Raw genomic sequence first — 70,665 nt, 5'->3', positions numbered from 1 at the left:
ACAGCGAGAGGCTCAGGCACCTGATGGGACGCTCCCTTCACATGATATCATGAAATGACACTTCACCTCTGTGGTCTTCTCTCCAAACCCTTCACCCGAGGCAAACCATGAAAAGAAAGACGTCAGACAAGCCCAACCTGAGCGGCGTTCTACAAAACAGCTGACCTCAAAACCATCAAGGTCATTCAAAACGGGGAGAGTCTGAGAAACTGTCACGGGGCCGAAGAGATCCCGGAGACATGAAACCGAATGTCATGAGGGATCCCGGGGGGAAATCCTGGGGCAGAAAAAGGACCCAGGGAAAACTAGCGAAATCCCAACAACCTGCGGAGTTCAGCTCGTAGTGACGGGTGGACGCTGGGGCCTGCTGGAGACAAACACGCCGTGGCTTTGTCAGCTGTTAGCAAGGGGGGGTGTGTAAATGCACAGCTTTTCTAGATGAAAGGTTTATAGTGAATAAACGCGCAGAGGCGTCTGGCTCTCCCACCAGGGTACTTGTTCTTAACCGCCCCCACATCACGCTGATGCAGAGATTTTCGTGTGGAGTCCGGGCCCGAGCACCAGGCATCCAAAGACATTGAGGCTCCCGTGCACGAGGGCAGAGACCTCTCTCCAGGCTGAGACAGGAGTTCGTCCAAGGGCTTCCCTGGAATCCAATGGGATTCTAGCCAAAATCTAGAGCTCTTACAGACCCATCTGCACGGAACCGGCTTCCTCTCCTGCCGTCCACTCGCTCTTGGTCCTTGGTGACTCCCATTCCCGCGTCCTGGGTCGGGGCTGTAATCAGGTGCTTGCTGGGTTCAAATTTCCTCTCCGTGTGAAAATGCGACCTGGGAGCAGGTGTCCTCTTTTATCCAGCTGGGGTCACTGTCCCCTAATGGGCCCCAAGTCTGTCTCAGTATGCACGCTCGCTCGTCGGGACTTGGCTGAGCTCCAGGCGGTCGCCCCAGGAGCGGGGGCGCCACAACAGGCCGCAGGAAGGCCCGGCCTCGGAGCCGCGCGTTGCCAGGCAGGCTGGCCCCCAGCCAGTGGGTCCCCAGATGCCATGCAACCCACACCTGAGCGGGTAAGAGAATAGGTGTGTGTAAACAGTATTTGAAAAAGAAAAGAGCTGTACAAATACAGCACTTGTTAACACAGGTGTTTATAGGTGGAATTATTTTTCCAGGGCTGCTATCTCCCGACCTTCTTTGTAAGTCCCAGCTCACACCTGCAGGGACTTTCCTCCTAGGTGAAGGCTCAGAAAGGAAATGGATAGTCGGTATCCACTTCACGAAGCAGGAGGTCAGTGATCGGCTTCAGGCCGGGCTGGTTTTCACCCAGTCTCTTCCTGCTGGAGTTACTTTCATTTTTTTAACCTGCTCTAACAGGATCCGGCCTGTTCAGCACTTCCTGCTTGGCAAAGACACTGCTCGTGACCACCCGAGGGCGGCCTCAGTGAGATGTGCCTCTCACTGCCACCAGCCGGCACTGGCTGTTCTCTGGGCGTTATTCTCTTACTCATTCTCTCTCTCCGGGGAAGTCTCACTGTTTAGATTTTACGGACAAGAAAACCAAAGACACCCGTCCAAAGCCACAGAGCTAATAAGTAGAGGATTCTGGGCCGACATCGAATCTGGGCAGAATCCAAAACTTCGGCTGGGAAGGGCTCCAGACGTGTCCCCAAGACGGGTGCCCCCTGTCACCCAAGGGCACAGGGACATTCGACTTCAAATGTTATTCTGTCCCACCTCATAGAAGACAGTAGAACTGTCAGGTGGTAACCAGTAACAGCTATTAAAAATTATGGCAGAGAAACTTAATTCCACTGACCTGCACACCTTAAAAATAGTTAAGATGGTGAATTTTGGGGGCGCCTGGGTGGCGCAGTCGGTTGGGCGTCCGACTTCAGCCAGGTCACGATCTCGCGGTCCGTGAGTTCGAGCCCCACGTCGGGCTCTGGGCTGATGGCTCGGAGCCTGGAGCCTGTTTCCGATTCTGTGTCTCCCTCTCTCTCTGCCCCTCCCCCGTTCATGCTCTGTCTCTCTCTGTCCAAAAAATAAAAAAATGTGGAAAAAAAAAAAAAAAAAAAAAAAGATGGTGAATTTTGCCATTTTGAGTATTTTGCCACAATTTAAAATCTTTATGAAAGAGAAACTTCAAACAGGATGTCCTGGTCTGTGTGAGAAGACCTGACACAAAGGAGGCGACTGGGTTTCCAGGCAGTCTGTCCGTTCTGGTGACTACATCCGTTTGATGTTCAGAAAGAACCCTGACTTTCTCTTAGATTGGCCTTTCATTCATGCAGATGCGAGGTGAGTGTTTCCCCGTTATTTGGGGGAAGCCCTAAACGGTAAAATACCCCAAATGCAGATTCTTCAGAGCGCGGTGTTAAGGCCCATCTTCGAGTCTCAAAGGCAGGGGCAGGAGGAGGAGCAAGAGGGGAGGGGACACTCGGTCTGGAGGAAGGAGACCTGTCCCAGCCACACGAGCGAGGAGGAAGAGGGGGTGAGGAGACCAAAGGCCGGCCTCAGACCAGGAATGTGAGCAGAAGCAGAGCCGGGTTCTGGCCTCGCCCTCTCGTCAGCGTCGGTGAGGTCACGTGAACGTGGCGGCTTGGGGGACACGGGGAGGGCTCTGTCACTGTTGGAGCGGGGCAGAAAGGGTGGGGCCGACGCATGCTGCGACCAGCTGGTCCGAGGGCCCAGGGGGAAAGGCCCAACATGGCAACCTGGCTGGAGGTGAGCAGGCGTGAGCAGAGTACTCAGAGATGCCTGAGACGGGCCGAGTCTCCTGCAAGTCCAGGAGATGGGGTCCCAACGCTGCCGCTGGGCGCTGTGTCACTCCATCTACGACCCGGGGGGAGATATTACTATTAGGTTTTAGCAGCAAAACCCTCCCCTCCATCTTGAAAAGTGAGATTCCTAGAAACTCTGTTTAAGAACCATTGTGCTATTTCCCCTCCCTCTTTGACCTCCACTCAAAAACCAGCTCCATTTCGCAGATGAAGAAACCAAGGGTCAGAGAGACACGGGGCATTCACAGGGGAGCCTGGCAAGGGAAGTCGGGCCAAGGCAGGAGGTCAGGTGTCCTGGAGCCTACTGTGAGCATTCCATCCTCAATGACACTGTCTCCTGGAAGAGGAGGGTCCCCATGGGCAAAAGGGGCAGTGTGGCCCTCTCCAAACCCTTCCCGTCTCCCCCTGGGCTCCCTCCCTCTGCCTCTCCCTCTGTACGGCAGATGGACCAAGGCAGGCCAGCACACAGGCTGAGCATATGTGGAAGGTGAGCAGGTGGTCTGCCCTGTCACTTGCTAGGAGGGACAGAGAGAGAGAGAGAGAGAGAGAGAGAGAGAGAGAGACAGGACACTAATGGAGAATTTTAAGGCTCACCACAGAGAAGCTGAAAGGTTTCCCATCTGAATCTATGACAAGTCTCGAAAAGGTGGGACGGTGCCTAACTAGACATTATTTATATACCATTCCAATTAAGACAACCTCATGACCTCTGTCACTAGGAGATGATCAGAATGTTCTGACGCATTCTCCACCCGCCATGCTGGGGGCTCTGGGCTGTATGCTGGCAACCTCCACACCAGTGGCCTTCGGAGGGACCGCACGCCCAGAGTTGAGGGCTGGGGCGGGACCCGGGCCGGCTGTGTCTCAGTCGATGCGCGGACGTGTGGTGAACTCCATGTGCCGAGAAGGCGTGTCATACGAAGAAATGGATCTTTCGTCACAGCTCACCATTCCCCTTACTCCCCGTCACCCCCGTGTGCCAAATGTTCCCCACACACACACGCCAGTATACCCAGATTCACACCCCCCGGGGCTGGTTCCTGCCACGTGTCCGGTTTTAGACTTAGCACGGCATGCTAAGTGGGCCGTATCTTCTCCTCCAGGGCCGGCGTGTTACCAGCAGTGTCCTGGGTGCCCCGTGGGTGGTTTTCACCTGTTAGCTCCTGAACCGTACAGGGCCCTTCCAGGTGACATCTGTCTCCGGCCCCGGTTCTAACGGAGTGCCTCCTCCCCGCCCCCCACCCCCCACTTCCTGCCTGGGCAAACTGTGTCTCTTCCCTGGGGCCCTGAAATCCCACCCGAGACGGCGGCCCGTGCATCAGGCATGGCTCCGAGGCTGCCCGGTAACAAACAGGCCCGGGATCCCCAGGCAACGAACCATCTCTGATGCGTTCCAAGACTGCTGGGCAGTTCACTACGACACACGACTTTTTCACCTCTCCCGGTGCTGCCTTCTCACTCGGTCACGGGGTGACGCTGGCGCCCATGAATAATCACGAAATAAAGCGAGATAATTAATATTTAGCTTTGCCAGAGGGAAGCACTTGGGGGGAAACCGCCATTTAGTCAGAGGGGCTGAGAGCTGTCAGCTGGAGGGCAGGACGAATTAGATGCACCAGCGGCAGCCACGGGACGCGGAGAAGCACAACTCTCCACACACACCCAAGGCCCCGAGGACCATGACCAAGGTCAGGGCCATGCCGCCGCTTGCTGGCTCTCTCCCCCTCCTCTGAGCCACCAGGGGCTCAGGCTGAGCAGGGCCGCAGCATGGTGAGCCAGAGGGACCAGGCGGGCTGATCGACTGCCACAGGCTGAGCTGTGTCCCCCAGAGTTCACACGCGGAAGCCCTCACCTTCAGGGCGACTGTATTTGAAGATAGGGCTTTGGAGAGGCAATTTGGGTGGCCTTAGGAGAAGAGACCGGAGCACTCTCTTTGTCACCTTCTCACCAGAACCTGACCCTGCCAGACCTTGATCTGGACTCCCAGCCTCTAGAACTGTGAGAATTTCTGCTGTCACATCCCACGGTCTTCAGCAATTTGTGCTCTGGAGGGCGGTCCAAGCTGACTAAGACATCCTCCGCCTGCCCTCCCAGACCTTCAGGAAGGCCCTCTGAACAACCCCCACCAAGAGGCCATCTGACTAGGCTTGAATACCTCCAGGGATGGGTTGCTCACTCCCATTCCTCTAGATTTGGGACAGTAGAATGGAGAGAATTAGGGACTCTGGTCCTCAAAGTCTTGCATTCAAAGCCCCTTTGCCCCCAAGCCCACTTCTCCTCCCTCTATACCATCCCTTCCATCCTGGGGAAGGGTCTCAGTGCACACACATTCATGCCCGCCAGACCGGAGCCCCGTGTGCACTCGCCCAGCCCGTTCGCTGATCCTGGAAATTCGGCCTCCTTTGTCCTGAGTAGCCGTGTCCCCCCCTATGGCCACCTGCCCCCACCAAGCGTCACTGGCTTTCTCCAGGCATTGTGCTCTGGCCTCCTCCCCTCCCCTCTCTCTACTGCCCCCAAGTCCACCCTCCAAACTGCTCTCGGGGTGAGCCTTCCAAAACACAGTCCTGACCACACACTTTCCCACTGAAAGCTGTGTCTCCCCAGGTCCTGCAGGACAGCAGTCAGACTCAGCACCGTGTCCTTGGCGCTCCGTACTTGGTCCCAGTACTGGCTCCTGCAACATCGTCAGCCACCGTGTGGCTCACTGCGACCCAGGCCAGCCCCAGGCACCGCAGGCACAGGCACCCGCACCCTGGCGCGTTAGAGGTATGCACACGTGTGTTCCCGTGCACGCCCGCATGCACTGCACACGTGTGTGCACGTCCACGCACGTACACACATCCCCCCCAGCCCTTCTGTCTGCCGCCAGCTGCTCCGACCTCCCACGATCGTGCGTGGGCCCCGGCCACCCTGCCCTGACCGCAAGACCCGCAACGAGTCACTGGGTATCTCCTCAAGTCTCCTTTCGGTCATCTGTAAAATGGGAACAAGCAAAGCCTATCTATCTTCCTGGGGAGTTATGAGCTCTCCGTGGAAGGAGCGTGGATAAAGTCCCGGCACGAGGTCTGGCCTGTGCAGATTTTGATGAATGTTGCTGCCTTCTGGCAAAAAAAAAAAAAAGCAAGCCAGCAAGCCAGGGCTATGTCTTATTGAGATCAGGGAAGTGGAAAAAGGGAAAGAAAACCAGAGGCGGCAGAGGGAGGGGGAAGCGCAGCTTCGGAAGGCGACCTGAAAGGTGCGGGCACCCACCACCGGAGACAGAACAGAGCCGTCCTTCAGAGCCCCGCTGACACAGGCTGTAATTATTCTTCTGATAATTTGGGTTAAAATATTTACACGGCGAGCACAGCTGAAACTCAAACCATAACAATTTTTTAGACTAATTTGTTCCACACGAGAACAAAATCCAAGTTGCTTCAAAATGAAAAGGAAGGAGGATATCCGTTCCCCTTCGGCCACTAAAAGACTTAAAGACAGAACCGCGTGGTGGGAGAGGGCATGCGTCCGGTGCCCAGCGGGCCACGGGCTTCTCTGAGACGCTGGGCCGAATCCTGGCGGCCGGGCCTGTAGGGGACAAGGATTTCTCCAGAGGGCTCCCGCTGTCCTTCATCCGTGGGACGGAAACAGCTCTCACTGCGTCCCCTCCCTCGTGGTGGAAGGCACCCACTCAGGGTCCCACACGGATCTCTGCACCCGAGGACAGGGTGGAGAAGAGGAACACAGATATGGCTTGGGAGCACAGAAGACGCCAGGCAGTGAGAGAGACTGAGGGACATAGAGAAACAGAGACAGATAGAGGCTGAAAGAATGGGCTAAAAATAAAAAAATAAAAAGAGGCACAGACAGCTACGGAGAGGAAAGAAGGGAGGGAGGGACGGGGGGGGGGGGATGGGAGAGGCTAGGGAGGGGCCCAGTTGGGCCTAATTTACCCCTCCTGCAGGGTGTGCCCACCCTCCTCATCCAAGGGAAACTGCCCTCCGCTTTGGCTCCGGCAGCTCCAAGTGACAGGGTCAGGTCAGCCCTAGCAGTTCCGAAAAGGATGCTGTACGTCTGGCCAAGACGACGGAGAGACCAAAGTGCACTTCAGCCCCTGGCCCCTGACCATGATCTCCTTGGTGGACCGGTGGCTCCCCTCCCCCACAAAGCAGCAGTCTCTGAGGAATGCTCTGGATGCCTCCGGGGGGAATCCCCGCGCTGAACACACACCAGCCCTGGACATCCATCCACCGTCCTTCCCAGGTACTAAATGCAACTCAGGATGGCGGTAAGATTAGCAGCCGGCCGCAGAGACAAATTCCAAGAGGCACGCAAACGGGGCGACACATTCGGGGTTTTTTTTTCATTCAAAAGAGAGCGGAGGAAAAGAAGCCCCCGTCAGTCCCTGCCTGGTCCCTAAGGCTCAGCACGAAGAACGCTCTTCCTTGGGAATCCAGGTCCGGCTGCGGTGGGGCAGGGAGGACGCAGAACCGGGCGGGAGCGGCAGGGCTCCGTCCCGCAGCCTGAGAATCGGCATCTGGCTTTGGGGCTGGAGCTTAGTCAGCACCAAGGAAGGGCTGGCAGCCAACAGGGGGAGGCAGGCGCAGGGCCCTTAGCGGCTGTGAGGGGACATGGAAAGGCCTTGGAGGAGAGCCTGGCACACAAGAGCTCAGCAGACCCCCAGCAGCCAGGGGAGAGCGCCTCCCTCCCAGCCACCGAAGAAACGGAGCGTGCTCACACCTTGAAAGTGACTTCCAGCCTCCAGAAGCCGGAGATCACGGGTCTCTGCCGGCTACGCCACTCTGAGCTATGTCGTCACGGCTGCCCCGGCGACCAACACAAGTGCCCGGGAGCTATAATGGCACCTGGTTTACAGGTGAGGACACGGGAGGTCTGGATCACTGAGACCTTTTCGCCAAGGTTCCTCGACCCGAGCGGGGCCGAGTTCCGGGCACCAACCCGCACGCCGGGTGCACCGCTGACCCTGTGAACTTCAGCAGGGCACTCGTCCCTTGACCTCCCTGAGTATGAGGCATCCAGTCCAGGCCAGCTGGGAAATGCACTTGACCCCTGGCCATGGTCACCCCCTGAAGAAGGAGCTGAGTCAGTGGCCCCCTGCTCTCCGCAGGGTGGAAGGGGAGCTGGAGGCACTATCTCAACAAGCAATCAGGAACTAGTTCCCTGGCTCGCAGAGCTCTGGGAGGTTTCTTCAGCTTCTGCCACTTCCCCACTTTTTCCCCTTTTGTACCCACCCTTCTGCCCTGCGTGGTTGCTAATTAACCCCTAACACTAGCAAAGCCTGGGCTTGGGGGTCAGTGGAGCCCAGCCTAAGGCCAGCTGGGCCCAGCCCAGAGGGAGGGGCCCCTGCAGAGGGATTTGGGGGCAGCAGGGACAGCCCAGGCCTGGAGCCGCCAGGGGTATATGAAACCTCCCTTCCTGGGGTGGGGGTGGGGGGCGGGTGCTCCACAAGAGTCGTCCTGAGTCAGCATCCTGGAGGGAGCGAACCCAGACGGCGACCTTGCTCTGCTGGATTCTTTCCCCTCACCTCCCAGAGAAAGGTCAGAAGAGGGGGCAAGATAACCGAGGGGGTCTCACCTAGTTACTCACGCAGACGGGTGCCGTCTGCTGCGCCTCGGGAAGGTGCCGGGGAAGTGGGTGAGTGCCAAAGAGCAGCAGGGCGCTCCCGGAAACACGCTCAATTCATCCCGACCCAGGGCACTTGCTGGCAGACCCGTGTGTCACTGGGGCAGCAGCGGGCACGTGGTCTTTCGGAACCAAAAATCCACGTGTGACATGTGTTATTCCCTCCAATCCTCGTGGCAACCCCACGAGGTGGAAGCCGTCGTGTTCAGGGGCGCCTGGGTGGCTCGGTCGGTTGGGCGTCCGACGTCAGCTCAGGTCACCATCTCCCGGTTCGTGGGTTCGAGTCCCACGTCGGGCTCTGAGCTGGCAGCTCGGAGCCTGGAGCCTGCTTCGGGTTCTGGGTCTCCCTCTCTCTCTGCCCCTCCCCCACTCACTCTCTCCCCTTCTCTCTCTCTCAAAAACAAATAAACGCTAAAAATTAAAAAAAAATAAAGCTGTCGTGTTAATACACAGATGGGGAAACTGAGACTGGGGCTGGCTGGGTAGCTGGGCTGGAATTCAAGCCTGAGGGACTCCCAGAAGCACGATGCACCTGTCACAGACGGGATAGGTCGCAAGGCAGCGCCTAGCCACCGCCAGGAATGTCCTCCAGGGAGCTCCCATGGCTAATGAGCTCAGAGCCAACCCCGCTGGCGAATCCCGCTCCCCTCGCCCCCCCCCCCTTACCTCTAACCCAGCCCTGGGCCCGAGCAGCCTGAGCCAGCTTCCTGTGCTCTGCCCAGAGCAGAAGACAGAGAACCACCCACTCGACACCCATTCTGCAAAAACCCTCGTGTTCCTGCAGACGTAACCATCATCCCTCAGACTCAGCTTCCCCCGAACTTCCCTCCTGCTTCTAATTTTCTAGCCTTTACTAATCTCTGGGGGCAGTGGTCTGGGGGTGGGAGGCAGGTGGGAGGCAGAGAGAGCCCGCTGTGGAAGTTGGCAGGCGTCACCGGGCTCCCCCTCTCCCTGGAATGAGACAGAATGAGACGGTACACAGTCCTGCTCAGTGCTGGGAAACAGCCTGCCATGAACAGGCCCAGACCCTGCGGTGCCCAGGCGAGCCCTCCGCCCTGCGCATCCAGCCCTGCTCTGCCCTTGGCCCCTATACCTCGGCTCTATTTCTCTCCGCCTCGCAGTTCTCCATGGTCCATATGGATCTAGAGCCTCTCTGCCCAGCCCCCTGCCTTCCCCGCTCACACTGGGCCCTCTGCAAAACCGGCCGGGTGTCCTGCCCTCCGTCCCGGTGTGAGCCACCATCTGGGCCCTGAGAGGTCACTCTGAGACCCTGTCTGAGTCGGGTGGGCCCTTGACGTCTCTGACCTACTCAACTTGGGACCCAGAGATCAGGACAAATATCCCTCCTGTTTCCTGGTTGGGAGCAGGGGGACGTATGCCACTCAGAGCAGAGCAACAGTCTAACCGAACTCAAGATAGGTAACATCTATCGGTTCCCTGCAATCTGCAAGCCTGTCACTCTGCCTGCAAAGATTAGATTAGTGAGGACCCGGTCATCATAAATCCAACTCGAGATAACTCATATCTGGTTGTCTTCTGTCTGTGCCCGTAGCGCCCATGACACTAGCTTCGCTGGCACTTTTTCAAGTGTAGAAGAGGCGGGCAGGCCTCTCCTTTGCAAGGTCCCTCCAGGTCTCGGCCTCCACACCATTAGCTCTCGCCCAAGGGCCTTTCAGGTTCCCAAAATGGCGGCCCAAGCCTTCGGGGACCTCCCGTTGGCTGGTCATCGTCGCTGCCTCTGGGTTTTCTGGACAGGCTCCCGGTCGAACGTGTCTCTCGCATTTCTTCTCTGCCTCCGGACTGAAACTCCACGGCAATACAGGCCCCACCCCCCCACCCCGGTCCTGAACCCCCTTCCCAGAAGTGGTCATTGGACAGGATTAAACGGTGAATGCTTGTGTCTCGCTGGCATTTTACGCACTGGGGAGAAATGAATAAAGACGTGGTCTTCTAACGCAGGAGAGCAGAGCAGCATGTCTGGCTGGCGTCTGACAGCCAGGTCTCCCCCTCTGGGAAAACACGCCAGCCAGGTTCCACGGGTGCCTCCTGCCGGTCAGCACCCCAGGAGCAGCCCGACTTCAGTCTTAGAGGTGGCCGAACCCCGAGAGCTCACACAGCCCCTCGGCCATTCTAGCGGACGTCTCCAAAGCCAGAAGTCCCCCGAGAAGTTTCCGTTTCGATCTGAGTTCCCCGAGTGCCCCATCACAGTTTGCTTCCCAAGCTGGCGCTCCTCGGATGGGGGCCAAATCTTCACAGGGGCAAGCGCCCAGGGCCTGACTGGGCTGCCCACGGGGGAGCCGGCCTGCCCGCACCCTCTGACCGTTCCGCTCGCTAACGTGAGCTCAGCTGTCTTTCTCCCCAGCGCCAGCCTGGGAAGCACAGGTCTAACTCAGGCAGAGGCTGGCCTCTTCTAAGGGGTTGTCGTCTGCAGCCTGACTCCTGGACGTGAAGGGGCAGGAGGCGAAGTAGGAGTCCTCGCTGGGTGGGAGGTTCAACCTGGGGGCGCCTCCAGTCAGGGTTCTGGAACTCTCCAGGGAGACATGGGATGGGCGTTCGGGAACCAGCCAGCCCCCCCCACCCCCTACTCCCGACCTGGCCCCTCCTGCTGGTGAGCCACTCCCCGGGGCCTGGGCTCCCCAAGGCCTCCTCGGATGAGAAGAAGAATCCAGAGCCCTTAAGCAGAGAGCAGACCCCATCAGAGTGGGCTTGAACATTCCTTATCTTAAACACATCCCAATCCTTCATTCTGTGACTCACTTTTGTCAAGCCTCCTCCTGCCCAGAGCCTACAGCAGGTGAATGCCTCGAAAGTTTAACATTCTCCCCTGCTCCCTAGAAGCTCCCTCTTGCCTCCCCTTCCCTCTCTCTGTATTGCTCAGCCAGTCCTTCCCCCTCTCTCCCTCCCCCTTCCTCTCTCCTCCCTCTCTCCCTCCCTCTCTCCCTCTTTTTTCTCTCCCTCCCTCTCTCCTTCCCCCTCTCCCTCCTTCCCTCTCTCTCCCTTCCTCTCCCCCTTCCTCTCTCTCCCTCCCTCTCTCTCCCTTCCTCTCTCTTCCTCCCTCTCTCTCCCTTCCTCTCTCCCTCTTTCTCTCTTCCTCCCTCTCTCCTTCCCTCTCTCTCCCTTCTTCTCTGTCTCTCTCTCTCCTACTCTCTCTCCTTCTCTCCCTTCCTCTCCCTCTCCCCCTCCCCCTCTTACCCCCTTTTCTTTGTTTCTCCTTCTCTGCCTGGGGGGCCCCTACTTTCATGGACCCTCTCCCCAAATGAATGTCCCAATATCTACAAATATTAACTTCATTAATTTGGGAAGGATTTATCAGTGCAGAGGTTAATTATCTCTCCCTGACATGTTTTTACCGAATACATCTGGGTGACAAAATTAATTTCCTCATTAGCTATTTTTAAAAGTGGAACAAGCTAAGGGGGAAATTGGTGCAGGGAGACTGTGCAGAGTGAGCTGTTCCGGCCCAGGCCGCCCCAGGCTCTGCCCCAGCTCCCCTCCCAGAGGCGCCCACTCAACCCCGGGAGCAAGGAGCACTGAGGGGGGGCTCAGGTGGAGGTGCCTCCAGAGGGAAGGCCTGTGGGGAGACCTGACATCTGAGGTCTGGGTCCCAGGAGCTCCAGAGGAACAGACTCCAGGGAGAGGCCCAGGCCCCACAGCCCAGACTCAAGGACACACCCCCCACCCCCACCCCGGGCCGCTCCAGGCCTCCTCCCTGTCCCATGAGGGTACCTCCTATGTGGACACCCAAACCATGTTTCTTCTGAGCAGAGTAAGATTAGCAGATAGAGACAGAGATACGTCAAAAGAGTTCAAGCTCCATGACCTGTTCTGCGGAGCCCGGGAAGCCCGACCTCGTTACCCCGAGGGGCCACAGGACCGGCTCCCTCATGGTGACCTGAGAAGCCAGACCCCTGTGCTTACACTGGAGGCTTCTGGCCCAGATGCCCCCGCGGAGAGGCCCGCGCGGCCTGCACTGAGGGGAGGCTCCCTCAGCAAGGAGGGAAGGAACACGCGCCTCCAGGAATTCAGAGCGTGGACGTCTCAGACCGTCATGTGGGGGCCGGTGGCGTTGGCAGCTGAGAGCCACGGGACCCTGGGCCAGTCACTCGACTTCTGTGGCCTCAGTGTCCTCCACTGTGAAGGACACTAGCTGCCCCGCTGCCTTAAACCGTCTGGAACCTGCCACCGATTCCATGGTCGTCCAGCCGCTCCTGGCCCGCGGTAACCCCCCTCCCTTCCGGCATAGCCTTGCCCTCACTCTGGGCCCATGTCACCCATCAGCCCTGCCTTGCCCGGGACAGAGGCCACCAGAACTTGGAGACATGGCAAGAGGCAGAGTCCAGGACCTCACTGAGCCAGCCCAGCACCCACTCCGGCACCTTCCAGGCTGGCAGGCGAGTGCTTTGGGCCTCATCCTAGCAGAGAAGAAAAAGGACACGCCGGGATCAGACACCGCCATGGGCCAAAGCCAGGTCAGACCCAGGAGCCCCTTCCTCCAAGCCCAGACCTCAGTGGGGGTCCAGCTCAGGGCCATCAGCCCTGTCCTTTCTAGGAAATAAGGCGGCGTGGGACTCGGTGCTCGTACAAATCCCGAATTTCCTGTTTCCGTGAACTGAGACACACACACACACAACGGCCACTTCTGACCTAGCCCGGAGAAACGGCCATGCTGCAGCAATTCCAGGAACAGGAAAAACCAGACCCAGGGAGCTATCTGAATGTCACAAGCTGTCAGCCTGGGGCAGGAAGGGACCGGCTGCCGGCACCTCCCTTCCCAGGCTTTATCTCCTGTGCAGTCGGGCCAGCCTTTCTCACGGCCACCTCTTCCTCCTGAGGGCAGGAGGACCCTTGGCACCCGGTGGCCCTCCGCCCTCCCCTAGGCTTCTGGCAAACAAGGACCCCACGTGGATTTGTGCTGAATGACAGAGAGGGGCCCCCACGGGCACCAGCCCCTCCCAAGAACAGGCCCTGGGCTACCCCAGACTTCCAGGCCCCCTTGTAGGGGGCAGGAGTCCCGAAGGGGGCAGCGCTCCGGCCAGCCTGGCCTGGGGGTGGGGGCGGGGAGCAGGCTTCCGGGCACGGCACTGCCCCCGTTTGCTGAGCCTGAGGGTGGAGGGAGTAGCAGGGCCCGGAGAAGACTTCCCAGAGGGCATGGAAAGGCGCTGGGTTCTGAAGGATGAAGAGGAGTCTGCCGAGTCGACTAGAAGGGAGGACAGTGCACAGAGGGAGGAGCATTTGCAGAGGCCCCGGGACTTGGAAAGGGGCCCGCCTCGCTGGGGAACTCGAAGTTGCTCTGGGCTGCGAGCACGTTCACCTCAGAGGCAGAGCGAGGCTGCGGGTCGGGAGCCGCCCTTGCGAGGCAGTGCGGACGCCAGGCCGGAGCTGGGAGAGCCACCGAGAAGCTTGCCCTGGAAACCAGGGAGCTTCTCATGGCTTCGCTTCCTCGAAGAAACACAGTGCAGACCGTGTCCGGTGCATTCTCAGAAAACCTCGGGGAGCACACTGCAGGGTCTGGCGTGTCCCCGGTGCCCCGGGTCCTCCCAGGGAAGCGGCTTGCCCACGAGGTTTTGTGGAACCAGGAAAATTCGACCTCGCCCCGTTTTAGAGATGGAGAAACCGAGATAGAGGGAGGCTGTGCATCAGGAAGTCCGTGCCTGTGCCGGGAATAGCACTCCCGTCGCCCTGGACTCCCACGCTTGGACCACACGCTTTTGATGTGGGTGCAGCAGCTGCACGCGTTTTCCTGCGAATGCACCTGGTCGCCCGTGTCACGTCCAAATGTGGGCATCCGGGTGCCGCGAGGTGCCCCACCTGAAATGCCGTCCCCCCTTCTGACGGTGGCAGACAGTCGTGCCAACCCTAGGGCCAGAAAGGAGACGCAGCCGAGCAGAGCCCTGCGTGGCTGCGGGACCAGGGCCCTCGTTCTTGGAGCTCGATTTGCTGAATGCACAGCATCTCCCCCGCTAAGGACCTGAGCGAGGAGGGCGCCCAGCATTCCTGGGAGGGATAAAGGCCGTCTGTGCTGAGCTGCGCTGAAATGAGGCTTTCCCCAGAGGGTCCTGGGAGCGGTGATGCTTCCCAAGGGCTCACCTCCCGCTCTGCTCCCTGGGGGGCGGCGGAGGGGGCGTCCGTCTTTGAAAGAACAAATCCTGCTCGGCTCTGCCCACGGCTGTTCCCGCCAGCAAGTGCGGAGAGCAGGTCACCAGAGCGGGGCATTCCAGAGCTGGTCGTGCCCGTGCGCAGTGGAGCTTGTCAGCCACCCCCAAGAAGCGCGGGTTTCGAAAGCCAAGGTTCCCTTGTCTTCTGGGCATTGTGTCTTTTTGAGAGGAAAAAAGTAAAGCTTTGCTCGGTAATTTTGTGCTCAGTCCAAAGGCACGTTGCTTTGGAAAGTGGTCAGATTCTGCATTTGTTGATTTCAGAATCCAAAAATATGGCAATGGAGAGAAGGGAGGGATGCTTTTTAGGATTTAAGATATTTTCTCAGACACACTTTAAACATGATTATAGCTTGAAATATTAGTGGTATACGGATCTTCGGCTCAACAGAGAGCTTCTCCTGGCCTAAGTGTACGAGGCATTCCTGGGGTGATTACAGTGTTCACGTCACTCACGAGACAAAAACCCTTCGATGGTGCCCCAGGGTCTTCAGATGCAATAATCACCATTGTCCATTTAGACTCTAGAGAGGGCTGTGCTCAGCACTCTGCACGTATTACCTCCTTTAAGGCTCAACACAGTCATCAAAGGAAGTATCATTAAACCCACTATACAGATGAGAACACTGAGGCTTAGCACAGAGACCTGCCTGAGCTTCCGGCACTGTACACTGTCAGACCTGGGATGAGTCCCAAACCCCCCAAGGCCATTCTCTGCACACCACCACCACCACCACCCTCTCTCCATTTTCTCCCGCCCCTTTGTCTAATTTCCACCATGAATGAAATCGTCCCCAAATCACCTACGACTCCAGTCAGCCCCTGCTCACTCCTCCCCAGCCCCCCAGGCCCAGGTCAGAAGAGGGAGCTTCTCCAGATCAGGTGACATCCTGTCTCTTCCAGAGCAGGACCCCTGAGAGTAGGTTTGGGCTCCGGCTGCCAGGCAGTGCCTTGCTGGGTCCAGCACAGAGCCCAGTCCACCTGGGAGGAGGCAAGAAATAGGCACCGAATGAACAGCTCCATTCGGCACTGGGGGACTGTTTTCCATCTTCACAAACCACATCTGTCAAGAAAATTAATAAAATCTACTACGAAAGTCATGCTTGAATGCAAAACAGGACCACCTGGAGAGCCAAGTAAAACCCGGACCCCCTGCCCCGCCCCCACCCCAGCGTCAGAGGTTCTGGCCCCGAGGGCCTGCAGGGGCGCCGGAGATCCTGCACTTCTCCAGAGCTCCCAGGTGCTCCCGCAGCACGTTCTGGCCTGGCCCCGCCCCCCACCACGCCTGCTCCCTCGCCTTGAGCTTATCCTTAGGAAGAAATGCTCTAGACAATCAAGACACTCGACTACACGCGTACCCCACATCCTGGTCAACTTCGAAACTCTGGCACACAACGTTAAAAAAAAAAAAAATTCACGAACCCATTCTCCGTTTTCTAGTTGAAGGAGTCATTTGTGACAGCGGGGGATTTTGCTCTGCATTTATAGAAATGCCAGGAAGTAAAATTTTCAGGGTGACTGTGATATCCCAATCCGGGGCCCTGCAAACTCACCACAGTTACGCCTCGGGGACCCGGGGCTGCCCGTGACAGGGGCGAAGCCCAGCCTAGAGGAACGCTCTGACTTCTCACGACACGCTACCATTGATTTTGGCTCGGGCACATTCGGGGGGTGGGGGGGGGGGGCGGGGAGGGGAAGCCCTGCCAGCGCACACGCACGCACACGCGTGCACGCACGCAGGCACGCACGCCAGCTTTCGGTTGGCGACGAGTGTGTGGGCCCTCTGGGCGGCGGCACTGGCGCGGCCCGGGGAAGGCCCGGACACAGAGGCGGGGCGTCCCCCTGCACCCCTCGGACCGGGTCAGCGCCGCGCCGGGGAATCACGAAGCCCGGGCCCCTTCCCAGTTACTGTAGCCCGCGGGGCTAGAAAACCAGTAGCAGCTGGCAGGAAATGGGTAGGAGCACTGACCACAGATAAACTGTAGGACTCCGCAGAGCAGCGGCAGATTGACTCCGGGACAGGAAGCGGGGCCGGCGGGCCTCGGCCCCACGCCCGCTCCCGGGGCGCTCCCGGGCCACCGCCGGCTGCACACGCCCGATAATGCTCGGCGACGCGGCTGGGGGGTGGCGGGGAAGTGAAGGGCGAGGCCAGCCGGGCACGGGCCCCCACCCCGGGGAAGAGCAGCGGGGTCAGAGGGACGGAGGGGCACTGAGAAAACCCCGGGGCTGCGAGTTCCAGGGGCTTCTGTCACCGGCGGGGGTGGGGAGGGCAGTGGTTCTGATGATCACACCCTTGGGAGCCAGTCAGCTGCAGCCCATATGCTTCATAAACCTGGGTCCCTGCAGCAAAAACAGCCAGCTGGCAGAAGGAGAGAGGCCAGGCCCACGGAGAGTGCGTGGGGGGGAAGTGCTGAGTTACAGGCCCACGTTGTCGAAAAGTCCCCCAGCATTGTGGGCCATTCAAAGGACAGACCCTCTGAAGTTCACGATAGAGAAAAGAATAGCCAGGTGCTGTACCAGGTCCCTCCCACTCTTGACTGCTCAGACACCCTCGGAAGTAGGTCAGATTTCCCCCCACTTTACAGGCGAACAGACTGAGGCTCAGGGGATTACGTACACCTTGCCCTGGCAGCACCCAGAGTCACGACCCGAGTGCAGTCTGCGCTGTCCGCCCGGTGAAATAGCCTCTATTCACAGAGAGCCTGGAGGTGTGGAGGTGAGGGAAGGAGGGCAGGCGAGCAAAGCCCCCCGCTGAGTGCCTGTGGTCAGTGTTTAATGACATCCTCCCGGGGCCGGGCCCACCCCACCCAGCGAGAAGGGGCCCAACCTCTTTGCACCCCCCAGAAGAGACCCAGGGGTCCTTCCAGAGACCTCTGGACCTCGCTTCTCTGCAGCGGGCTTCCTGAGGAGCTGCGGTGGAAGCTGTCACATGTGCAGTGGAACTTGAGAACCAGACTGCAGCCCCAGGGGGTGGGGCTTAGCTGAGAAGAGCCGGCTGGAGCTCTCCAGGGGCCTTCCTCGGCTCTGCCTGCAGACAGCAGTGCTGGGGGAGTGGGGGTGCCCTTCCAGGGGCTGAGAAGCCGCCAGGGGCACCTGCCCCTCTGGCAGGAGCGGCCCGTCTGCTGGCACTGAGGCCGGCTCTCAGGGTAGCAAGACAGGAGTTCAGCTGGGCGACTGACTCACCCTTGTTCCTGGAACTGTCTGAAGGCGGGAGAGGATGCTGCGGGTAGGTTCTAACTGTATCATCTGGGCTGGGGCCGGTAGCAGATGGTCCTTACAAAAAAAAAAAAAAAATACTTCCATGTGGGCTTAAAATAGCACAGCACTCACCATCAGCTGAATGGGGAAATGTATGGGCCAGTCCGTCACGTGGGGGTGGGCGCGGCCGGCTGCAGGTTGGGACACAGGGCCGGGGCTCCAGCCTCTGTGGCCGAGGCGTGGAAGGCAGAAAAGGGAAGCCTCGGGCACCCGCTGTCTGCCTGTCCTCGTGTGAGGCAGGTGGCGGGGCGGACGCAGCCCCGCTCAAGCCCCACGACAGTGCTGAGCCCAGGAGCCCCAGGGCCACAGCGAGGACCTTGAGCCTGGAACGCACACAAGGCAGGCCCGGGGGCAGCAGAACGCAGAAGCGAGGCTGTCGTGGGGCTGGAGAAAATCTCAGAACTGCCACTCACCATCGGTGTGCTCTGGGGCACCTCCCCCGATTCCCCTCACTTTGTTTACCTATAAAGCGTAGTCACATCATCCCGGGAGGGTAGAGGGTCCCTACCAGGAGCCCCACGCAGGCAGGTGCTCTCGGAATGAACGCACAGCTGGGGAGGGGCGGGCTCACTCCCTGAGGCATGAGGGCGTCCTCAGCCTCTCTCCCCTCTCACGTGTCCTTACTTAAACCATGCTGCATTCTGGCAAGCGAGAGTGGCACGCTCTGGGCTGACGCTGTGCGGGCGCACACTCAGAGGGGAAGAAGGTGACAGGAAGGGACCCACAGGCCGTGCGTGTGACCGGCAGCGAAGGCGGCACTCAAGCTGGTGGCTGGAGGCCCCGACTCTCTCCCGCCCGCCCCCCTAGAGCTCAGCCCGTAGAGCCTAGGCCAAGTGGCCTCTGAGGGGTGGAAGGCCCCCCAAGTGCAGAGCCGCTGGGGAAAGGCGCTGGGGGCAGGCCAGGAGGCCCTCAGGTGGCTTGTCCAGCACAGAAGCCTTGCCCGAGATGGTGGCTTTCTGCAGAGTTCACCCTCGTGCCCTCCGGGGGGACGCTAACACTGGCTCCGCGAGAGACTGAAACAGAGTGTGATTTGTGCCAACCTCGGTGATGGAAATGCTCCCATCGTGGCCAGTGCGATCTCCGAACGTGGACTTGGGAAGACAGCACGCTCGGCTGCCATGAGCTCCACCGTCCAGCACATCACTGGCGATGAACATACCAGCCGCCCCACATGAGGCTCGCGGGACAGCCTGAGGCGTAGGGGGATACGTGTAAGAGTTAAGATGTGGACACTTCAGTTAACCCTGTGGTTAACTGTGTCCGGTTAAAGCCCAGCTCTGCTGACTAGCTGTGTGGCCTTGGGCGACTTACAGAACCACTCTGGGCTTCTCATGTGAAGCGAGGACAGCCGTCGCGCCACCCTCGTTATAAGGGTAACTGTCTGGTGGTGATAATCTGTACATAATGAGCTATTATTTTAGATGATGTAACTGAGGTCAAACACGGGGCTCTCCCGGCCAGCTCTGGTCTGGAAGGAGCATGTGAGAGGCTCACCCACCCCAAATCAAACACATACACGCCTGCGCTTGACCCCACACCCCCTCACTGCCGCTTTCTCTCTCCTCCCTCCGACACTTCTTCAAAGGGATGTCAGGCCGCCTCCATTTCCTGTCCTCCCGCCCACTGGTCCACCCGCTGCCCCCGTCAAGCCACCACGTCAGTTCTTGCCCACGTCACCCGTGGCCCCACTTTCCGATCCACGACACATTTCTCAATCATCCTCTTACTCAACTTTCCATTAGGACCTGCTGACCCCTCAGCCTCAGGGACATGTGTGTCCCTCGTTCCTCTCCTGCTTCTTTTCCCCATCTCTTTGCCTGGGTCATCCTTCTCTGCCTGGCCGATAAATGAAGGTGACTCAAGCCTCAGACGGGGTCACGTGTCCCCTGCTAACCGCCGTGTGGGTAAGCTCGCCCACTCCCACGGTCTCTGCTGCTCTGTGTGTATTCCAGTCTCCCCCGGATTCCTCAGTCTGGGCTTCCCCTCGGCCCCCACAGCAACACCAGTGCAAGTCCGAACCAGCCCCGCCGGCGGGTCAGAGACGCCTCTGGCTCAGCCCGTCCAAACCCGAGCTCCTGACTCCCTCCCTGGACCTGTTCTGCTTCCCGAGTCGGCAGCTTCCTGAATGGTCACCCGCACGGATTCTCTGTCACCTTCCCTTCCCTTGCCCCGGACTAACGTACCCCGAGTTGTTTCCCTCCTGGCATCCACTTGGTCCTCTGTCTTCGCCCCACCCCCCCGGTGTAAGCCAGGACCGTCTCAGGGACCAGGCAACGCTACAGCCACCCAGCTGTCCTTCCACCTCCACGCTTCGCCCTCCGGTCCGCCGTCTGCTCCCACACCTGAGACGCGGCCAGGTCCCCCTCACCCAGAACGCTCTTGGACACAGACCAGAATCCCAACGTGGCCTCTTAGGGCCTGCATAACTAGCCTCAGACTATTTCTCTTTTTCTCTCTTTCTCCCCTTTCTTCCCGAACGATGTTCCTCTTATCTGCCCCTGCACTCACCCCTGCAACCCAATGCCCCGTTCGTGCCTCTGATTCCAGCCTAAGCACTGCTTTCGCAGGAAGACCTTCCTTCTTCCCTGTGCCACCTCTGCTCCTTACCCACACACAGGAGATACCTTGTATTATCCACCCCCCTCCCCGACCTTCCTGTATCATTTTTGTCATAGCTGTTAATAGGCTTGGAACTATTCACTTATATGTGTGGTTAATTAACATTTAACTCTCCCCCTGGGCTAGGAGTCCCCAAAGCCAGAGCAGACCAGCATTTTGAGCAGGGTAATGCTTTACCCTGGGACATTGTCTGCGAACCGGCAGGAGGGCCCGGCCCCACCCACCAAATGCCTGTGGCCCTCCCAGCCACTGTGATGGCATTAGAAGCCCGTGGACATTTCCACACACCCTGGCAGGCTGGCCCCCGGCCTCCTGCCCTAGATGGTGAGAGCGGAGGGGACAGGAGTGCATCTAGGTTTGCCCTGCCGCCCCCCCACCCCGTGGATGGCCCAGTACAGAGTGGATGCTCTGAAAACACGCGTGGATGAGGGAACGGAGCTCCTGCCTGAGGGTTTTGAACAAGCCACGCCGGCCGCCATGGCAGGCACCACTCAGAGACTTGCAGTTGGGGTTCAGGAGGCCATCTGGCCTGTGGTGGGACTTGACAGTGAGCCTCACCTCCCGGGCGACAGAGTCGCCTCACGGTGCCCGCCCAGAGCTCCAGCACGGAGGACCACGGTCAGCCCCTTCACCGTCTCACCATCTGTGGCCACTCCGGGCACAGGGTGACAAGGTCGATCCTCACTTGACCGTGTGCCCAGGAGAAGCCGCTGGCACCTTTTCTCTGCTTGTCGGGCTCTCTGCCTTCTCCCCACCTGCTGCCAAACTTCCACGTAGCCCTGCCCCGTGTGGAGCTGACTGCCAAGAAGAACCAGACTCTCAGGCCAGGCCATCAGGGAGGGGAGGGCCAGTGGGGGGTGGGTACTGCCCCAGATCAAGGCCCCAGCTCTTCCCTCTGGCTTCCCGCTCTGCACTTCCTCTCACATGATGAGCCTCTCTCCCCATCATCCAGATTCCAACCACTTCAGCCAGTTTGGTGAACTTCCACCAATGAATTCACCTTGGGTTCCGTGTCCATTCATGCGACAGACATCTGTCCGGCACCCACTTTGTGTCATCGGGACCACCCCGGCATGCACCTCCACGTTCCCCCTGTGCTGGCCTCTCCCGTTGTGCACATGCGTGCGGTCCAGTACATCTCGCGTCTTGGGTCTACGGTCTTGTGCGTGCTCGATCCGTCAGTTTAACAAGATGGCTTCGTACCGTTCTGTGCTGGGGCAGCGCTTGGCCCTGGTCGCACAGTAACCAATAACTCCACATGTCCCTGGCCTCAAGGAGGTCACTTCTGATCCTGTTTCCCTCTTCATCTGCCTGCCTTATTTAATCCCTAACCCCCTTTTCTGTGTCAAGCGCACTGCTGAGTCCTGGAGACCCTTCAGCATTAGGAAGAGTGTCTACATCTGACACGATCAGAGAAGAAGACAGAGGGCTTTAAATGGAAAAGTAGGGCATAAAGTAGACAAGATGCCATAGAAACTCCAAGCAGGAGAGGTCAGCATGGGCTGAGCAGTACAATAGAAACTGCAGGGGGGATTAGCATCAGGTTCCCCTTTGAAGAACAGAAAATAATAACAATGGCAGCTAATACTTACTGAGCCCTAACACTGTTCTGATCAATTTATGAGGACTGTCTTACCTAATTCTCACAGTCACCCTACAACACAGGTGTTATTCTTGTTCTCATTTTGCAGACAAGAAACTGGGACACTCGGGAGTAATTGTCTTAAGGTTGGGCAGCTTGTAAACGGCAGAGCCAGGCCTTGAACCCATGCAGCCTGGCCTCCAATAGTGCTCTCAGACACCACCAAAAGGATCTGAGTGTACTAGCTGTCTACAGCTGTGTAACAGATGTCCCCCCACTTAGCAGCCTGACACAACACAGAGTTGTCATCTTGCACGTCCCATGGGTCGGGAATCTGGGACTGGCTTTTGGCCTCTCTTGAGCTGCAGTAAAGATGAGAGCCCGTGTCCCCTCTGGGGGAGACCGGGGGAAGACTTCGTTCCTAGCTCGCTCTCGCGGTGACCAGCAGGCCTCAGGTTTCAGCTGGCTGTTGCTGGATTCCTCACCTCCTTGCCTCGTGGGCCTCTCCAAGGCGCAGCTCACATCACAGCAGCCACTCTGCTCAGAGCGAGCGAACAGGAGAGAGGGAGAACAGGACAGAGGTCACCGTTGACTTGTATCCCAGTCACAGAAGCGACATCTCGTCGTTTTTGCCGTTGTCTGTTGTCTTTTGACGAGAGGCAAGGTCATCGGATCTGGCCAACACCCAAGCGGGTTACAGTAGGGCACGGACACCGGAAGTGAGGGCCGTAGGCCACCTCAGAGGCCGCCCGCCCCATCGGGCTAGTGGAGGAGACAGGCGTCCACAATGTGAGGCGTGAGCTCATTATCTGCCCCCCGGTTCCTAACCCCAGAGATCCCGACTGTGTGTTCTTAAGTAAGAATAATAGTCTCAAAGTGAGCTAAAACTTGATTCCCAGCCTGAGAGAATTCTTCCTCCTGTTCTTCCCAGAAACTAAGTGCCAAATAAGACAAGCACTTCTTAAAGATCAGCGGCGCACTCGGCTATGTAAGGAAACACAAGTGTATTTGTATTTCGCTGGCGTCGGGCTCAAAACTTGGCAGCAGTTTTCACTCCCACGCCCTCGCCATACGACTTTGGGCGGCCCCCCTAGAGCGATTCTCTCCACATCTTTTCCTCTTCTCTCCCACTGCCCGTTAAAGAGGAGGCACCCTGTGGCTCCAGGGCTAGAGTTTCTCCTTCCGTCATTTCCAAGCACCGCCATCAACGTCCCTTCTGGGAGCCCTTCGCACACAGGCCCGGTCACCACTCAAAGGCCATCCATGGCTCCGAACTCAAGCCTGGAGTTCAAGACCTTCCATTCTGCAGCCCAAACCTGCTCCCCACGTAACAGTGGTCCAGTTAAGCTGGTCCATGTGCCTTGAATCTTCCCGTTCCCATGCCTCCGTTCACCCCATTTCCTAAGCCTTGAGTGTTTTTCCTGCTCCTCTTCACCTACTCAAATCCTGGCCACCCTTCACGGCCAAGTCCATGCCCCACCTTCTCAATGAACTTCTCCAAGACTCCTCCAGCAACCCAAGGCCAGGCTTGACGGAAGGCAGTGTGTGTTCAACAAGGTCAGCTAAATAAAAACACTCATCAAGGGGCCCCTGGGTGGCTCAGTCGGTTGAGCTTCCGACTCTTGGTTTCAGCTCAGGTCATGATCTCACAGTTCGTGAGTTCAAACCCCTCATCAGGCTGTGCTGATACTGCAGAGCCTGGTTGAGATCTTTCTCTCTCTCTGCCCCTCCTGCTCTCTCTCTGTCTCTCTATCACCCTCTCCCAAATAAATAAACTTAAAAAAAAAAAAAAAAATACTCATCAAAGCAAGGAAACCACTCCGGAAAAGTTGTCTGAGTTCTTCTCCCTAAACCTACAGCCTTGTCCTCATCACCACTACCTGCTTACTCCCGCCGGGGCACTCTGGACTCGGCCTTCCAGCTCACCTGCGCAACAGTTCCCAGCATCTTTCTGTATGACCACTGGCTACCACCCAACCCCATGTCCTAAGAGATGGCTTTCTCCGGGCCCCACATATCTCCCGCTGCCCAGGTAATCCCAGTTAGACTAAGCACTTTCGTCCGCTGAGTCTGATTCATCCCTGAATCCAGAGCAGGGCTCAGACGCGGAAAATATGGTCAGGAATGGTGAAGAAGACGAAGAGTGTTCATTGATAGGACTCCTCCATAAAACACACCAAAGGTGCTTCACTCGTTATTTCTTTAGTGCTCAGAAATCCAAGGATATCTTTCCACTTCCTAAACTCGGTACCGTCCTGTCAGGGAGGAAAGCACGACGGGGACGCTCGGGGTCAACAGCGAACAACAGCCTCATCTGCCATAGCTGTGGAGCCACTGAGGCGGCGCGTCCGAGGTCCCGACGTCCAACAGTCCAGGGTGAGACAGGCAGGCAGCAGACAGAGGTGCGGATGTGAGAGGCCGACGTGAAGCAGGCCCGCGGTGCGCGCTGGGAGCATCGCACCCACACTCCCCGTGTCGGCGTGGCCCCCAAGTCTTCCAGGTACCGCCTCCCGCTCCCCGGCCGCGGGACATGACACCCACATTACTCACTACACATTCACTCTTGAACTTTATATCCTGCTGTTCTCTTTTCACACGTTGTTCAGAAATAAACGCTGGTGCCCACATTACATTTTGCTTTTAAATAGCCTGCCGCATGGGGCGCCTGGGTGGCTCCGTCGGTTAAGCGTCTGGCTTCGGCTCAGGTCATGATCTCATGGTCCGTGGGTTCGAGCTCCTGTCAGGTTCTGTGTTGACAGAGCCTGGAGACTGCTTCAAATTGTGTGTCTTCCTCTCTCTTTGCCCCTCCCCTGCTCGTGCTCTCTCTCTCTCTCAAAAATAATGAATAAACATTAAAAAAAAATTTAAAAGCCTGCCACAGGGGAGATTCGCCTAGGGCTCTCGGAGCCACACCAGACAGGGTCCAGGCCGTTTGCATGGAAGGCAGAAGTTAGAGCTAGTGCGAGCTGACAGGGAAGGGCACTGCCATCCCCGACCGGGGGCCTCGAAGGAAGTCTCTTGACTATTCTAAACTAAGGCTGGCTTTTCTAAAAAGCACCTTCTCTCAGGCTTTTCCATCTCAGGACCACTTTATAGTCTCAAAAATTATCGAGCATCCCTAAGGAGCTTGTGTTCATGTGAGTTGTATTTGAAGATATTTACTGTACTAGAAATTAAAACTGAGAAAAATCTTTGAATATTTTTCAATTTGTATCAAAAATCACAATATAGATTCATCACACATTGGCATACATTTTTACATTTTAAGAAAATAACTGCATTTTCCAAAGCAAAAATAACAGTGAGCAGAATGGCAACAGTTTATGCATTTCCCAAGCTCCCTAAGTGTCTGAATTAATGGAAGACAGCTGTATCCTCACATCTGCTTCTGCTTTCAATGTGCACATTATGCTGTTTTAGTTGAGGGACGTGAAGGAAAGTCAGCCTCAAGTATATAGTTGGACAAGAGAGAACAACGTCATGATGGCTTTTTCACGTCGTTGTGGATGTTCTTCTTTGATAGTACACCAAAACTCAACATATGGTACTTCCTTTTTGTGTGTGTGTGTGTGTGTGTGTATTTCTTTTGAGGGAGAGAGAGGAAGAGAGCAAGTGGGGGAGGGGTAGAGGGAGAGGAGAGAGAGAGAATCCCAAGCAGGCTCCGGCCTGTCAGCACAAAGCCAGCCGTGGGTCTCGATCCCACAAACCTCGAGATCACGACCTGAGCAGAAATCCGGAGTCAGACACTTAACCGGTTGAGCCACCCAGGCACCTGTCTGGTACTTTCTTAAAGGTTAGTTGCACTGTCAAATCTGAAACCATATCAGTTAATTTTTCAAACACTGTTGCGTTGAAACCCACTGTAATATATTTTGGATATTTCTTTACCTGGTCAAGCATTTGCAACATCATGCATTCATCACTTGGGAAATACTGATTCATTGAGTTATGAGCATGTGTGATATGTTGACATATCTCATTATACAACATCCATAAATCATAGCAGTAACATAACCATTTAAGCTCATCAGAAAACTCTGAATTAGGAAGCTATCAAACTCACAGCAGTGGATAGAAGTTTTCTAAAATTCTAATTTTCACTTGAAAGTTTCAATTTTTTTAAGTTTATTTATTTATTTTGAGATGGAGAGAAAGCACAAGTCGGGGCGGGGGGGGGGGCAGGGAGAGGGGGAGAGACAGAGAATCCCAAGCAGGCTCCCCACTGACAGCACGGAGCCGGGCATGGGACTTGAACCCATGAACTGTGAGATCGTGACCTGAGCCCACATCAAGAGTCAGACACGTAACCAACTGAGCCACCCAGGTGCCGCTTGAAAATTACAATTTTATAATTGGCAACAAATATTGTCAGATATTTTTCTTTTTTTTTTTTCAACGTTTATTTATTTTTGGGACAGAGAGAGACAGAGCATGAACGAGGGAGGGGCAGAGAGAGAGGGAGACACAGAATCGGAAACAGGCTCCAGGCTCTGAGCCATCAGCCCAGAGCCCGACGCGGGGCTCGAACTCACGGACCGCGAGATCGTGACCTGGCTGAAGTCGGACGCCCAACCGACTGCGCCACCCAGGCGCCCCTGTCAGATATTTTTCTTAAAGAAATAGGCTCATTTCATTTATTTTCAGGTCTGAAACAACTGGGTTTGGCAGTCAGTTGTCCTTTTCATCAACACCGTGCTGCGCAGAAAGCCTGGACAAGAAACCCAGCCCCTCGCCAATGACCCGTGATGTTGGGCCACACGAAGCCATTCTGATCATTTAATTCCTTTTCATTTAACAACATTTTACAAAATCAGTACGATGCTTCTTTCACCCTTGTTCGTTTTCTCTGAGGTGTGGGACAACAGCGAGACGGATGTTCCCGGCCATGGACCCCAGAGCCAGGTCGCTGCGTTGGAATCCCGGCTCTCTCATGGCGCCGCCACGTGAGTGGGTCAGTTTCCGACTGCTCTCTGCCTCGGTTTTCTCGGCTGTACAATGGGCCTGCTTGGCGGTGCTGCTGTGGGGACCCAGGGAGCTCCTGATGACGACCTCACTAGAGGCAACTGTCGGCACTCGGCAGAGGGCCGGGCCCGGGGCCCTGCGCTGGGTGGGAGGGCCTCCGCAACCCGCCGGCTTTCCCACCCCCCAGGCAGCACGTGGCCCCTGTCTCAGGTGACAGTGTCTCTAGGAATCTAGAAAAGTTCAACTACGGGCAGCCCTCCTGGCTCTCTCCTCCCCCTCCTGTCAGTGAGGAGAGAGAGGCCCGGCAACAGGGCCCCGACACCCGAGTCCTGCGGGGCCGGGAGGAGATGGCGGCAGGCGACCTGCCATCATCGCCTTCCGGCGGGGGCACGGGTGACAGTACGGGTGACCTGGGGGGGTGCCCACAGGCTCCGGTCCGGCAGCTGAGCACGAAGCAGGGACGCCCTGCATCTGGGGGAAGCTGTGCGGGAGCGGCCACCCCAGGAAGCACAGCCCCCACGCCGGGTAGGGGGCGCGCCAGCCCGCCTAGCAAGGGCCTCCTCCTGTACCAGCCGTGAGGGACTCTCCCCCACCGCAGGGCAGGGCCAGACCCCATCCCACGAGGCACAGTGCTCCGGGACAGGCGTCAAGGCAAAGGGGAGGCGGGGCGGAGGACAGGCTGCTGACCATTTTGATTCAGACACTCCAAGAGGAGCGGAGTCGGCACAGGGGACTCAAACAGGAAGTACCTGCGAGACGGGTACTGACACCTGGAACCAAAGCACACAGCACGCACGCGCAGGTGACGTCTGGACCACCGGGCGTGGCCAGGGAGTACCCAGCAGCCGCTGGCTTTCTGTCCACGAGGTCCTTCAGGTGTGCTCTCACCTGAGTCCTGTCCTACCCGGGCCTTCCCTCTTGAGGAACTTTGGTGACCCTCACCTTGCAGTGACCTTAGCACTCATCTGAATTTCTGTCACAAGAGAAGGTTGTCAACATTGCCTGCTGCTGTTTTCCTACTGATTGCACATTCTATATCCGATAAGGGGCTAATATCTGAGTATAAGAAGCTCATGCAACTCAATAGCAAAAAGCAAACAAAAAAACAACAAAAAAGAAAAAAAATCCAATTAAAAATGGGCAGAAGATCTGAATAGACGTTTTTCCAAAGAAGACCTACACATGGCCCGCTGGTCCCCAGAAAGATGCTCTACATCATTAATCATCAGGGAAATGCAAATCAAAACCACAATAAGACATCACCTCACCCCTGTTGAGTGGCTATCATCAAGAAGACTAGAAATAGCCAGTGTTGGCGAGGATGTGGCGAAAAGGGCACCCTTGCAACCGCCACCTTTTTGGTGGGAATATAAATTGGTGTGGCCACTATGGAAAATGGTATGGAGGTACCTCAAAAAAATAGAACTGCCGTATGATCCAGCAATTCCCCGTCTGCAGATTTATCCAAAGAAAATGAAAACGCCAGCTTCAAAGGATGCACCCCCATATTCTTTGCAGCATTATTATAATAGCCAAGGCATGGAAACCAATCTGAGTGTCCACTAATGGATGAATGGGTAAGGAAACTGTGGTATATCTATGTCATAGAATGTTATTCGGCCACGAAAAGGGATGAAATTTTGCCATTTGCCACATGAGTGGACCTCAAGGGCATGATGCTAAGTGAAAAAGTCAGACAGAGAAAGATAAATGATCTCTCTTACATGTGGCATCTTAGGGGGAAAAAATTAATTAAAAAAAAATCCACACTCAGATTCCCAAGCTCATAGAGAACAGATTGGTGGTTGCCAGAGGTGGGGTGTAGGGGTTGGGAGAATTGGGTGAACCGTTTTTAGTATTTTGTTTGTTTGTTTAAATAAATTAAGGGGGTGGGGGAAGAGCCCTCTGCTCAAGAATCTGACGTTATAGCTGGGAGAGACAGATAATGAACAATAAGCAGAATGGTAAGTAATTATATAATATGTTCGAAAGTGCCATAAAATCTATAAACACAGCCAGAGAGATTAAGAGTTTGCCATTTTCAATGTGGGAAGGCTTTGCTGAGAAAATGACATTTAAACAGAGGTGTGACGGAGGTGAGGTAGTTGTCTCTGTGGACATCTGGGGGAAGAACCTTCCAGATGGACGGAACAGCCAGTGCCAAAGCCCTCGGTGGACACTCATCTGATGAGAGGAAAAGCAGAGAGGTCGGTGTACCTGGAACTGAGTAAGAACCGGGGAGAGGAGAGGGGTTGACGTGGTGCCCAGGCCATGCGGGCCCTGCAGGACCCTGCAGGACACTCCCTGATGGGCGGGAGGGGAGGTCAGGAGCTCTGGAAGGTCTCCAACCCGGGAGTTGTAACGGGACGATCTGACGGCCGTCACTGAAAATAGCCAAGACGAGAGGCAGGAAGACCAGCGAGGGCTGTACTGCGGTCGCCCAGGCCAAGGAAGATGGTGGCACCCACCAGGTGGTAACAGGGCAGGTGGGCAGAAGTGTCCAGAACCTGTACATACTTGGGACATTGGCTCAATGGGATGTTCTGGCTTTCTCGCTTTTAAGATAATGCATTCATTCTGGGGTTAGCCCAAGTCAAGTGAGTTACGTACTCCCTGACGATCATATACGTTCGTGTGGAAGCAGAATCCCCCCAAAAACCAGTAATACCATTCTTCACCCACCATGTTGATTAAAAATGGATACTGATAAGCATACAGAGAAAGAAGTACTATTATACCATCGTAGGCGCGTAAATTGGGGTCGTCTTCCTGGAGATCGAGTCACTGAACCTACCACATTAAATCCCACGCACTTTCACCCCACCTGCCGTTTCTAGTCACCTACCCCCGCAGAAATATCCCCAAACACCCAGATGTGCAAAAAAATGCTCTTTTTGTTGACAATCACTGCCACACTGTTTGTAAAAGCAACCAATTGAAATAAACCCACATGCTCATCAATAAGTGATTGGCCAAGTACACTTGGCTTGGATTACTACACATCCTCTGAAATAACAAGGTAGATGTGCATCTGCGTATGTTATGAAAAAGGCCCGGGGGGGGGGGGGGGGCCTGAATTGTCCATAGGGATTACTTACAGAAAGCAGGTTGAGAAACAGAATTAGTTAGAGGAGAATTATGTCCTTTTCACTCTGGATTGTTCTGTGTCGTGTAAGAGCAAATCCATGCATTATTGGTATAAATATTGTCAATGTGAACTTTTTACGCTTAAGCACAGGAACTTTTAAGACCCTATCCTGAGTGCCCATGGTCTGTGATCAAGGCTTCTCTGGACCCAAACCCACCCTATCTGTACCACAGCCTCTGGAAGAGGTCAATTTTTCATGCATTTCATAAAACTGAAAGCCTCAGGGTCCTTACTAACCTAGGCCCTTTTTATTTTTATTTATTTATTTTTTCAATATATGAAATTTATTGTCAAATTGGTTTCCATACAACACCCAGTGCTCATCCCAAAAGGTGCCCTCCTCAATACCCATCACCCACCCTCCCCTCCCTCCCACCCCCCTAGGCCCTTTTTAAATAAGTAGTCGTTTTGAGGGTGCCTCGGTGGCTCAGTCAGTTAAGCATCTGATTCTTGCTGTTGGCTCAGGTCATGACCTTGTGGTCATGAGATTGAGCCCCACGTTGGGTTCTGTGCTGACAGAGTGAAGCCTGCTGAGATTCTCTCTCTCCCTCTCTCTCTGCCCCTCCCCTGCTTGCTCTCTCTCTCTCCAAAAAATAAATGTAAAACAAAAAGTAGTTATTTTTTGTGCCTAATACTACATTTTACATTTTGTACTTTCATCTTAAAGAGGAGCCTAAAAAGAATAAGCCCGATAAAGCTGCATCTGCCCTTAACAACTGCTCACGCTGGTGTCACAGCCCGATACAGGGGCAGGCACATTTCCCACTCAAGCCTTTTGTAGGCCTTCCTACAGGCTGAGCAGCGACAAGCAAGGTCAGAAAAGAGGAACTAAGAACCAATCCCCCCAAAACAAAGAACTACCAATGGGCAGACATAACCCCAGTGAAACCCCAGAAGTCATTTTTCACAGTGTGCTGAGAAACTCGGGCAATTTTACAGGAAACACCATTAGCCTGGAGATCAGAACAGCCACGATGTAAGTGAAATAGTGAGAAAGTCAAGACAGCCTGTGAAACAAGTCTCATAACGAAAGAAAATGATTCTTTAGAGCAGAGAAGCTTTCAGCCACAGAAACCCAGAACAACAGGGAGCCAGAAGAGAAACAGGTCTGTCTGAGGAATGGGTTTTAATTCTCCAGTCCCGATGGCAAGTGCCTCTCACAACACATCGGGGGAAGAAATGCATGGAAACCTAATGTCACTAAGCATTCAAATCTGCTAACCTGCTCCCTGGCTCTGATCCCACAGTCACCAGGCAACCGTTGGATTAAGATCAACCGTTTGCCAGGTAGATTTCTCCGCACAGAATAGGGTAAGCCGAGGACTCAGCCCTCTAGACCCTTCGACAGATGGAGTTCTCATTGTAAAATAACAAGCTGACATCCAGCATAGACATCAGTGCCATGAGCGTGGTTAATGTGAGTCTACCCCAGAGAGAGGGATTTGCGATTTGTTGTCTGAGCCTGCACAGCTAGCCCAGCCCCTGGACTGTGAGAATTTGCCCACTGCCCATGTGCAAACTGCTATGTGACCTTTCACACAGCTGTCATCTAAACTGACTCTGTCCAAGCCCAGTTGTACGCTCAGTGACAAGCCGTAGCTGGGTGGTTCTGCTGGGTCCACATCTGTGGGATTATCCACAGTTGACCGGCCATCGTACAAGCCAGCTGGCAAGTCTGCGACTTAGTGCCACAAGACAGCCCAGATCTGAGGTCAAAGCCAATTGTTAGCTGGTGCGTGGGTACCTAGGCCAGGGTCCACGTCTGATGGAGACCCACAGATGGCGATCTCCTTTCCTTCCCTGTCCCATCCCTGCTGGAAACTGTCACAGGAAAGGTACCAGGCAGCCCCTTACAGGTGTCATGAGTTTCTCGTAATTCCAACAAAAGGAAGCCCGAATACTAGGCAGGAAATGACGTCACTGGAGCAGGGCTATCTTCAGAGAGTGTCTCCCTCTTCCATCAGTGGATCTGTGATCAGTAGGAGAAGAAGAGCAGGGCAGGCTCTGGGTTCTGGAGAGAGTGGCTGCCTTCTGGGCTGTGCCGGGAAAAGAGAATAGAAGCAACTAGAGAATAACCCAAGAGGATGAGCTTAGAGCCGGCGCCTGAGAAGAATGTTCCCGGGACAGTGTCAGTGACAGCTCATGGTCCTGGTGAACAAACCACAGCAGACCACTTGCTGGACAGCAACGAGATGCCATTCATTGGTACACCAAGAAATGAGCCGCACTTCCTGAAACTTGTTTTTTTTTCTGTTCCCATAAACGGGCATTTTTTCCTCTCATTCAAAAGAGACACAATACAGAAAAATCAGAGAACAGATGCAGAGGCCATAAAACACCAAGACGAGGATTTGCATCTGCTCAAGGTGAAACATTGGCAGGCCAGGCCCTGGCAGACGGGGAGACCTGGGGGGTACGCTTCTCTGGAACAGGATACTGGGGCTTTCTGGCTGCGACATCTGTCACCCCATTGATCTCCAGAGTTGATCTGGCTGATCCGGCTGGCTAGGCGGGTGTCCCCCTCCGCCCATGTGTGTCCCTCCAGAAGCTACGTGCTCGGTGGAAGAGGATGATCGTCCCCGGCACAGGAGGACCATTCTTGGGGCAAGGGTATATGAGTGGCTGTGCTCCCCTCCTACCAATGGACCTCCCAGCAAGCTCTCAAGGACCACTGGGAGGAGAACGTAGGGTAGACAAGCTTCCAAGACCCCAGACACGTCCGAATGAGGCGCTGCGGGTGGGAATCTGCCTTTCTTAAAACAAAACAACACACTGCCTACACTCATGTATCTTCTACTTCAACTGTCTTGCTCAAAAGGCATAGACAGTGTTCACCACCCTGCTCATAACAGAGATGATTTGGAAGCAGCCTAGGTGAGCCTCGAAGGGGAGATCCCTCCCCACCCCAAAAAAACAAAAAAACAAAAAAAACACATGTTGTGTTTCCATACGATGAAATGATAGGCAGCTGTATAAATGGACTCTGCAGGAACCCTGCTCATCCTTCAAGATCCTGCTACAGTCCCCAGACCACGGCCCTGACACTGGGACTGGTCCCAGCCCCCAAACGCCCAGCTGTGTCCATAGCACTTGAAGCCTGTAGCCCAGTCCGCTCTGCGTTGGGCTCTCTGCCCTGACCTCTGAAGGGCAGGGACCGCGGCTCACTCGTACCTCATCACCCACCCTCCACCTCCGTGGGACCCTCAGCACACAGCGGGCACTCCCCGAGTGCTCGTCGTATTAAAATGACTTCGAGGCTTGCTGCAGATTCTGCTTCCCTTTGACGCTCTAAGCTCCACGTGGCACTTTTTTCAACCACCTTCAGTTCCTGGAAAGCCCTGAACTTTCAACCGTGTGGTGTGCATAGATTCTGTCCTTCTAAATACATGCAATGGTCTCCCCGTCTTGCGCAGTCACCCAAGGCACAAAATAAAGTCGGCTTTGGAAACCAGAACCCAGAAGGAGAAGACCCCTTGGTGAAATCTCCCAAAAGGGGCCTTGCTTACATTCTACGGCCATAAATTGTAGGCAAGCCACCTGAACCATTGTGCTGTATACTTCCCAACAGACAACCTGTCACCATGGCAACACTCACATCTGTCATTACCTCAGAGAGAGAACGCCTCTTAAAAGAAATCTACTTAGCAACATGTCATGTCAACTTCAGTGCTTCTTACGGATTCTCTCAGGAATCTAGGCCTGAGTGCCCTGGGATAAACCGTGCCTCTGTGAACCATCTAGAAGGCACTGCCGCAGCCCAAAGTGGCCTCTTCCTCCACCTGCCCCCACCTGTCCTTGGATGATTCAGGTACCGGGGCCTCCCTGAAGCCACGGCTGATTGCCATGCACGCAGGGCAGTTACACAAGCCAGTTGTTATGAAAATAATAGCTGTCACCCTGGCATCGTGCGTGCATAGCCTCTTAATCCTTGGGCCAGCCCATGCAGCAGGCATTACCCCCACTTAGCGATGAGGAGCCCGGCTCCAGCCCTCCCCACTGCAGTGACATCATAAGCCACACCTGGCTGCCAACACACCGTCCACCCCGTGTGGATCTGTGAACTTCCCCCACAACTCAGAAAGGAGGATCTTTTTTCTCATGCCCATTTTACAGAAGGGAAAACTGTCTTGGAGAAGTGAAGCATCTTGCCCAAACTCCCTCCAGAGGACAGCTCAGGTGCAGAGACACGGCATCTCCCCCACTGGGGGAGCCTCGGTCTGCATCCGTCGGAGCCCGAGAAGAGGACGCTTTATTTTGCTTGGTTTCAGAATAAAGTTCCACCTCTTGCACTTGCTGAGAATCTTCTCGAGGAAGCGAGTCCATTGGCTAGACCTTCACTTCTTCCAGATCTTAAAGGGAACTTTGTGTCTTTGAGGGAAAGGAGGACTAGGAAAGCACATGTGAGGCTTTCGTGCACAAGAATCTCCTGAAGATCTTGTCAAAACGCAGGTGCTCCCTGGATAGGCTGCTGTGAGTGTACCTGCGGTCTGCACTTCGAACCAGCTGCCAGGTGAGGTGCTGACCCTCCATCCCTCCTTTCGGGAAAGAGGGCAAGGTCCCTCTGTTTAGAAGAAAAGACACATTATAAAAAAGACACGGTGCTGCCCCCCAGGACCACCCAGGACTATTGCAGGCTGCGTGTTAAGACCTCATGTTGTTGAGGAAGCCCTGGAGAAAGGGAAAGGAACTTGATTTCCAAGGCCGACCTCAAACCTTCAGGAAACTAACTCTACACCAGGAGCCCCTCTCAGGCTCTAAGCCACTATTGATAATAGGATGTCTTCATTCCTGACCCTCCGCCGCTACCTCCCAGGACCTGGCCTAGTACCTGGAATATGCTAGATGCCCAATAAATATGGAAGGAAGGAAGGAAGGAAGGAAGGAAGGAAGGAAGGAAGGAAGGAAGGAAGGAAGGAAGAAGTGAGAAGGGAGGGGGAGGGGAGGAAAGGAGGGGAAGAGGATGGAAGGGTGGGTTTGGCAAAAAAATTGAGTTGCAATAAGGAAGACTCTGACATATGTTATTAACCATGTAATGCGTGCACTTGTCCAAGATGGGCACAAAATGGCTATCCCATGCCTACCAATTAATTGGTAGAAAGAACTCAGGCTTTCTATCTATTGATCATTTTTAAGCATTCCTGTCACCCCATGGGATCTAGAACCTACCTTGCATATACTAACTATATCGGCCTTCTAGAACCAAAGGAACTTCTGGCTATTTGAAAGATGTCATTTTAGGTGCTGTGATAGTTATTTGTTTTCCAGTTTGGCTGGGCCCAGATATGTGGTCACACATTAATCTGGAAGTTCCTATGGGGATGTTTTCAGATGAGATTAACATTTAAATTGGTGAATTTTGAGCGGCGCCTGGGTGGCTCGGTCGGTTGAGTGTCCGGCTTTGGCTCAGGTCATGATCTCACAGTTTGTGGGTTCGAGCCCCGCATCAGGCTGTGCTGACAGCTTAGAGCCTGGAGACTGCTTCGGATTCTGTGTCTCCCTCTCTCTCTGTTCCTCCCCTGCTCATGCACTGTCTCTCTCTCTCCTTCAAAACTAAATAAAAACATTTTAAAAAAATTTAAATTGGTGAATTTTGAGTAAGCAGATTGCCCTCCATAATGTAGGTGGGCCTCATCCAATCAAACGAAGGGCTGAATAGAACAAAGACTGATGTTCCCCAAACAAGAGGGAAATCTGCCAGCAGAGGAACTTTGGCCTTGAAATACAACGTCAGCTCTTCCCTGGGTCTCCAGTCTGATGGCCCACCTTGCAGATTTCAGACTTGCCAGTCTTAATCATGTGAGCCAATTCCTTAAAATTTCTTGCTTGCTTGCTCACTCTTTCAGATAGATAGATAGATACAGAGGTAGAGATAGACACAGACATAGACACAGACAGATAAATATACACACGCATTAACTGATTCTGCTTCTCTGGAAAACCCTAATATAGAGGCAAAGAAGGAACAACATGTCACAGCAGACGGTAAACACTGCTTACCCCAAAAGATACTAAAGTATATCACACAGACTGGAACAGAGGCTGAATATACTCGTGGCTAATGAACTAACAAGTCACAGGACATCTCTAACCCCAGGAGAATATGGGGCTATGCCTTCAAACATTGACTGTCGAAGCCCGACCCCCCAACTCCAACCCCAAACAGATCCTCAGGTTACTCTTCGAGGAATACTGTCGAACGGGTACCCTTGGAGGCACTGCCTCGGTCAGAATGAGGCAACTAATATATTCTAAAATACAATATGAGTTCTCTTTACATTCCCTGCAACCATTAGCCAGACCCTATGAAACCGTATTTGACCATCTTTGCCCTGTAAAAACAGTAATTCTATACAGTTAACCTAATACATCTAATTATGCCTCATAATTTAGATCACATTGAAGAAAGCCCCATTAACACCCAGAGTCCTCTCTTACAGATCCTCTAGAATGTTCTCCGTGTCAGCATCCCGTCTACATGGGCAGCAGGTTGGCTCTGTGAAAGACTGGGGCACGCTGCCTGGTCCGGGGGCAGGTCACTTCCTCTCCCGAGCCGGGGTCCTGACGCAGCAAGGGCTGAGGCGGGACCCAGATGAGGGGGTGTCACTCTTTGCTGGAAGGTACTACAGAAACACCCCTAATCCTTGTTTCCTGAGGCACACAGACTGCTGGAAATTCTGGGGCCTGGCCCTCTGGTGTTTACGGACCCTCCTACCCCAGGAAGTCGGGGGCTAGAAACCTCCTGAGCGTGGGCCGTGCCACATTCTCCATCTCCCCGGTGCCTAACGTGAGGCCATGACATACAGAGTGGGCGATGAGTAAGTGAGGGAAGGAGGGACAGGAGAGAAGGAGGGAGGGAGGGTTACGTCCCAGCCCTGTGCCCCGCTAACCGCTCCCTCCAGGTCACCCACCAGCCTGGTCTGGGCCTCTGCCAACCACCTGCCATCTGAGGCTGTAAGGCCGGCTCCTACCCCACGGAGGACTGAGCTCCCATCACGCTTCCCTGGTGACCCATCTGGGACCCACGGTGACTGCCACCCAGGTGAGCCCAACCCCGCCCCCACCTCTCCCGGCCCCCCACTTCTCCTGCCCCCCACCCCGCCTCTACCAGCCCCTTGCTTTTCCCGGCCCCTGCTTCTCCCCGCCCACACAACCCATAGACCCCCAGCCTGGAAAACAGCTCCAGTGTTCACCCCCCAAGCACCCTTCTTCTTCCACTGCTTCACCTGCCCCTGTTCATCCAAAGCCCTGGGCTGCACAGAGGGGACACTTCCTGAGGCCACACGCCTGGGGCTCCCCTGTGGGCACTGCACCGGCAGCCCAACCTAAGCCCCGCCTCCTCCTCCCCACTGGTGGCCAGGAGCCTCGCGGGCCAGGATGACGAGCCCTGGGCTGGACACCCGCACGCACCCTCCTCCCTACAGCCAAAGGCTCTCGCCAGCCAAGATGAGCCAAAGCACCAGGGCCTCAGGACGCTGCAGCAGGAACCCGCATGAAAAGCCCCGGAAAAGCCACACTAGGAGGGAGGGTAGAGGGAAGGGGTGAAGACTGTGTCCCAGGAGAGAAGCCACCCCTGTGGACAAGGTGGTGTCAACCAGGGGACCAGGCCCAGCTCCCGAGCCGGTGGCGGGAGGGGTGAGTTAAGGACCTGGGGATACAACACTTTGCAACCTCATTTCACGGTTATGTAACCGAAATATTTGTCAACAGCACCCTTACAGAAGACTGCCCTTTGGTTTTGCTTAATCATTACTCTGCAGAGAAAGTCCGCAGAGAAAGTCGCGCCCCCCCCCCCCCCCCCACACACACACACACGGTGCAGATGCTGCACTGGCATAGCGCTCCTGAGGAAATTCAAGAAGGGGAGACAAGAAAGATCACTGGATTAAAGAATCAACTTCTCTATTCCAAGAACATTGACTGAAATTACCACGGATCTCAGAAATCCTATGTTTCAGGGCGCCGAGTCGGTTGAGGGCCCATCGCCGGTTTCGGCTCAGGTCGTGATCTCACAGTCGGTAAGTTCGAGCCCTGAGTCGGGCTCTGCGCTGACAGCAAGGGGCCTGCTTGGGATCCTCTCTCTCTCCCTCTCTCTCTCTGCCCCTCCCCTGGTCCCTCACTCACTTTCTCAAAATAAATAAACAAACCTAAAAAAAAAAGAAAAAGAAAAGAAAAAAAATCCTATGTTTGGGCAGGTAACCACACATGGCCCCGCCCTCCTTGGAGACAACACGACATGGCCCCGCCCTCCTTGGAGACAACACGACATGGCCCCGCCCTCCTTGGAGACAGCACGACATGGCCCCGCCCTCCTTGGAGAGGCTGGGACAGGGAGGTTGCTGTTGCTCTGGCGGATCCAGCTTAGCTTGCTTGACCTTCTCAGCCGGGAGGTTCATTCACTCACAAGTGTATTCTTACCACCAGGAACACAAAAGCAAATTGGGGGGGGGGGCGGGGCCGGGGGGAGGGCAGGTCTGCAGTACGGAGATCACAGAAGAGTGGAGGCTTTTAACGCTACTGGACCAGGGGTTTCTCTCTCCATGAAGCAAATGTTACCACGGATGCTTCCCCTAGAACCCAACACCCTAAAGATGGGGGCCCACTGTCCCGCTGGCTCCCGGAAGGCCCCGGAGTGTGGGGTGGCCGCCTACAGCTGACCCGAGGCCTGAGTCTCCGGGACCTGGGAACCCCCTGGGTCAGGGACAGAGCCCAGCGGCCCTGCAGCCAGCCGCCGTGCATTCAGGGCCGGCTTAGCGAGCAGCCGCGGGACCCCGCATTCACGGGCACAAAAAAGTCACTGGCAGCGCTCGGCACCGCGGGCCAGGCATCCAGACTTTCTCACCGCCAGACAATACTCGCTCGACATCGCGCGCCTGCTAAGAAGCACATTTCATTAAACAAATCAAGCACGGATTTGGTGGCTTTAGCTTCTACAGAGACGCGAGGCTTTTTGCAGCGGAAGGAGCACTGGCAGCTTAAACCCTAATCCTCCACACGGCCCGCAAAGTAGCCATAAACCCTGCAAGAAATTAGAACAGGTTTCAGGGAAGTGACGCCCGATAACTGAGCGTCATTATTCTTCACTCTGTTTCGTCCCCTCTGTTTTTCTGTCTTTCTCCCACTTTTAATTTATGCCATATTCATGTATTCTATGCCTTATGAGCCACCTGAAATTGCTTCTTGAACAGGCAACATGTGAAATGAGGTGAAATCAAGATGAGCTGTCGGATTGTCACCTGACCAAGGAGGGAAATCAGGCCCCGATATGATGTCCCTGCACGTGGCCTCCGGGACCATGTGTCCCCAGGGGCCGGCTGACAGCAGAACAGGCAGTCCAGACACAAGCCTCAGGCCCCCGCAGAAGCAGCAAGGTTAGGCACCTTAATGGGTTTCGCTTCAGGGGTTCCCGAGGCCCTGAGAGAGGCATTTCTGCTCTGTCGAAGGGTCAGCAGAATCGGAATTTCCTGGGGTGCCAAAAACACGCCCACAAAATGAAAATGCACATGCCTGGGCCCATGGGGTCAAAATCTCCGCATTCTGCACCAAGGTCGAAACCAAGGATCTGCACTTTTACCAAGCAGTTCCTAGCTCAGTGAGACATGAGCACACTGCCCTGAAAACGTCGCACGCCTGCCAACCTCCACGTGGCAGGTCCAGGGCCCTCCCAAGGGCACCCACACTGAGGCTCCTGCGTCCCCAGCTTCCTTGCTGCGCCCGTCCCTCCCTCTCTGACACCCGCTCCCACAGGGCGCCCTCCTTTCTGACCCTGGCCCGACGCCCTCCTCCTACGCCCTCTCCCTGCATGACTCCCACCCAGCGCCCAGGACACCATGGGAGCCCCACTGGCTCCCCCACTCGCCCGCCAGCGCTGCCCACAGCTTCGTGCCAGCCTTCCGCAAGCCTCAGACAGGGTATATGGCAAGTAAATGTTTATTGAACAAACAGATGGATCTTTATTACTTTCTTCCAGGAACTCGCTTGCCCCAAACACATAGCTTGTGACAAAACAAAGCCCAACCAGACCTCTTGCTTGATTACGGTCTGCAAGCTGTGTGCACCTTCCACGTCTCTGAGCCTGGCGCCTGCCATCTCCCCTCTGCTCTCCCTCATGAAACAGGAATTCCATTTCAGCCTCAGCTTAAGGGCCACCTCCTCCAGGAAGCCTTCTTTGATTTCCTCTTCTTCATTCAACAAACATTTCCTGAGTGTCCCCCCCGGGCTCAGGCACTTTGCAGGGCTGACAACAATCAGAGAACAGGCAGGAGGGGTCCCTGCCTGGACTCTCAAGGAGCAGGTAAATGCTGCAGTGATTCATGCCCCCCAACCTCCCCCAGTACCTCTGCCAGAACCCTGTTTGCAGAGCCCTTTCACCGATACATCCTTATAATTAGGTATCACCCATGCAACACGCACCCACACAAGGCACAATGCGGATTCTAACAGGCAATGAGAAAGGACTGAGTCGTGCCCATTAACCCACCCACTTCAAAGGAAAAGTTCCTCCGGAAAGGTTTGTTGAATAAGCAAAGCATAGAAAGAAACATCAGGGGAACCTAGGTAAGGTTAGAAATGAAAGCTAACATCCACTGGAACTGAAAGGAGACGCCACTGCATGCTGACTAGAAGGACCAAACCCAGAGCCCGCTGGGCCAGGGCGAGGAGAAGCAGGAACGCTCACTGGTGGGAGTGCAGAGGGGAGCGGCCACTCTGGGAGACAGCCGGGTGGCCCCTTACAAAACCAGACCGTTACCCTGTGACCCAGCGGTCGTGCTTCTCGGTATTTGCCCCCCACGAGCTGGAAGCATGTCCACATGAGAACCTGCACATGACGTGCATAGCAGCTTTATTCCTAATAGCCAAAGCTTGGGAGCAAGCAAGATGTCCTTCAGTAGCTGAGCTTATGGATAAATACGCTCCAGACACTGGAATATTATTCAGCACCGAAAAGAAATGAGCTGCGAGCCATGAAAAGACGTGGAGGAAACGTAAATGCATGTTTCTGGGTGAAATAATCCACTCTGCAAAGACCATGTGCTGCAGAACTCCAACTATACGATGTTCTGGAAAAGGTGAAATGATACAGTGAGAAGATCACTCAATCACTTATGGGATCAAGCTCCATGTCAGGCTCCCTCGGCCCCCTCTCCTCCGCTCTCTCTCTCTAGAAAAAAAAATAAATGTAAAAAAATGTTGAAAACAATTTTTTTAAGTTTGCTTTAATGTTTATTTATTTCTTTTGAGAGAGAGCACAAGTGTACGAGTGGGGAGGGGCAGAGAGAGAGAGAATCTCAAACAGGCTCAAACTGGCCAGCAGCCTCCAAGCGTGGTGACATCTTGCATAGACGGAGGAATGGGGACCCCATGGGCCCTGGAGCCCAACTCCCTGGGTGCAGATGCGGGCTTCTGCCTATTACCAGCTCTGTGAACGTGGGCACGTTACTTCACTTCTCCGTGCCTCAGTTTCCCCATCAGTAAAATGGGGGCAATCATGCTTTCTAAGACCGCTGCGCCCTCTGAAGGAGGGATGCTCTCAGGCACTCCGCAGAGCTGATGTTTGGGAAGCCTGGCATGGGTGGCTGCTGTTAATATACTGTCAGCTGCCACTTATCAAGCCCTGTGCCAAAACGTCTCTGTTCCTTAGCTTACCTCAGCCTCACCCGGCCCCCAAGGAAGCATTACAGTCTCCACGCTCAGATGGCTGTCCCAAGCCCACCCCGGTAATGAGAGGGATCTGGACCAAGGATCCCTGCCTCCAAAGCCGTTGTGCCGCCCTGCCTCTTGGGGTCAAAAGTCCCTGTGGAAGGTACCTCGCCCGCTGGAAGCAGCCCAGCTGACTGGCACATTCCTCAGGTGGCTTTGGCCTGGGAACGGCGAAGTCCTAGCTGCAGGAGGGGGGTGGGGGAAGCTGAGCAGAAAAGCCCCAGGTAATGTAAATGGAAACTCTAACCGACAGTCCTGCACCTGGTGTTTTGCATTTCCCAAGACAGCTGAAGGGATTGTGTAGGAAGCTTCACGCCTTGGAGGAAACCCGTCTGTGGCCATCGGGACAGCTGGACTGGGCCCCCGAGCCGCTTCACATCCCCGCCTGGAAATACGGTGCGGTGCGGGGGGGGGCTTATTTAAACGTCACCCCTCGGGTGACCTGGAACCCACCTGGGAGTCGCCCTACCCTCGGCTATAAGCGGACCCATTCCCACAGGGCGCTCCAACTCCCGGCCCGGGCCTCAGGGAGGATGGGGCCATGGCCTGTTCCCCACAGCCTCCTGGGGAATTAAAGGGAGCCCGCAGGGCCACCCGTCCAGGCTGCTCACTGGGAACCCTGGGCATCCGGCTCCTGCCGATGCCAACTATGCGGGTGGCACACAACCACAGACACAGGCATCACAAGGGAGGCGGTGCTCAAACAGCTTACGTAAGCTGCCCCAGGTCGCACCTAACTGGAAGAAGCGGGACACAGAGCCAAGCCTGACTCCCAGGCCCTGGCACTTTCCCCGAGCAGGAACTGGAGCCACCACAGTTTCGGGAAACCAGCCCCCTCTGCCACAGAGCACAAGCCTTGGCACTCCGGGGAAACCCCACACACCAGAAGACAAAGCCCGCGGCCTTGAACTACAGAAAGCTGTAAGGCGGCCGTGCAACTGTGCAAATGACCAGAGCCAAATTCCTGCATCAGCAGAGCCGGCCCAGCTGTGTCAGACACACAGACAAGCACGTGCGGAGCGGTCAGGGGCACGGTGGGGCTGGAGGAGGCCTCTGCAGCTGTGCGGGGGCGGGGCCGGTGCAGCCAGCCGGCGTCGGGCCGTGAGTGCTGATGCCCGCCCTAGGTGGCCGCGGAGAACGAGGAAGTAGGGTGGCAGGCCCGGCCAAGACCAGGCCCCACGACACGGCTGCAGGAAGAAGGTGGCGGGAGGCCTTCCGATCCCGGTCAGAAATTTTCATTTGAAATGAGAGGCGGGTAGAGAGTGCCCTTCAGGGACACAAACCACAACCGTGCTGGATGGACAGCCAGGACCTCGTTGGATCCATGCGTGTCCCTGCAGGCAGCGAGCACATGAGGGGCTCAGAGGAAGCCCCCCACGTCCCCATTCTGGTGAGCTGGGCTGCAGTGCCCAGATCTGTGTCCTGCCCCCCTCCCCCTGCACAGTCTGGGTGCCACGGTTCCCCAGTCCCCAGAAAAGGTATAGCAATATTTGTTTGACTTACCTGCTTACCACCTCCCCAAACTAGACTCATGCCCATCACGTGCTCCATTTCAGGAGGCTGCTCTGACTTGACTTACAAACCCTCCTGCCTACTGGAACTCTTTCTGAGAGGTGCCTCGAAGAACAAGAGAGGGCCTGGGGCGCCTGGGTGGCTCAGTCAGTTAAGCATCTGACTCTTGATTTCCTGCCCAGGTCATGATCTCACGGTTCGTGAGTTTGAGCCCCGTGTCAGGCTCTGCGCTGGCAGCTCGGAGCCTGGAGCCTGCTTCGGATTCTGTGTCTCCCTCTCTCTCTCTCTCTCTCTGCCCCTCCCCAGTTTGCATGCATGCTCTCTCTCTCTCTCTCTCTCTCTCTCTCAAAATAAGTAAATAAACTTTAAACACACACACACACACACACACACACACACACACACACACACACACACACACACAAGCAATACAAGCCCTGATGACTATTCCCCAGGAACAAAAAGTTCAAGAACTAAAAAGGCGAAATGAATCAAGGCCAGATGTTGACTACAGGCAACCTCCAAGTCAACTCATAGCTAAACTCAGGCAGACAGGACACGTGGCTATCTTTCCCAACCTGTCACCCCGAAAGGTGCACCTCTTGGCCTCCCAGCCTCCACAACTGTGCCCCTCCTCTCGCCAGGCATGCCGTCCCTGCACGCAGGGTCCCTGGTCACCTGGTGGATTCAGGGGGCACAACTCCCAAAGGGGGTGACGCCGGCTTAGCAAGCAGCCTCGAACTCTTGCTCTGACACCACGGATACATCACCAGGCAAACTGCCAGGAGCGGCACCCGCAGGGGAAATGGGCCAGGCAACATGAAAGCAAGAACAAAACCAAAACTGGGTGGGTTATTTTTATCACACTGTAGACTTGCAGCAAAGACCCAACAGCCAAAGGGGCATCCCAGGCGCCGGGCAGGTTTCTCTCAGCCTCTATCCCTTCCCTCCTTCCGTCCCTCCAGCCCCCTCCTCAGGAAACCGAGAAAGTGGATCGGGTCAGAGCAAACCGTCCCTCATTCTGCCTTCTCCACAGGAAAAACTAATTAGTCGCCAAATATTCGGAATGGGTAATTGCTACCTGAATTAATAAGGGCAAACAGCCGGCAAGAAAACAGTGGTTTACTATTTCTGAGCGTGCGCCTCTCTTCACCCGGAGCCCCAGGCTCTGCCGGGAGGGACGGGCTCTGGAGACACGACTCCCCTGGAAGCCTGCAGGAAGGGTGACGCGGCGGCCCGGGGCTGCCCCTGCTCCTGGGTCCCTTCCAACACTGCTGTGGCCGGGAGTCACCCTGTCTCCTCTAACACGCAGCATGCATGTGTGCACATACTCATGCACGTTCACATTTACGCAAATGCACACAGCACACACCATACATGCACACATATATGGGCACTCACACCCGTGCACACAGCACACATGTAAAAGCATTATACACACGCACACACATACGGACAAACGCGCACACACACCCATACGCACACACACAGGCACAAAGCACACACCAGGAACATCCAAGGGGCATGAAACCAGATTCTCACCCAGGATCTGCTTGCCCCGATTTCCCCAACAAGTTGCCCCAGTTTCCTCAGCTCTGACAAGGGGGTATGTAGACCACATTGAGGGGGGTGCAGACAGGAGGGAGAAGGGAGAGGAAGAGGAAAGTTGAGGAGACGCCACGGAAGGCTAGAAGAGACCTGCTGCAGCCCCCTCCACCCCACCCCAGCACAGACGCCAGAGTCACACCCAGAGTACCTCAGGGGAGCCTGCTGAGCCCCAGACACACCACTTTCCCCCTCCGGGCCTGGGTTTCTGCCTGCGTGCGAATGAGGTGACTCGGTGTGACCGCTGGAACAGCTCTGAGGCACTGCCCTCCAGGGAGGATTCAGTTCAAGCTGGGGATCACCACGGTCTCCCCTGCCCGAGCACTTTCCACAGGACTTCGCTGGCACACGGCAGCGAGTAACTTCCGGGGGAAGGGGAGCCCAGGGCTCTCTGGAGGCGCCCCGGTGTCACAGGCAGCTTGGGCCACAGACATCCAGCCACCGACCGTGCTATCAAGTCGGCCCAGGGGATTCTGGGCTGTGTCTGCCACGGCTGCCCAAGCCGGATACGCTTCCATATGAAGCTGCCCAGGACGCCGTGTCCGCACGACGCCGACAATCTGTCCTTCGGTTTTTACGTTTAATGACATGTTGTAAACAGCTCTCACGGCTGTGCGTGCAGAGCCCTTTTTCTACCAGACAAACAGTAATTCTCTGGAAGGCTCTATCACAGATCGAACCGAACCCCTATTAAGGCTACTGGCAATCTTTGACTTTCACAAGCATCGCTATAATCATCTGCTTATAGGTACTCGTTCTGGATAAATAAAAAGTTCTCTGCGTGCAAAAAAACTACATATATCTTTAAAGGTTCATATCTGCCTGGAAACAGAAGTCCGGCACGTCACACACCAGGCCATCAGCTGCGGCTCCTTCTGGGGCAGGGGATTAGGAAAGAAAACTCAGGCTCTCGGTAAGCAATACTTTGTGTTTGCGAAACGGAATGAGTACGGGGGGGAAATAAACAAAATGCAGTCACTGTCTAAACCTCTTCAGAAGTGGTTTTACCAGAGGGTCTGGATCTGGCAGGAGCCACATAATCACGGAGAGAAGGGAGGAAGAGGGGAAACGTCCGGCAGAGGGAGAGGCCAGGAGCCACCGCTTTGCGGGGTCAGCTCTCCCCTGGGCTGGCGGGGACAGGACCTGGCTTCGAACCCTGCTCTGTGCACTCACCTGGCGCCTGGGTGTTGTTTCGCCTCGGAGGACTTCCATTTCCTCGTGTGTAACACGAGGTCAGCAGGTCAAACGGGCTCAACAGCGAGCACCTGGAACAGGGGGGCCGCCACCCGTGTCTGTCCTGACACCTTCTGCCCTGTTCCGGGTACAGAGGAAAAGAAAAACTAATCTCACGGCTGCTCCTCAAGTCCTCACTCCTCTCCAGCCTCCCCCAGGGCCCCCAACCCGGTCTCAGGGTTTATGGACCCCGTGGCCTTTCTCCTGAAGAGAGAGCCCTGACAACACCACGTCTTGGGGCCCAAACGTGAGCACATCTAGAAACCCCAAGATGATTGGGGCACCTGGGGGGCTCCGTCGCTTAAGCGTCCGACTTCGGCTCAGGTCACGATCTCACAGTTTGTGGGTTCGAGCCCCGCGTCAGGCTCTGTGCTGACAGCTCGGAGCCTGGAGCCTGTTTCAGATTCCGTGTCTCCCTCTCTCTCTGCCCCTCCCCCACTCATGCTCTATCTCTCTCTCAAAAATAAATAAACATTAGAAATCCCAAGGTGATTAGTAACTAAGAAAGATAACCATCTTTGTCACGAATGATATATGGCAATAAACCTATTGGCCAGTGTTTTTTATTTATTTATTTTTCCAGGAAAACACAGTGAGCCAAGAACACAGAAACATAGCAACCCCAGGCCTGAGCAAGGATGTTCTTAAAAATCCCCATGATGTTTACAGAGTTTAGTGATCCTCCCCCCTCACGTGGACACGCCCGGAGTTAGGAGTCAGGACCCCTGCAAACCCAAACGTGGAGGGAGGCCCGACGGGCAAGAACCCACAGTGCCCTGGCCTTGCACATCGGTCCCGCTGTGGTCACCCAGCGCTGAGCAGCCCACACCCCAGCCAAGATCCACAGGTGTCCACACCCGGCCAGGCCACTGAGTAATCCCAGCTCACCTACAGCCGTGTGACCTCGGGAATCAATGACTTCAGCCAAAAGGCCCAGCTTCCCCATCTGTAAGGGAGCGTCTCCTTCCAGGGAGGTCGTCAGAGGATGCCATGAGCTAAAGTGGACCAGCGAGGGGGACAAGGACTGATGTCATCACATTCCTGCAGGTCTCAGGGGGCTGTTCACATCGTCAGATGAGCTCGGGTCTGTGAAATAGTGTGAGGACATGAAAAGCGGGGACTTCAGTCACCCAGGAGCCACCACTGGGTCCCCAACCAGCTGGACTCCCCAGGACTGGGAAGGAAGCTGAAGGAAGCTGCCCAGAACGGCCAGCAATCACCGAGGCTCCGAAACACTCCCTCCACCTGCTCAGCTCCTGCCCTCCCCACTGGCCTGCCTCCTCTCTGCCCCAAGAGCAGAGTCTCCCCAGTTCCCAACCTGAGAATCAGCTTTTGGCTCTCTCCAGGGAGACACTTTGAAGGCTTCAAGTGCCTCTCTCCAGGGAACATCAAAGACCATGGCACTTCCCACGGCATCCTCAAACCCAGTGACCTGCGAATGTCCGGCCTCACGGCACCTATAGGACATGACCTGGCGGCCTCGCTTCGATCAGTGAGTCACTGGCTCCCACACCCCCTGCCCCAAATCCACTGCGAGGGCAGTGAGATGACTCCCAAATGGAGGGGCTGAGATGCGTTATGCCTGGGATTTGCACCTTTACCCCAATCAGTAAAAAGCTGTGTCTCTGTAAGTCTCTCGTCTGCTTTTTTATGGGTTAATGGGTTAAACGTTTTTAATTTTAGAAATAATTGCAAACAACTGAAGAGCCACTGGCTCCCAGCTCCTGATCTCGCCATGCAAAGGGGACAATATTTTTAGGCCTATTCAAGTTACCCACCCTGGCCGCGAATGAAATATTAATGAAAGGTTATGCTTGCAGCCTTCAGAAAATGATTACTCGAGACAGCAATTATATTTTCCCCCTTTCTGTGTAATAAAACTGCACCTCACTGCGCAGTAGGAATTAATAATTCCGAGCCCTGTTGTTACAGAGGCGGGCATCAAAGCGGAAGAGAAGGCATGCCCGAGAGGGAAAACACAAACACGTTTAGACCCACAAAGGAAGTGGGTGACTTCAAAAGAGCAGGATTCTATATTCAGGGCTGGGATCATTTCTCAAGGTCATTAACTGCTCTAGCCGACTGAAAGAGTGGCCCAATTACAAAGCACACAGAGAAACAGAAATTAGAACAGGACATAGCGACAGCCCCAACTCCGGGTCACTCGGCACGGCCCGCAGCCTGGCAGGTACCTGCAGCCAATCGGCCAACTCCCCAGAATCCTTCCAAGGGACTCGAAAACTCAGGACAGCCAACTGCCTTCAGAGCCAACAGCTTACTAGCTTCCCAGGCAATTTCCACATGAGCAGAAAGAGGACACCTTTCTCCTTCCAGCCTGGAAAAGAGCAATGAGAATAGCGGCCGTTTATTGAACACCTACTACTTGCCAGGCAAATACAGTGAGGCAGGAACTCCCATCTTCATCTGATAGGAAAAAGCACTGAAGCGCAGAGAGATCCGATGACTTGCACAAGGTGACCCGGTAAATGGCAGAAGTGGGATGTGAGCTGAATTCAAAGACGGGGAGGGCGGTCTGCCTCTGCCCTGCTCCCTGTTGTGTCCCCACGGTCCATGCAGCATGCTGTCTGGCCCATAGCAGGGACTCAAGTAATTCTACTTATTTAATGAATGCGTTAAACTGAACGGAGCATCCACTTTCGGAAGGCAAACTCTGCAACTTGTCAACAGACTTGAAAAGAAAAATCAGTTGTGACTTTATTTTTTTCATATGGAACGCCTCGTGAATCTGGGTGTCATCCCAGCGCCCGGGCCACGCTAATCTTCTCTGTGTTGCTTCCATTTTAGTCTACGTGCTGTCGAAGCGAGCATGAGAAAAAACACTTGTGACTTTCCATACGTCCCAGGGTTCAGGGAACTGGGCTAGGCAGGGGAAAGGGCAGGCACGCAATTTTGCACACCCCGTGACAAAGGCACCCATCACTGCCCCCCCCAGTGCAATCTCTGATTTTATCCCTGGTAGGGTGGTATAGGGTGTGAAGCAATTAGGGTTTTATTTTGTTCTGCGACAATGTGGAACTCAGAAATTTTTCATGACGCTCCCTTGAGAAACCTCGGGTGACCACATCAGATCATGCCCTGGCCCTCAGGGTTTGGGGGCTGCCTACCACCCTACAGCCCTTTAGGTAACTCTGGGGCAAATGAGAAAACCCTACGGCCTTGTCTTAGAGAACAAGGTCACAGGTTGCAACGGAACAGATATGTGGGTAGCTGTGACGTGGCCCAGATCATGTGGCCTGGAGCAGGGTGCCCAACAGGCAGGAGAGAATCTGCTGACCCTACCAGAGGTGGGAGAGCTGCTGAGGCAGGGGGAACAAAACTGTCCTGGGGTCACAGAGGTGGGGGTGAGGCCTTCCCCTTTGGCAGGGAAGAGCCGGGGTTCCCAAGAGCTGGGCTTGTAGAGAGAAGGGCCTAGGGAGGCCAGGAAATGGCCAGCGGGGTGATGGGGCCGACTGCCTGCTGGGTGGGTTCTTCGGGCCCCAGGATTCTTCTGGAAATTGCAGCACCTCTGTGTACATGGGAGGACCTGGGGCAGCCCTTTGTGAACCGAAAGCCAGGAGAGGGGGAGAGGATGTGAGACGGGGCTTGGAGAGACACTCAGAGAACTCACCCGCTCTTCAAGCAGAGGGAGTGTGCTGGGGTAGACTGAGTATTCCTTAAAGCAGACAGGCCGAGTGACAGAGCCCAGGCTGGTGAGAGGGCTAGCAGACAGCAGCCAGAGAAGGGACAGCCATTTGTTGAGTGTCCAGTAAGCGCTCGGGGCCGAATACAATGCCAGAAAGCACAAACACAGCCCCTGCGGATCAAGCGGTGAACAGACATGTCAGTGCCTCCCGGGTACAGCCAGATGCAGCAACAAAGCCCCAAGTCCCGCTGGGGAATCGTGAGAGAGCCACGTGCCACAAAGGGCTCAGGTGAAGTGGACTGCGGCCCCGAGACACCGCCAACCCAAGGTCCCAGAGGACCCCCCAGACGGCCCTCTAGGATGAGGACACCCTGGAGGGAAGCAAGAATAACACCAAGGCCAGAGGCACCTGCTGGAGGGAAAGATGGAGAAAAGATCCCAGCACCTCCAGAAAAGGGCCAGGGCGCCTGCTTTTTCTGACACCAAACGGATCCACTGACACTTATCCTCCTTGGTCACAACATGGTCCCAGAGCCCAGAGGTGGCAAGCCCTTCCACCCCCACCTTCCTCCTGCCCTTGCTTAACCTCTTAGTCCTTCCCTGCTCAGCAGGACTTGGTCAGAGAGGCCACACGCGGGAAAGGCACAGTGGCAGAAGAGAGAAAGATGGGTGGCAGGTGGCCAGTCAGCCCTGGGACACAGCAGCCCGAGGACGCCATTTACAGCATAACAGAGTTCCCCCAGGAAGCCCCCAGGGCCGTTACTGGCCTGCTTGACCGGCTTCCGGTCAAGGAGGCTCAGGACAGGCATGAGAGAGCAGGCAGGTCCACGCAGAGCCGCTGGACGGATCGCCACCGCAGGAGCTGAGCCAGGGCTGGGCTCCCTGGCTGGGGACAGCCTGACCGCGGGCGGTGGCCAGTGCTGACCACAGATGCCCCAGCCTTCACGTGCAACTGAGTGGCATCTGTGTGAAGAAGTGGGAATGTTCCAAGAACCAGATCCTCCTTCCCTCTTCCAGAAAATTGAGGTCATTTTCCAGGAATGTTGAAGAAGTCAGAGCTGCCTTCCGCAGCCCTGAAATACAGGGCACTGTCCCAGTCACAGGTCCCCCAGCTCCTGTTCTGAGGGCAGGCAGTCCCGAGACGCGGGGGCCCGGACTGCCACCACCCTCACCAGCCCCAAATCGGTAGGAAAGAGCCTTTCCTCTGCGTGTTGGAGCTGCTTCCTCCTCCCCCGCCCCAGGCCTCACCCAGCTTGGGGACTCAATGCCTGAGGACAGGCTAGGGGCGGCACACCTGCGCTGTGGGATGTGCGCCTGGGGGGAGAGGCTCGGCTCGGGCCCCAGCGGGGAGGAGGCCCCACTCCTGCCCTGGAGATGCCCCCTGACGGTGTTTTCTCCACCTGCTCACGGCCATGGGGAAGGGGCGCTCTGCCCGAGGCACGCGGGCATCACACACTCACGCGTTCGTCCCGTAACACGCCCTGGATGCCTCACGACGCGCGGTCTTAAAACAGAAGCGGTCTCAGAGCTGGGGGGAGGGGGGGTGGGGAGACTGGTGCTTACCCGACCCAACGCAGGGTGATGGCCAACCCAGGTCGGGACGGGCACAAGCGCCGGCGCGGGCCCACAGGGCGCAGAGGGGCATCCGCCCAGGACGGAGCGCCGGCCCGGGGTGCAGAGCAGGGAAAGGGAGGGAGGGTCCGCGGCCCGCGGGACCCCGGGGCTCGGCTGAGGGCGCCTCTCTAGAGCCTGGATTGAGGAAGCTGGGGTCAGAGCACCAGACAGGAGTCCCTGTTGCTGAATTCCCCTCGCAGACATCAGAGGCCAAGAGGAACACGCACTCGAGGCCACCTGAGCCGGCCCTTCCAGCTGGGTCAGAAAAACCGGTCGCCGCGTCCGCAGCGCGGGCGCAGGCGCAGGTTCCGCGGCCGGACCCGCCCCCCACCTCTCACGGGAAGAGGCGGCGGGCCCCGGGGCGGGCCCGGGGCGGGGCTCGGAGAGGCCCCGCCCACCCCGCGCTCGCTGCGCCGCCCGCCCCGCCCGGGTTTCCACCTGGTGAACCTCCCAGCCTGGTCCGCCCTACACCCTCGCGTGCCTGCCTCCTGGCATCTCCTGTAACTCAAAATCACCTCTTTTTAAATCCCTTTTCTTTGCTCAAGACTTTTTTAGAGGAAGCCTTTCGTTATTCCTGGACCCAGATATAATTTTTCTCTCTTTTAATCACCCCACCTCCACACCCCCCCCTCAAAACCCTACCCCCACCCTCGCAACTTGTGCAAACCTCTAACTCGGCTGATCAGACTCTCTGTGCTTCAGGCAGACTCCCCGGGGCCGCCCTACCGCCGGACACTGGGGGCTCCTTGAGGACCGTCTGTGGAATGGAATGGAGAGGACTCGCATCCCTTCCCCCGCACACAGTGAGCCTTCTTCCCCTGCCGACTCTCGTGACCCAGAGTAGGAACCCCGGGCCCTGCCTTTGGGTTGAAGCTTCCTCCGCCCTGCCTTGCGTTGTCCTCTGGCTCCTGGAAACCGCCGGGCTTGCCTCCCAAGCGCAGTCTTGGAGGGCATTTCCCCTGGTCTTTGGGGCACCGGACGTGTGCTGGGTGTTAGAGGACCAGTAGAGCCGTAAGACCCCGTTGGTCCGGCGCAAGGGTGTGCTGCAAGGTGGGAAGACCGTGACCCTTCAGGGCAGGCAGGCCAACTCTGCCTGCCACACGCCATGATTGTGCTTAGGCAACCTCCCTGAGCCTCAGTTTCTTCAACTGTAAAATAGGGACAATAAATAGCTATCTGTAGACTTCCTGTAAGGATTGAAGAAACGCGGGGGCACTTACGGGCTGTCAGTACACATTAGCCATTATCGGATACCCAGTGCAGACTGGAGATTTGGAACACAAGCTCTGGGCCCAGATTACCTGAGCCAAACCTTGCCTCCACCACGTGTTTATTGAGTAACCTTGGATAAGTTTCCTCACCTTTCTGTGGCTCGATTTTCTCATCCATGAAATGGGTATAATATGCTTAACAGTCACACAGTTTCTGTTTGGGGGAGATGAAAAGTTTGGGAAATAGTGGTGGGGGCTGCAGAGCACTGTAAATGTAATTAATGTCACTGACTTGTCACTTCAAGTGGTTTCAATGGACATTTTTTAAAATTTTTTTTTTCAACGTTTATTTATTTTTGGGACAGAGAGAGACAGAGCATGAACGGGGGAGGGGCAGAGAGAGAGGGAGTCACAGAGTCGGAAACAGGCTCCAGGCTCTGAGCCATCAGCCCAGAGCCCGACGCGGGGCTCGAACTCACGGACCGCGAGATCGTGACCTGGCTGAAGTCGGACGCTTAACCGACTGCGCCACCCAGGCGCCCCTCAATGGACATTTTTATGTTACATATGATTTATCACAATTTTACAAAGCTAATAATGTAATCTACCAAGAAGCAATGAATCATATGATGTGGATTATGTCTCAATAAAACTGTTTTTAAAAAATAAAAATACGTGGAGATAATATTTGGTGTTCAAGCCCTGAGTTAGGCTCTCTGCTGTCAGCATGGAGCTTGCTTTGTATCCCCTAGATCCTTTGGATCTCTCTCTCTCTCTCTCTCTCTCTCTCTCTGTCTCTCTCTGCCCCTCCCCAGCTTACACAGGCCAGTTCTCTCTCTTTCTCTCTCTCAAAAATGAACATTAAAAAATTAATAATAATAATAATATATCTACCTGATAGGGTTGTGGGAAGGGGTTAAATGAGTCTGTACAGTACTTAGAACAGTGTCCAGGACTGTTGGGAAACACTCAACCAGTGTTGGCTAGCATATCAAATATACATCATCCATCATTTAATTTAATCTTTATAAGAACCCTACAAGTTAAAAAGTATTGTTACCTGTTTTATGGGTGAGAAAATTGTTGATGGAGGCACACATACCCTTCCTATCAGCTACTGGTCCTGTTTCCCCCCGAGAACCCTCATATTAGTCCAGAGACTAATACAAGCTGCAACCTTCCCGGTCCATTTGGAACCAGAGCGACCCGCTCGCCGTTGCCACGAGCCCCCACAGCACCAGAGCACCTGAAATGTGCCCTCGGTCACACACCTCAGCAGCAAGAGCTCAAAACTCCATCGCTTTCCTGAGGAAGAAGAAGCACAACTGGGTTTGGGGATCTGTGAACGTTTGGGTTTTCTGGGGCCTTTTGCATTTTGTTTTAGGATCCTTTTTCATTACTGTTATTCAAACCACACAGAAATGTCTGGAATTTCCACTTCTAAGTTGGCCGCAAGTCACCTGACATGGACGGTGCAAGGTGACAATTGAAGATACTGACATTTGAGAAGCCATCGTGCTCAGAAACAGAAGGAAAGGTGGCGTGTTGAAGGCGCCCTGGAAGTGAGCAGGTTCCTGGCGACGGAGTGCAGAACTTGGTCCCCCAGAGATGGCACTGGGCACTTCTAGAAGAAGCTTTTCCTCCATGATACCAGCTCCCACATCCCTTCTTTTTTATTTTCCCCTATGTTTTCCGTGTGTGGGTGGAGTTAGACTTCTTTTTTACTTTTTTTGTAAGTGTAACTTTATTTTTATTTTTTTACAGTGTCGTATTAGTTTCAGGTCTACCGTCTAGACGATTCCCTACATCACCGGGTGCTCATTACGGCAAGCACACTCCTTAACCCCCATCACCTGTCTAACCCAAATCCCCACCAACCTCCCCTCTGGTGACCAGCAGATTGCTCTCTGTAATTAACAGTCTGTTTCTTGGTTTCTCTCTCCCTCTCTTTCTTTCCCTTTGCTTGTTCCTTAAATTCCACATATGAGTGAAATCATATGGTATTCCCACACCCCGTCCTCAACACAGCTCTGAGCTCACAAACAGGAGCCTGGCCCTCAGCTGCTGGCAACACAGGAGGAGACGCTGGGCTCCAAGAAAGGGGCTGGCAGGTCTCAGAGGCCGAGGGGCAGGAGGGAAGGCAGCGAGAAACGGTCCACCCCTCTGTGCATGTCCAGCTTTGCCTGCCTCTTCCTAAAGTCGAATTCACATTGGACCCCTGGAGACGCCGGGGTAGGTCTGGGCAAGCCACAGGGGTCACAGTGCCAAGGGTCCTGGAGGCAGGATTCGAGCCAAATTCAGAAGACAGAGCAACGGGTACAGAGCCAGGGGGACTTCTGGCTGGTTCGTTTACCGCTCAGAACAAGCCTAGGAGTTGAGAGCCGCAGGGTAGAGTAGAGAGGGGCTGCAGCAAGGGGGTGGGGCAGAGCCTGGGCGAGGTGGGGGCGGGCGAGCAGCCGTCCACACCGACGTGGGTGGAGTCAGAGTCAGCCAGGGGCCAGGCCAGATCCCACAGGGGCCGTGAAGGCAGTCCTGGGTCAGATCACCCCCTCCAGAGCCAGAACAGCTCATTTCCAAGACAGGGCATGGAAGAGCTCAAGACAGCCAGCCACAAATCTTAAAGCCACCCCAAATTTGGGATGGGTGTGCCGCAAAACCCAAAGACTGGAGTCAAAAACCTTGTCAACTCTACCCACTTTTGCCGTAAAGTGAGAAAACGAGGGGTGAGGGCAGACTCCGCACTTAGCCGTGCGGCAGGAATAGCAGGGTCTCCCTGGCTGCCCGGAGGCCTGCTCTGGGGCTGGGACCCCAGGTGTGGACACCAGGCCGCCCCAGGCAGACGCCCAGCCCAGCTGGAAGGGCACATCTGACCCTCCGAGGCTGCCGGCCTTACTCTGGGGTGAACCCGATCAAGACCCCAAGGAGTACAGCGTGCTGAGTGCGCACCAGGGAGGGGAGGAAGTGAGCGGTCCAACTTCTGCTTCCCCTCCCCCACCGGCCTTCCTGGGGGGGGGGGGGCCCTTCCCCAGGTTCCTGGGGAACCTGGCTTTCCCCTAAAGGCTCTGCCTGCTAGAAGGCTGCCAGGCAAGATAATACCAGCGGCACCTCCACGGCACAGACACCCTGTACTCCCAGATCCACCCCGTCTCCCGGGTCCCAGCTCATTGTCTCACTCAAGGTGTCCTCCAGCAGTGACAAATGTCACCATAGCTGCCAGCCCGCCGTAGAAGGCCCCAACCATGAGTGCCACGGAACAATGGCAGGGCTTTGCAGCAAGCCTGGGTGCTGCAGGGCCCAGGTACAACCAGGGGAAGCCCTCTGGTTCCCTCCCCGAAGCAGGGCTTTCGTCCTGAGTCCCGCCCGCCTCCCCCAGTTCCAGTCGCAGAGCCAACAGCTCCGTGATAAATACCAGTTTGGCACACTGCACTAAATGCCTAATGTCTCCAGTTCTTGAACCAACTTGGTGTAAGGCCATCTACGTTTTACAGATTTGGAAACCAGAACCCGGAGAGCCAGCCAGTCAAAGGCAGAGCCCCGTTTGAAGCCAGGTCCACCTTTCAGAGCCTCGTACCCCTCCCCGTAGAGCTTCTGGCCTTGAGCAGCCCTCCTCACCCTCCTCTGCTCAGGGTCCACACTGACCCCCCTGGCTTTCCCAGAGCCCCACGGAGTCCCACAGCCCCTCAGGTCAAAAGCCTCCAAAACAGATCAACCAGAACAGTCTTGCAACCCAAAGCATGACTAGAAGGAGAGAAGAAAGGTGCCTGTGGCTCCGTGCTCCCTTTATCCTCTGTAACCAAAGTCCAGTCCCCTCTGCTCTTCCTGTCCTGGCTCACTGGGTGATCTCACTGTTGTTATCCCTCTTTCACAGACAGGAAACTAAGGCACAGAGAGGCTGCCTGGACCACCCAGGGTGTTAGTAGTGCTAAGCACCAGAGCTGGGACTTGAGCCCAAGTCACATGGCTCCAGGCCTGTCTCCCCAGGAAGAGCATCGCCTGGTGAGACCGATCTCAGTAGCCATCCTGCCTGCAGGACAGCCTGTCTTCCCTCCTCCAAAGCCCGAAGCAGCTGGGCCATGCACACTGACTGCTTCCTGCAGGGAAAGGGGAGAAAGGACGGCCGTGTGAAACCCCAAAGGGCAGTGTAGTATCTTTTGGACTCTAAGAAATTGTATCCTCTTCTACCTACTAGGAATAGTCCTGGAAGAGCCAGGATGGCCGGCTCATTGATCTGTGGACTCACGCTGGTCTGGGGGACGAGGTTGGAATACGCACCGGCCGCGGCCTCGTAGGACCATTAGGACACACGCTATAGCCCATTTCCTACAATCCAAGAAGAAACCCGCCCAGAGCTGGCAGGCCACCTGGCTACAGAAGAAATCTGAGCTGAAGAGACTTGCCTGATACCATCAGTGCCCTGGGAGCGTCCAGGGAGATGGAAATCAACCCCACCCCCCTGCCCAGCACTGCAGTCAGAGGTGGTGGGTGCTCAGACCAGATGTTATTTAATGGAATGACGAATATTTACAACACCTTTAAACCTCTACAAGCTGAGAAGTCACAGTAAGGATGAGTCAGAGAATGAAGGTGGTATAATGGCTCCCCTGAGAAAGGATGCCTGCCCTGTGACCCACAGATGGGTGCGACATAGCCTTCTCTGTCCCCTTGCCTCCCGCCCATCACAGGCCTTGTGACATGTATCGCCTCTCCAAGCTCCTAAAATTTCTTCACACCGCTTTCTGGCTTTCTGGACAGCTTTGGAGGGAGCTGTTAGGTATGTGCTTTTTTAAGGCTGTGATTCTGTATTGTTAAAATCCCGCACTTGATAAAATGGCTGCTTATTTGCAATGAATCTCGATGTTCTAGAAGGTTCCTTCTTATAAATGGAAGCTGGTTCTTATAAATATTTGGTTAATTAGCCGTACTATTTAAAATAAATCGTTGCTCTCAGTTTTTATGGTGGTTAACAGTTTGTGAAGCAGTTTTTTTTTACATACATTACCCAGTGGCTGGAACATTATCCGTGTGTATAAAAGTTTATTGAATTGAGAATTGAATTATCCAATCTGATTTTCAGAATGGCTTATGAGGGGTTAGATTTTTGGTGGCAGGAGGGGCTGCCTTGTCAAAATAAAAATTTCATGTGCCCATAGAGAACAAATTTGGTCACTCCAAAATGTTATATAATCTCAAGACAGTTTCCGGCTCATTTCATAGAGCCCCTCACTCTCTAGATGTAATCACTGTCTACAGTTTTCTATGCAACCGTCCAGAAATTTTTCATCTACACAGACACGTACAAATATCTCTGTGCAAAGAATAGTTGTATATCATCATCACTAGTTTTTGCGTTTTTGTTTACGTCAAATAGCATATCTTGTCATATTTTCCACACAAAAAGTGTCTTACTCATTTCAGTGGCAGTATAATATTCCATTCTATAGTGTATCAGAATTTACCTACCAAGCTCTTACCTTGCTCACCTACCTATGCTCACGTTGTCAGAGTATAGTTGCAGCATAAATCCCTAGAATTAGAAATGGAAGCCTCGGGGTGCCTGGGTGGCTCAGTCCATTGAGTGTCCGACTCTTGATTTCGACTCAGGTCATGATCTCAGGGTTGTAGGATCAAGCCTAGTATCAGGCTTGGAGTCTGCCTGGGATTCTCTCTCTTCCTCTGCCCCTCTTCCCTGCTCACTTGCTCTCCTTCCAAAATAAAAAATAAAATAAAAGGAAGACTCAAAATATATGCACTTGTGAAGTTGATATTTAATGTAAAATTGCCACCAAATAAAATGAAATCTAAATCAATTTACACAAATCTGGGGACTACCACCGAGAGCGTTTGAGAACCCTATTTCACGACCTCGTCAATACTGCAGACGACCAAACGCTCTCATCTTGGCCAATATAATTGGAAAAGAAATGGCATCTTGATCTGATTTGCAAGTATGAGTCAATAAAGATGAGCATCCTTTCGTGTATTCCCAAGTGACCGGTTTTTCATTTTGTCATGTAATGTAGGTGCAGAGAAGTTGAGAAGTAAGTTTTCAAATGTTTCTCTCCATAGCTGAGGAGCAAATACCTACACCTGATGTCAGCTCCAAGGTAATAACTCATAAGGAATTGAATGGAGGGGTTCACAGACATTTTCAGGCCAAACTGCGTCCTACTAAATCCCTATGCATCTGAAATCCCTATGCACATGGGGCGTCCGAAAGGCAGAGAGATGGAGGTGACTGTTTGGTAACCGGACTGAACACTACCTCTCTAGTTGCCAGTTCTTCCCCCAAAGAGAGGGGGCCTAATCACCCAAGTGTCTGGTAACCTTCACGAAAAGGGACCCCGTTTTGGCAGCCAAAAGCAATTGGGTGGGGGATGGGCTAGGGAATCATTATGTCCTTCTCATCCCAACTGAGTAAGATTCGTCTCCTTTTATTTTGTTTGTCCTGATTTTCATTTTAACATTTTAATGTCCACTCCACCCAGGCGGTAATATTCATGTGGTTCAAAACTCAAAACAACATAACCAGGTGAACTCTGAGAAATCGGTTTCCACCTCATGACAGATCACCACCTCATTCCCCCCACCTTGTCCCTCCCCTTATAATTTCTCATCCTTTTATTGCTAATAATTGTTATCATTAAAATAATAGGGTTTTTCTCTCATTTTCCAAATTTCAAAATATATAACAGCGTGTTAGTCTTCTCAAATGATCTTTGACTTCTCCACCCTACTGGGCCCCACCCAGAAGGCATTTTCTTTCTCCCTTCTGAGAACCCCTGCATGAGGGACCTCCAAAGTCCTGCCCTGAGCTAAGAGCACAGGGTAGAAGAGAAGGAGCCAAAGTTCAATGGCTATAACAAATTGTTTTTAGTGCCCATGTTTCCCAGTAGGGAAATTGTTACTTGGTGAGTGGGTGCCCCATCCCTGACAACATTCAAGGTCATGCAGTCAAAGACATCGTAGAGATGTCTGCACCTGTCAGAAGAAAGAAGCGTTGGGTTTTTTTTACCATATCCAAAATTCCATGTTGAAATTCATTCATTCATTTATTCAACAAGCATACAGAGAGCTTCCTATATGCCCAGCAACATGCTGGGAATCACCCACGGAAAGCTGAACCCTAAATCTTTCCTGAATTCAGGGGGTTACAGTCTGATTGACACTATATATGAGACAAGGGCTGTCGCGCCCAGCTGGGCGGGTTTTGCAATGCACAAATTTCCCCACTGCACAGAGGCCCTGAGTCAGACAGATAACCAGTTAGCAGACAGACAGACACATACAAAGACTATCATTAGAAGCCAAGAGTCCACGGGAGGGGGCAGGTGGGGAGCAGAATGTAACAGGAACAGAGCTTCGAGAAGAGGGCTCTTGGCTGAATCCTGAGCGACAGCCTCCCCTCATTCACATGCCTGAGTGGCTTCCCTGCTTATCAGGTGTCAGCAAGGTGGGATTGATGGTTCTCAGAAGGGACGGGTATGCTAGACTCTGGGGCTGCGATAAGAGACCTGAGTCTGTTCTGGGCTCTGCTGCTAACTTCAGCCTTGGGGAGCCACTCGGCTTCCCATCCACAGTCTTCTAAATAGCACCTGGTCCCTTCTCACCTTGTGCAGGTGGCCAAAATCAGCACAGGGTTCCGAAGGCCCAGTAAAAATCCATCCTTGGCTGATGGCCCATCACCCAGACTCTGCTGAAAGAGAAAAAAGCAATAATTCTACGAGAGTCTCTCCAAAGATGCATAAGATCATATCTGTGAAGAACCTAGAAGGCCAGAGGGGGGGAATTCCAGGCCGCTGCAGGGCCCATGGTGCATGCAGACTCGTCCCACATTGAGAATTCATCCCAAGATGGAACAGAAGGCAGAGAGAAGGTGGCCACCTACAAGGCAAGGAGAGAGGCTCAGGAGAAACCAACCCCTTGATCTTGAACTTCCAGCCTCCAGAAATGGGAGACCGTAAATTCCTGTTGTTTAAGCTACCCAGTCTGGTATTCAGTTTTATGGCAGTTCCAGCAAACTAATAAATAATTATCTCTTGCCTCCATATTTTTCATCTCCTTTTGGAGCATTCTGTGGCTGCCCTCATTAGAAGAGTGGATTAAAAGTCCTTATAAGGGCTGTCCCCCACACACGTCCATGCCTCAGTAAAAGAGAAGCTTGCTCCTACTGATTCAAGCACTGGTTATAGCCCATGGTAAATCCCGATTTCGGCACCACCTTGAGAAAGGGGAGATCTCTGCAAGGTGACAAGAGGGGTTCAAGTGTCAGCTGACCTGTGTGATGAAACAGTCTCAATTTATTTCTCCTTCTCCTCCTCGCTGCCTACCTCCACCTGCCCTCCCGCCCCACCCCAGGTAAAGCTTTGCCCCAGGTCACGGCACACTTGACCAAAAACGTCCATGGCCACGTATTTGGAAGACGTGATGTATTTCCCTTTCCTGTTCCATAAATAACAATGTGGCTATAACTTTAAGAGCGGGTCCGGGCCATCCACGGAATGTGTCCAGGCCTCTGTTTCCTGCCCGCTCTGAGGAGACACGTCTAGTAGCTTCACTTGCTGGGTGGCGCCCAGGTGGGCTGGATCCCTAGCCAGGAGCGTGGAGAAGGCCGAATGGAGTGGGGTTCTAAGTGGGCCAGCGCCTCCCCTGCAGCGGGGCAGAGAGCCCCCCAGCTCTCCCCGGAAACGCCTTTAACTTCATTTTCCTCGCGAGAGAACGCCTCAGCTGCCAGGAGCCCAGAAGCGTCGTCTTGGCTGGGAAGCCACGTTCATTCGCTGCTAAGACTGCTCTTCCCCGCAGGAAGCCGCTGGCCTGGAACCAAGGGCTGTAGACGGGCCGAAAGTGCATCTACCCACCAAAACCAGGAGGACATTTGGCAATGGCTTTTGCCCCTTTTAAACTTTCAAAAGATGTCATTTAGCCCAAGCTACAATGTGGGCTTCTTCCTTTCTGCCTAGCTGGAAACAATGAAGCCTGTTTCTCCATCCGGTGAAAACCCTTGAAAAAATACACCATAAAAACAAATTTTTAGGGGCGCCTGGGTGGCGCAGTCGGTTAAGCGTCCGACTTCAGCCAGGTCACGATCTCGCGGTCCGTGAGTTCGAGCCCCGCGTCGGGCTCTGGGCTGCCTGCTTCCGATTCTGTGTCTCCCTCTCTCTCTGCCCCTCCCCCGTTCATGCTCTGTCTCTCTCTGTCCCAAAAATAAATAAACGTTAAAAAAAAAAAACAAATTTTTATTTTTCCTGCTGTTATTTTATTGAAAAAAAAAAACCCATAAAATAAAGAATAAAATAAGAACCCAAGACTAAAATTGCCCTCCAGCCCATGCCTTCATAAAAATTAACGTTTCTCTTTATTCGAATGACTCTCTTCTAGATGCACGTTGAGATTTCACATACCAAAAAAAATGCTAAATAGTAAATAACAGGTAGTTTGTTTTTTGTCTTCATAACAAATGTGTTTTCCTTGGAAAGACACGCGGGTACTAACATGCAAATGAGCAGAAAGCAGAAAGGATGTGAGTCATGGAGTCACCAGCTGTCACTAGACGGCCCCAGGGCCTGAGAAAGGATCCCTGCTGTGCCCGCTTGTCACACTCCAAATCCCGATCCAGAACCACGAGATCCAGAACCAGGGTCCCTTACAACGTGGTCCGCACTCTGCCTTCAGCGACTCTATGCCCAACGTCCTCCCACCTGATTACAAACTTAAGCTGCTGAGCACGGTCCTATGAGCGAAAAGCTCACCCCCTCCACGTCAGAAATTTTCCCCTTGCACGTGTCCCTTCTCTCCTCACCCATATCTGTTCCGATGAGTCATTCGGCCAGCAAGCCAATTCGAAAGTGCTAGAAGCTAATTCTCATCCTTCCCAGGACAAGTGGTTTCCAAATATTCTTTTCTCTAGCAAAGCGTAGTGAGCACATACCCCGGATTGGGAGCGCCCGGCTCTCACCTCCTGCAGCCTCTCTCTGCGCCTGCTTTCTGGGCTGGAATTTCCCTGCGAGGGGTTCCCCCCCACCCCGCCCGCTGTGGTGCAGACGGCAATCTGGCCATGTGGATGCTGCTGACACCCACTTCCCCACTCATGCTCCTCCCTGCTCCCCCCTCGGGCTGCACAGAGCCCACCCGTGTGCTCCCCGCTGCTCCACTGGTCCTGCGCAGGGGCCTGCAGCCCAGATGCCTGGCTCCGCGCCTCGCTTCCAGACACACTTTTCAGCCTCATCCCTGGGGACTGGCCCTTCGTCTCCTCTCTGGGCCCAGTCCTCAGCATGCCACACCCCCTAGCTCCACAGGAGCCCCCACTGCAGCCCCCAGACTCCTCCAAGCCAGGGGGGGAGGGGACAGGAGAAGACAGTGGGCCCCCACCACATCCTAGGCCCCATGGCCCATTCCAGATCGTCACAGACCAAGTCAGAAGGGTGAAGCGCGAGCCTGGAGAAAGGGGTCAACCTTTCACACCACGACTCCACAGCTCCGAAGTATTCCCGAGAGTTCACACCGGGAACTTTTTCATCAGGCGCCCTAGAATCCTTTCCTTTTTTTCCCAAATAGTTCCGGCACAAGGCCAAACACGCACACGGACACACGCACCTTGCACGGAGACACACGCCCTCGGGGACGCACACACACTGACACCTTCGCCAAACTGCATGCGGTCGTGTGTCCAGAAGTTGCAATACTCGGTAAGGAAAAGGAATTTAAACGCTCAGACTAACCGGAGGCGTCGGGAAGGGGCGGGGCAATGCCCAAATCGGAGACTTAGGTCGTAATTTTGCCCAAGGGAACCTCACGCACTGCCGGGAGTATTTCCCAAGTGTGGCGGGCAGTCCTGCTTCCTGTTTCAGCTCTCCTCCTTCTCCCGCTTCCCTCCCTCACCCGAAAGACAAGGATACCTTGAGCACGCATCCATCAGTCTACCGGGAAAACTACCTGATTATCTGGAGACAGCTGGCACTTGGGAGTTACGGGCCCTGGAGAAGAGGGCAGTGGGGCTTCCTCCGGAACCTGGATTACAGAGCATCCTTGGAACACGCTGGGCGGGCGGGGGAGGGGGGGGGCGCTTCCGGGACCAATTGGTGACCAAAAGGTAAGCGAGTGCGTGTCAAGGTGTGGACCACGGGCGCACCAGCGCTGGTGCGTCATGTGGTACGTGGCTGTGCGTGAGCGCGTTTACCGTGACTGGCCCTTGGTGTGAGCGCCTGTGCGATGAGGGTGTGAGCACGTGCGTGGTGACTGTGAACAAGCACGTGAGCATGAAGGGTGCCATGTGTGCTCGTGAGTGAGTGAGGTTGCAGGCGCCGCGCGTGTGGTGTGTCGGAGGGAGGCTGCAGGTGGAGGGGTGAGGTGTGGATCTCCAAGTCGGGGAACCGCTGCACAGGAGGACGGGGCAAGAGAGGAAGCTCCCCTTCTTGAGCCCTGAGCCCCAGCACGTTGGCAGGTTATCGAGGACCGGACAGGACCACGAGGGATCCCCCACGGGACCCCTTTAGCAGAGCTAAAGCTAAAATCGACTGAGATAAAGACCACATGGAGAATCAAGTTCAGAGGAATGTCCCCAGTGGCCCATAAAGACCAAGCACAATTAGCAGGTCAGTGAGGGTCATGGAGATAAATCTGGTTCCACAATCAGGGGCATTAATGCAGACCTTTCCGTGAATCCCAGGGGCCATGGAATCGCCTGGCTCTGGAGGCGGAAGGATGGGTCAGACCCCAGCCCGCCTCACCGGAGCTGCGTGACCCTGCTCCAGCCAGCCAACCTCAGCCCCCTCAGTCTGGCCGCCTCAGACGCCAACCAGACTTCCCTGGGACAACGGTCAAGAGAATGGACTCAAGTCCACCGAGGCGCTGTGTGAGCCATCCCGTGCTGTGTAACTGCCTGCACGTTTCCAGAAAAGACCTGCGGCTGATCCTGGCAGAAAAGGCAGGTCTCTGCTGAGCCTGGGGGGCGAGACAGCGGACACGTCAAGGAACGTAAGAACCAGGAGGAGCGACAGGCAGGCAAGGAAGTTGCCAGGGAGGCCCAGGCCAGGGACCCTCAGGCCTAGCGGAGACAACGTAACCCGACCCGTGACCCAGGGCAGGTGAGTGCAACAGGCTTCGCTGGGTGGAAAACAGCCACTCAGCCCAACACGTGGGGCGCACAGGGTTGGCGAGCCCTGACACAGAGGCCACTCGCGAGCCCTGTCGCATGGCCATGAGTCAGCATCCGAGGAACGAACGGTGCACAGTCGATACGCAGTATGCGAGATACCATGGCTACACGATATTCCATGAGGATACAATACATGGTAAACACACTACGCGTGATAAACGTGCAATATATAAAACACAACGGAAACACGGCTTTGCCCTGCTATCGAAAGTAAAGCCTTCCTGCGAAAACTTCCATAAGCTAAACCGGCATGAAGCGAAGAGACAATTACCGTTAATGTATATGGAGAAATTGTTGCGCTTTCCCAGACTCCCAAAATCACCTCTCTCGGGCTTTTCTCATACCTTAGCACACATCTTGCTAACAGATGCTCAAAATAAGTCAAGATAAATCACAGATGCTCACAGACACAGTTCAGAGCTCTGGAGGCCGGATGCTGAGTTGCGGAGTTTGGTTCCCGGGGAAGGCGCTTGGGGGGACCACTCTCCCTGCTCTTGTGATTTCTTTCGGTTAACGAGAAAAGTGCTAATGTGCATCCTTCATTAAGAAGGGAGTCCCTATGCGATATATGATGAAGGCCTGAAGCCAGAGGGTTCCCGGAGGGTGGGAGCAGAAATGGGAGGGGTGGGCAGAGGTGTCACAGGGCAGACGCCAGGACAGGGTCACCCACAGGGTGTGGGGTTTCAGTGGTCTCTAACTGGGGAGACAGCCAGGGCCATGGTGCCATCTGCAAGATATGAGGGTGTGAGTCTGAGACAAGTCAACTCTCCCGGCAGTGTTGTGTCTGCTTCCTCCTGGCAGCCTTCCCGGAAGCCCATCTCAGTCTTCTGGCCACTGCTGTCACCAGCGCGGGTAAGGGGGATCCACGGAGGCATCACGTGCCTACACGTGAGCTGGTTTGTAGGAAAACACATCCTGCTCTTTCCCACTCCGGAGGAAGAACCAGAAAGGCCCACGTTCCCGCCCCCTAGGTGGGGGAGGGCCGGGTTCAGAGAGTCCAGAACTGGGCCACGAGATCTCCCCGAGGCAGACCACGTGGGGGAAGCCAGAGTTCAAGTCCACCCAGGGCAACGGGGAGGGCCTAGACTCACACAGACACAGGTGCACAAGTGAAAGACAGGCTGAGAGATTGGAGGTGCCCTTGGGTCACCTCAGCCCAGAAACTCGCTATCTCCCAGGGAGACGCCATGCTCATGGGGACCAATCCCGGGGGCAGGGCTCATTTCTGTCTCCAGGTGAAAAGTTTTCTTCCTCAGTCAGGTCTGCAGGATCCCACCAAAGCCATTTTTCAGCATCAAAACTCCTAGGGCCAGGACCCTCCTCTCCACACGCCTCTAAACAGAGGCAAAGGGTCCGGGCTGCCTTAGCAACCGAAGAAAGCATCGGTCACCAAACACGCACCGGTTGTCCTCACAGGCTTCCACAGACAGGGAAGGCTGCCCTCGGCTGTCTGTCATTAACTTTCCAAGAAAGCCCCTTGCTTTCTCACCAACTTCCCCCTGGAGCAGCGCCCCTCCTCCACCCCCCACTTCTCCTCCAGACCCCCCAGGCTGACGTGGCCAAACCACCCTGACTTGGTGGGAGGGTCCCACAGCGACCACAGAAGAGCAGGTTTTCTGCTTCTGAGAGACAGAGCACAAACACCCTCTTGGGCTAACCTGCCCCCAGGAAATGATATCGTTATAAACGACTGACAGAACAGTCGAGGCACCAAGTGCTCTCAGGACAGCAGCGGATTCTCATTAAAGGGCTCGGGTGTTGAGTCCCCGGCCCTCCCGGTGGCCGAGGTGGGCACATCACACAGTGGGTGAATCCACCTCCCTCGGGTGAGGAGGACCCAGGCAGCTGAGGGAATTTACAATAACTGCGAAATGATTTTCACACTCGTCACACTCAGAAATCCCCAAAGATCCACGTTGGCAGTGATGGTGAGCCATCTATAGCCATCGTGGGGGATGGGAGGGCGTGGGCTGGTTACAAAACAATAAAATGGGGAGAATCTTCGTCTCTGGAAGAACACTGCATGAAAAAAAAAAAAAACAGGCTTTTTTTTTCACTTAGAAACTATGTGATATCTCTCTGTGCACTTTCAACATTTCACAGTTCAGAGACCGTGAACATCAATCCTACTAATAGAGCATAGCCTCATATATTCTGTTTTATTAAAGATAATTTTTGAAACTTCATTCTCTGCAAACAAGAAAGGGAGGCATGTGAAATACGCAGTCCACAAAGAATCATTCTTCAATTTAAATTTTAAAATTGAAAATAGCAATAAAATAGAAGGTAATTTTGCCCTCCCCTAGCTCAAGAATCATTCACCTGGACTCTTTGCTGAAACATTTTAAAACATTTGTCAGAGTGGAGGTGTGCTTGCCTGGTGACTGGATTCTCATAAACTCCTGAAGGCAGTAAAAATTGTTATAACCCTTTCCAGAAGCAACAGAACCATATTTAGGCCCTCCAAATGTTCTAACCCTTTGACCCTGAAATCAATCTGCTGGGAACCTGCCCTAAGGAAACGAATCAGAAGAACAAAAATTCTGTGCACACAGATATCAAATATGTTTCACTGTGGTGTTTTCTATTTATTAAAAGTTGAATGCAGGCGCCTGGGTTGCTCAGTCGGTTGGGCGGCTGACTTCGGCTCAGGTCATGATCTCACAGTTCGTGAGTTTGAGCCCCTCATCAGGCTCTGTGCTGACAGCTCAGAGCCCGGAGCCTGCTTCAGATCCTGTGTCTCCCTCTCTCTCTACCCCTCCCACACTCATGCTCTGTCTCTCTCTCTCTTTCAAAAATAAATAAACATTAAAAAAAATTTTTTTAAGTTGAATGCAACTTAGATATTCAACATCTGTATATCAAAAATAAATTATGTCATATCAAATCAATAAAATATTACACAGTGATTAAAATGATAACTGTAGTAACAAAGAAAAGTTTCTTGGTATCATTGCATCGTAACCTACAGAAAATATGTGAATATTAGACAAGGTGAAGGAGGCACTTTCTCAAAAATGAACACAGTATTAAGTTCATTTTTTTTTCTTTCTTTCTTTTTTTTTTTTAACCTATCTAACTGTCCTTTATTTTGTTCCTGAATGTTCTCCATCAGGGAACCATTGTTATACTTGTTTTATTAGGATGCTGGAAATAGGAGTTTACTCTTTAAAAACTATTTCTGAGAATTTATTCTAAGGAAATTATCATACATTCATTGCTGTACTACTTCTATGTTTTTGATGAGAAGACTCTAGTAAAGGATAAAACAAAACATATCTATCCAAACCACAGAACACTCAAATCAAAGCTATGATGTAGAGAAATGTTTCAGATATACTAGATTAATAAAGTGAATTACAAAAATCGATCTTACAGTCTGATACCTCTTCTTTCAAATATATTTTTTTAGGGGCGCCTGGGTGGCTCAGTCGGTTAAGCGTCCGACTTCAGCTCAGGTCATGATCTCACAGTCCGTGAGTTCGAGCCCCATGTCGGGCTCTGTGCTGACAGCTCAGAGCCTGGAGACTGCTTCCGATTCTGTGTCTCCCTCTGTCTCTGCCCCTCCCCTGCTCATGCTCTGTCTCTCTCTGTCTCAAAAATAAATAAAAACATTAAAAAAATTTGTTTAATATATATATATTTTTAATTTTAATTTCTTAACTTTTTTCTTTCATACAATAAAAATTATCTGAAAATGGAAGACATCATGTTCCCAGAGCTGAGCATAATAATTTAAGCATAAAAACACCTATGAGTTAAGAGCTAAGACTGTAAAACTCTTTAGAAGACAACATAGCTATAAATCTTCATAACCTTGGATTAGGCAATGGTTTCTCACAGGTGACACCAAAAGCACAAACAAGCAAAGAAAAAATAGGTCAATTGGACTTCAACAGAATTAAAAACTCGTATGACAAAGGACATCCACAAGAAAATGAAAAAAAGAACCCACACAATGGGAGTGAATATTTGCAAATCATGGGTCTGATAAGGGGATAGCACCAGAACACATCAAATAACTCTCACAACTCAAAAATAGAAGGAAAAGTAACTCAACTTAAAAATGGGCAAAAGATCTGAATAGGCGTTTCTCCAAAGAAGACATGCAAATGTTGAATAAGCACATGAAAAGTTGCTCAATGGCATCAGTCATTGGGGAGATGTAAATCAACACCACAATGAGAAACTCCCTTTCACCAACTAGATCCTGGAACCAAAAGGATGGGCAATAGGAAGTGATGAGAAGGAGAAGGAGGAGAGATTGGAGCCTTCAGACATTGTCGGTGAAGATTTAAAATGGTGCGTCCACTTGGGAAACCAGTTTCACAGTTCCTCAAAAAGCTAAACTTCATTAGCCTGTGACCCAGAAATTCTACTGCAAGGTTTCTAGCTGAGAGAACTGAAAACATAGGTCCACCCAAAAACTTGTACAGGATTGTTTACAGCAGCAGATTCATGCTAGTCGAAAAGTGGAAGCAACTCAAATGTCCATCGACTGATGAATGGACAAATAAAATATGGTATGTCCACAAAATGGAATATTCTCTGCCAGTAAAAAGAATGAATAACTGACACACTACATCACAGATGGACCATGAACATATTACGCTCAGTGAGAGAAACTAGACACAAAAGGCCATATATTATATGATTTTATTATGGGAAGTATAGCAAATCCACACAGACTGAAAGTAGATTAGGTTGCCAGGGCCTGGAGGGTGTGGGGGGAGGAAGGGTGACTGCTTATAGGTAAGAGATTTTCTTCGGAGGATGTTGCAAATGTTCTGGAATTAGATAGTAATGAAGACTGCACAATTTTATGAATATATTAACCACTGTATCACATGCTTTAAAGGAGTGGATTTTAAGGTGTGTGAATTACATCTCAACTATCTATCTATCTATATTGATATCGATATATAGAGATAGAGAGATAGAGAGAGAGAGAGAGATAAACCCAGGTAGTAGTTGCAAAGACTCTTACCCCTAGTACTGTTGAATTTCCCACCAACAGCCACTAGAAAAGCATTAAGATGAGTGTGGCTCTTTCTGCCCAAGAGTCCTGTCCCTGTGCTATAATAAAAGCACCTTTTGCACTGGGGGGGGGGGGGGGGGAGGCACTAAGATGACCTCAGCAGAGAATGAGTGGAATGCCCTTTCCTTGAGTTAATAACACAAGGCACTGTTCACACAGAGATTTCAGATCCGTTGGTGCTTTGGGGATAAAAAAAAAAAATCACATTGGCTTCAGGAAAATGGAGACTATGTCTACAAACACTAGGTTTACATACACTAAACTAATCCCCGATTAGGATATACGGTCAAGCGGGAATTGCCCAACCTGAATTTACTATTATTATTATTATTATAAACCTACCCTCTGGACTTGAGTAACCTCGGGAGCCCAGTGTCTCAGATGCAAGTGCTGCTCTTGGCCTCCCAGCAGGGACCCCGTCCACGCGCCGTCCTCTGTCTCCAGCTTTGAGCAAAGATCCCTTCCTGTTGTCCAAGAAAAGTTTCAGGTCAGCTCTTCTCAGCAGACTACCCTGGGCTGTGAGCAGGTAACCAACCCTGTGACCCTCTGAAGCTCTGCCTCTGCTCTCGGGTCGCTTCGTGCTCTGAAACCTCCACTCGAAGCCCGTCCTGGCCCAACGTCACCTTTAGGTGACAGCACCAGGTAGGCAGGCTGCCACAGACCAGAGGTGACAGATTTCCTGGTGAACAAGAGACACTTTTCCCTGAAGGGCAAGGTCCCTTACTTTCTCTTCCATTTAACCCAGAACTGACTCCAGGAGTGAAGTCGGCTTCAATAACCTAACCACAGAGACGACAGCGGGAAAACCGGTGGGCCTGCAGCTCTGGGACAGACTGGGTGTACAC

At 54.1% G+C, this 70,665-nt stretch overlaps 2 long non-coding RNA genes and 1 other non-coding gene across 6 annotated transcripts; all 3 read right to left on the bottom strand.

Moving 5' to 3' along the window:
* Window positions 1-32,294: 32,294 nt before the first annotated feature.
* Window positions 32,295-38,120, bottom strand: LOC116737994. Its single transcript, XR_004343451.1, has 2 exons — window positions 38,044-38,120; window positions 32,295-34,677 (listed from the first exon to the last, which is right to left on the bottom strand). It is a non-coding gene; the product is annotated as an uncharacterized LOC116737994 (long non-coding RNA).
* A 6,681-nt stretch (window positions 38,121-44,801) lies between these two features.
* Window positions 44,802-51,679, bottom strand: LOC115511151. 4 transcript variants are annotated; one of them, XR_003967961.2, is made up of 5 exons: window positions 49,792-51,338; window positions 48,356-48,498; window positions 47,052-47,249; window positions 46,104-46,242; window positions 44,802-45,805 (listed from the first exon to the last, which is right to left on the bottom strand). It is a non-coding gene; the product is annotated as an uncharacterized LOC115511151 (long non-coding RNA). The 4 variants fall into 4 exon arrangements; XR_004343449.1 differs by lacking the exon at window positions 44,802-45,805 and adding an exon at window positions 51,370-51,679 and having other exon boundaries at window positions 45,813-46,242; window positions 49,792-49,977; XR_004343450.1 differs by lacking the exons at window positions 44,802-45,805; window positions 49,792-51,338 and adding an exon at window positions 51,370-51,679 and having other exon boundaries at window positions 45,813-46,242.
* Window positions 48,886-48,992, bottom strand: LOC115511334. Its single transcript, XR_003968002.1, has one exon. It is a non-coding gene; the product is annotated as a U6 spliceosomal RNA (small nuclear RNA).
* Window positions 51,680-70,665: the final 18,986 nt, after the last annotated feature.

The sequence above is a fragment of the Lynx canadensis genome, chromosome A3 (assembly GCF_007474595.2).
Source record: "Lynx canadensis isolate LIC74 chromosome A3, mLynCan4.pri.v2, whole genome shotgun sequence".
NCBI lineage: Eukaryota > Metazoa > Chordata > Mammalia > Carnivora > Felidae > Lynx > Lynx canadensis.
The sequence above is the reverse complement of the archived record's forward strand: the minus strand, read 5'-3'. Positions and strand labels throughout refer to the sequence as shown.